We start from the raw sequence: 72089 nt of genomic DNA, 5'->3' as shown, positions 1-72089 counted from the left end.
AGGTCGGGGTGAAACTCCCCCAGCGCAGCTGAATAGGATCCAACAAGAGTCTGGATGTTTCTGACTTGTGACTTTCCAGTCTAATTGGTGAAAAATTGGGCCCAGATTTCTAAGGTTTCATTGCCAAGAGGCCTTGTCTTGACAGAAACTAAAGATGACAAAGAAAGTCTGGGAAGGGGCTCTGGCACATATTGTGAAATGCCATCCATTGATTGGCATTCTGCAATTCAAATGGAGGGGAGGAGAGGCTTGCGGGAAAGGAAGAGCATTTGCCCTTCTCCCTGAGATTCTGATACAAGGCCAGCTCTCCTCCTGGCAGCTATAGGGGCCACCAAGTATCCTGGAAAACCAGACATGAAAAATCGCAGATATATAGGGACTTTTAAAGTAAAGTGGTGACGGAATGGACTCTGCTGACCACTAACTACGGGTTATGAAATTTGCACATATTCTATGTTCCCTAAGTGTCCTAACACAGCACTTCACACACTTTGCTGTTTGTCACTTGCCAGTTCTCCACCAGCACAGTGAGCTTCCTAAATACAGGAAATTGGCCTTACTCATCTTAGTATCTCTAGCATCTTATTATGTTATCTGTTGCAGAGCATATGCTCAAAAATGTGTGATAAATGAATGGATGGATGGATGTTACAGTTGTTCCTCACTACAGTCCTGCAAAGCAGGTGTTACAATTTCCATTCTTCTAGTAAGGAAACAGGCTCAGAGAGTTTAAGCTGGGCTAGTGTTCCTACTCAACTCTGTCTACATGCAGCATCCAGGCACTCCTTGACTATAATGTTGTCTAATAATAAGAGCTGTTGCCTGGAAAGGTTGGGTGATGTTCTCCCAGAAAAGAAAAAGATTTATAACTTCTTGTTAATTTATTGAGTTACACTTAGTTAACTCTTTTTCTTAAAGCGTTTATTAAGCATTTATAGTGGGAAAGAGCACAGATCTTGAGGAAATCCAGACCTCTTGGATTTCATTCCTGGTTCAGCCATCATCATGGGCAAGTACTTGACTTCTTTAAGCCATAATTTCCTCCTCTGTAAAATGAGAAGACTAATAGTTTCCAGTTCATAGGATTGCCATGAAGATGACATAAACAATGTATGATAAACACAGTGTCTGGCATATAGTAACGGCTCAATTAATTGTGAAAAAGAGAAACCCATTGCTTCCTGTGTTGCTTTTTTAAAGTTATACTAAACCCACATTCTATACAACTGTCATTTGTCACCTGATTATAATTATGGTTCTTGTTAGTAACTAGATCACCCTTTCTAGTTACTAGAATTGTATCCAATACTTTATAACTATGTGAGTAGTTATCTCTAAGTGCTTAATACCTGCTTTCTTTTTTAGAGAATGTACTTCATGATGGCAGGGGCTATGTTGTACACTTTATTGCCCCCAATTCTTGGCTGAATTATGAAATGTCTTAGTAGGCTTGCAGTTAAGTGAATCAGAAGTAAGTAAGAAAATAAATATTCCATAAATTCTGAAACTGGATAATCAAATTAAGTCTCTTGGAATGCAGCCTTCAAAATGTATGCTTAGTACCAGAGCCAGCTTTTTTCCCTGGCTTTCAAGTTAGATTTTGTTTCTAAATGGATACTTTTTGAGCAAGGGCAGGATATAAAGTTTGGGATCTAGTTTTAGCCTTCTTGCATGTTTTAGGAGAGATTTTTGGACAGTGAAGAATGGTCAGTTTTGGAAATATGAAGAGTTGGAACCCTCCTCTTATCTTGGGGCCTGATGTTTTCTGTATCTCACTTTTGATGGATGCAGTCCACCTAAATTCCACTGATGTCCTTTTATGTCCCCCTTAGTGACTCTAGTCTGTTAATTAGGGTAAGAAAAATGAGAAGTGATGGCCAACATGATATACTTGTAAGTATCATGTTTAGACAAGGTTGAGGATGCATTGGAGCCAGTACTCCTATTTAAGAGAGCATAAGTAGAGATTTTGGAAAAGTAAGAGCAGCAGAGACACCTTTCCAACACAAAAATGAAAAAACAAAGGCACTTACAGACAGCAAACATAGGTGTACATTAATAGAGGGTTAATAGGACATCTAGTTCAATATTGGTCTTTTCAGCCCCACTCCATAGGACCAGTTCCTTTCAGGGGGATAGACAAGGACCACTGCCTAAGCTCTTCTCATGTGTACCACAGTCACGTGGCCCTGACTTGTGCAAGTGCCTATGATTCCTTCATCTAGTAGTTTGTTTATTTAATGGGTAATTATTTTGGAGACTACAAGGTAATATTTATTTTTTAATTTGGTGTTTCTTTTTAACACTATTTTTTAGTGTTTTTGAGCCCTCACCACCTCTGATAAATTAATTTATTTCAATTCAATAAATATTTCTCGAATGCTCATTATGAGCCAGGCATTATACTTAGGGCAGGGGATACACAGATTTATAACAGTCCCTGCCACTGAGAAGCTGACCACAAATAAAGATGAAATAAAATGAGATGAGTGACACAGGAAGAGTATGTCTGAGTGTTACTGGATCACTAAAGAGGGAACATGAAACTCTATCTTGAATGACACTGAGATGTTCCATGAAAGAGAGGACATTTGACTTGAGTCTTGAGGGATAAGTAACTGAGTAGCGTCGTGATCAGGAGTATGGACCCTAGAGCTATCTGGGCTCACATTTTGGCCCTCCCACTCCTGGCTATGAGATTACAAGAAATTTGCTTAATTCCCCTGTTTCTTGGCTTTCTTACCTATAAAATAGAGGTATTAATAGCGCTTGCTGCATAGTGTTTTAAAAGTTTGTATTAGCAAAATGCTTAGAACTCTTCCTAGCACACTGTGGGGTTAAAAATGTGTTAAGCAAATAAGGACAAAAATTATCTGAAATGATCCAAGGAGGAGAAAACCATGGTGTGTCCAGGAATCAGTGAACAGTTCTATATGAGTGGGGTGCAGTTCGTTTATTGACTTGTCCTCTCTGGACACTAGCTATGAAAACCTAGACAAATTATTGCATGTTGGGACTTTCTTTCCTGCATAATATTGTTTTACTCTTACATACTGCTGATTGCGTGTCCCTATAGATCTACCGCAGCTGGTTCCCCAGGTGAGGCCACTGTTGTTTCCTATTCAGTTGTACAACTGTCACTCAATCTCAGTGTGTATTGTCACAAGCAGCTCACTCATTTCTGCCAAAATTTCCATTTGCTCATGGTCTTACGGGTACATTTGTCACCAGTTTTTACTTGGATCTGACATTCCTGGTTGGGGAATGTTGGGGTCACCCACATGTGTGGGAAAGTAAGTGACAGCATGGGGTTGGGCCAGCTTGGACCTCTTTGTGCCTGACCTCCTGAGCTCCATATCTTATTGCAGCGTAGCCAGGGTGCTATACTCTTTCTTTAATACAGGGTCTTCTCCTACATTTGCAACATACCATGGCCAAAGCGCAAGTCTCTGTGCACTCTACCACTTAGACTCCAGTATCTACTTGGATTTCAGCCTCCAGGGTCAATCTTTGGAGAACTTTGAATGACAGGCTGAGGAATTTAAACTTAATTCAATAAACTATAAAAAGCTGTTAAAGGTCTTTGTGCAAAAAAGTGATATGATAACTCAGCAGCATTTAAGATTAGAAAAACAGAATAAAGAACCAAGAAAGTTTTAAAAGACAGGACATCACGTCTGCCCGCTCTGTCCTGTGATGGCCACGATATATCATGGAAGCCAGAGAAGGAGGAATTTCAGGAATAAAATGTGATAACCAAGACTCTTCTGAGAAGATTATGCCTTAGATTCTAAGTTATGTGATAAAGTATTCTTTGATGATAATGGTTTCAACAGAGTGGTAGAAATGAAGGGTGGACAATGAGGAGTCAAGATGGATGTTCAGGAAGTAGAGGCAATGCCTGCAGATCATTTTGGAAAGCATCAGGTGGTGGAAATGGGAGATACTGGGAGAAGGCTGGAAGACATCACTGGATTTAGGGAAAGGATAGTAGCATGCTTACAGTCTGAGAGGAAAGTTCCAGTAGAAAAGAATAATTGCACAAAGAGGTAAGAAAGGGCACAACTGAAAAAAGATGATGTAAGAGAAGAAAGGACAAGTTTTAGGTGTGCTGTGATAACAGTATCTAAAGCAAGAACATCTTCCGCAACCAAAATGTAAAGATGTTTAGAAAAATCATGCTTTGTCAATTTATTCACTGAGGTCAGAATTTGTCTCAGTTCAAAATACACCCAGAATACACAATCAAAGGGATGCTTACTTTTTATAATCTAGCCATTCTCTAGCGCTTATTTTATGCTAGTGTCTCTAATTAATATCCAAATGCCTTGATGGATGTATTGGAATTGTTTTAATTCAGTTCTTTGTAGTCATTCAGTCCATTTTATTCTTATAATTATGGGGGGCAGGATTAACTAGAAAATCCACTCCTTCTATCAGGATTAAGCCCCAGCGAAATGAAAACACAAACACCACAGGACTAAGAGGCAGCTATTTTCAGCAAATGTGGTGACTTTTGTAATGCAAGCCAAGCTCTGGAATGAGACAAACAGTAATGGCGAATGCATTATGTCAAATTGGGGGGAGGGAAAAGCCTTCCTGATAGGAGGAATAATCTCTCTTTAAGAAAAGATTAAAAAATGATTAGCTTATGCTTATTTCTTAGGAGAACTAGTCCTGGTAGGAAGACTAAAAAGGAATGAAGTGCCTCCTGTCCCCCTCATTTGGAGACAGAGGCAGGCATCCTCTCTTCCACATCCTGTCAGGACTGAGTATCATTCACCACCCAGCAAAGCTTGAGGAGCTCCACTTTGTAGCATAAGGGAAGAGCCTTATCCATTGCCAATGTGCAGAGAAGGAGGACAGGGATGCCTGATTGTGAGACTTGGAAGATGGAAAGATAAAGGGACTCAGGAGAAGGTGCTGGAAACATCCACTGGGAGCCCTCTACTTCAAGTGCTCATTACCAAAGAGCCTAGCTAAATTAAACAGGGATTCCTAATCTCTGTTTTGCTCAGACTGAGACCCGTCCTAACCACTTTCCATCAAAGCACTTCATAATCCTTTGTGTTAAATCTGTTTAAAATGCTTACAGAAAATAATAAAATTATTATTAAAGTACCCTTTTTTCCCCAAGGTTATCCAAAACATAGGTATGACTTACCTTGTAGAAATAGTTATGAAGCTGTCCAAGAAGGTAGCTGTTTTCAGATATTATTTTCAAATGAAAAGTATTCCAGATATGCCTCTTTTAAAAATCCAGGAAGAAAAAATATGAATGTATAGTGCAATGATACATGGTGAACTCTTTATATCCAACACTGATTTTTTTTTTTTTTTAGATGAAGTTTCACTCTCGTCTCCCAGGCTGGAGTGCAATGGAGCCATCTCGGCTCACTGCAACCTCCACTTCCCAGGTTGAAGCAATTCTCCTGCCTCAGCCTCCCAAGTAGCTGGGATTACAGGCACCCGCCACTACACCCAGCTAATTTTTGTATTTGTAGTAGAGATAGGGTTTCACCATGTTGGCCGGGCTGGTCTCAAACTCCTTATCTTAGATGATCCTCCCACCTCAGCCTCCCAAAGTGCTGGAATTACAGGTGTGAGCCACCACACCTGGCCCCAACACTGATTTTCTTATCTCCTCCACAAAATCTGCTCCACCTGCGATCTTTCCCATTAGAATTAGTGGCAATTTATATCTTCTAATTTCCCAGCCCAAGAACACTGGAGTCATCCTTGTCTCCTCTCTTTTTCTCATGTCCTCCATCCAATAAGGGAATTCTACTAGCTCTATTTTCAAAATATACCCAAACTCCTACCAGCCCTTCCACCATTACATCCTTGGTTCAAGCACCAAGCAATCTCTTGTTAGATCTTCGTAATAGCCTCTCAACTGACCTTCTAGTTTTTGGCTAACCACCCAAAAATTAATCATCAAACCAGCAACCAGAGTTATCCTTTTATTAGGTGAATTGAATGATGTCCTCCTTGAAACCCTCCAACAGCCCCCATTTTACTCAGCATAAAGCCAAAGTCTTCGGTGGCCTCCAAGACTTGGCCCCACCTGGCCCTCCACTAACTTCCTAAGCTCATCTTCTCACACTTGCTCATCTCACACTGGCCAAAGTGACCTCCTTGCTGTTCTTTGGTTCTATCAAGTTTTTATCCAAATACAGACTTAGTAAGGCCTCCTCTGACTGCAAAACCTCCAGCCCTGGCATCAGTAATTCCCCTTCTCCTGCTCTTTATTTTCCTTTCATATCACTTATCACCTTCAATCACTGTCTTCCCCACTAGAATGTAAACTCTACTGGGGAAGAAATTTTGTCTGTTTTGTTATAATGTATGTCTAGCATCTTGAAAAGCAACAGTAACTGATTAATGAATGTTTGTTGAATGAACAAATGAACTTGGACTAACCTCTGTTTCATCCTGAAATATTGAAGAGTATTACCTCCTTAGAGGGGTTATTGTGAGAATTAAATGGGTTAATACATGTGAGGCATTTTGACTAACTAGTACCTAGTGCATGGTAAATGTTCAAAAAATAGTTTAGTTACTATGTGTGTTTGGCTTTACAGTAGTCAGCCTTATCCATAGTTTTGCTCTCCAGTTTCAGTTATGTACCTTCACCTGTGGTCCAAAATATTAAACGGAAAATTTCCAGAAATAAACAATTTATAACTTTTAAATTGCATGATGTTCTGAGTATTGTTATTATTCTACTTTATTACTTATTGTTAATCTCTTTCTGTGACTAATTTATAAACTTCATCATAGGTATGTATGTATGGGAAAAAAACAGAGTATATATAGTGCAGTACTATTTGTGGTTTCAGGTGGGGTCTTGAAATGTATCCCCTATGGAAATGGGGAGACTACTGTACTATAGAATCAGTCTCTTTAAAAATTATTTTTGAGTGTTGTTTAACTTCCATGTGGAATACATGATTTACTCTTCACCTCAATCTCTATGAGGTAGCCTCATTTACATTGTGAGATTACAGCATTGGGGTTGTGATGAAGAGGTGTTCCCAACCCTATCCAACTCTAAGACGTAGTCTTTGATCAAAGTGTTTGACCTCTCACCTCTTCCTCCGGTGCCATGAACCTGGATACATTTTATCTTCAAAGAAGTCTTTCAGTAGTGTGGGACTCCTGCAGGCATGTTCCTACCATGCAGGTCATTTCAGCCTTTAAAACAACTGTTGAGTCCTCAAATATGTAGCAAGATCCTTCTTATTACTGTCTCCTGCCAGATTCTTTTCCTCCTATGAGATATTAGAAAAAAATGGAAATGTGTCCTCTTCTTCTCACTCCAGTATTCTCTCCAGACCCACTAATCCATTTTAATGACTTCAAGTACTCACGGTCAACAACTCCTGCATTTATATCTCTAGTCTAGATCTCTCTTTTGAGCTCTAGATCAATGCACTCCTCACCATCCAACAATCTCCTCAATAAATCCACAGAGTATATCCCATTGGCTCTTCATAGGCCTTACCCTAAAATGAAATTTTTAATTTTCCCCTCTAAATGCACTCTTCCTCTGGAATTGTGATCTTAGCAAATGGCACAACTTTCCTTCTAGGTCTACAGGTCTCCATAAGTGGTAAACAATCCCCTATTACACACCAGAAGCTCAGAAGGTCATTCCGATTCTTGTGTCTTCCTCTTACTCAGTCACACACCAGAGTCCAGTCCTACATGGTCCCCCAATTTCTCCTCTTATTCCCATCCTCACTCCCATATATTACTTTAAATCCTGATAATCTCTCTATTCTAGGTTACTGCAATAGCTTCCTACATGAATTTTTTCCTACTCTCCCAAATTATTTCACTTCCCAGTCAGCTTCCACACTTTAGCCACACTCTCCTTTTCTGCTTAAAATTTCAAAGGCTTTCCACTGACCTTGCGATAAAGTCAATGTGTTGGCTTTCGATATTTCAAATTGGCTAGGCTAAACTACAGTCCCCAGTTATTCAATCAAATGTAATCAAAGTGCTACTGTGAAGGGATTTTTCAGATGTGATTTAAGCCCCTAACTAATTGAATTTAAATTAATTAAAAGATTATCCTGAGTGGGCCTGACCTAATCAGGTGAGTCTTTTAAGAGTTTAGTCCTTGCTCAAGCTTAAAGATACCAAAGAGCTTATGCCAGTGGGATTCTAGCCTTCTTGTGATCTTTACCTCTTGATGGCTTCCCTTACAGACTTTAGACTTGCTAGCCCACCCTCACATTGTGTAAGCAGTAAACATTTGTATGTTTGTGTACACACACTCACACACACACACACACACAGTTCTACTTCTCTAATTGGACCCTGACTGATAGAATTTTTTAGATGGCCTATAAGGCCTGGCACTATTAAACCCTGGCCTACTTTTTGAACTTATCGCTCCTTTTCTATACCACGTAAGAATGCACTTAGCAGCAAATAACAGAAAAATCAATTAGCTTTCGCCTAGAGATAGGGTTTACTTCTTTCACAAGCAAGACATTTGACCCAGTTCTGACAGAAGTCCAGATTTGGAGATACTACACAACAGTGTTCCAGAGATGCCAGTGGTATTTTCTCCTCCGCAGTCTTTTGTCTCATAAAGGTTACTTCATTGTGGCAAGATGGCCACAACACTCTTGGACATCAAATTAATGTACAGATGGAAAAAAGGACGAGGTTTAAGAAAAACACAGCAAAAAATGAAAGAACCAAAGGCTCGCTCATTGCAAGGCTTTGTGTTTTTATTAGAGAATGGTTGCTCTTTTCAGGGATTTCTCTCTATATCTCATTGGCCAGAACTGTGTCACATGGCTACCCCTGCTGGAAGATGGTGTGGGAAATCAAATTTTTAACCTCGATAGTCTCTATAATAGAGGCAGGCAACTGATAGTATTTGCCAAATTTCTTCTCTTCTCTTTTCAACTGGTTGACTCATACCTCATTCTTCAATCTCAACATAAATATCATGAGAAGTCCTTTCTCATCCCTCAGACCAGGTTGAGTCCAACTCTTCTTTATAATGTTTACCATAACAAAGTCAATGTTCCTTGGTATATCATAAGCTGTCCAACAGGGCAGAAACCAAATCTCTGGTATTCTTAGTGTTAACAAAAACCTACAACATATATTTGCTTCATAGTCTTGTCAGACCTGGTAAACATGGTAGGTTATGAAATAATGCCATCTGCCTCATCCACTAAGTTGTATTTCCAGGATTTCTTTGAAGCACCAGAAAATGGGAATTTAGTAAGATTATCTATAAGGCTCCTTCACTTATGACTAAAGTTTTTATTCCCTCAATGTTAAGAAAGTAGCATAATTGATTTCCAGCATATAGGCGAAGGGGACTCACCATATAGAGAAACCACAAGCACAGTTTTTGGGGCAACTCTCCTATCATAGCCTGATAGGAATACCCAAGAGGCCTGCATGTAATTGGCTGTCATCATTTACTGAGCAGATTTCTTCACGACATATGAAATATACATAATTACAATTCACTAAAAGAGGATTTATTGAACTATAGTTATTCATCAGTTAGTTATTTTAGAGTTCACAGAAGGCAGAAAGCCTTGGTCTGTTGTCTTGGGTGGTGCTTAGATACTTCAATTGAATTGATGATGCCTTTGTTAGAACCCCAAAGAAATTTAAAGGACAATCTAGTTGACGAGCACGATAACCAATCTACTATGTGCACATGCACATTGAATCTTTCTAGTTCTCTCATTAACTGGATTAGTTTGTTTGCACAGAAAATTGTAATAAAGCAGAGTTCTTATAATTCTCAGGAAACTATATATAGATTGACAAGATTTTAATCATTTACATAGTAAGTTGTCTGCATCTCCTATTTCATGCATTGAAATACCTGAGAAATATGTATATCTGAATTTTTCCCACAGATAGCAGATTCAGATGATTAGAATGTAAGTTCCGTGAAAGCAGAGACTTTGTTGTTATTGGTGGTGATAGTGGTGTGTGTTTGTCCCACTGCTGTACTCAGAGTCCTGAGCAGTACCTGGCACATGGGAGGCAGTCAATAAATATTTATGGAATAAATTATTATAGAGTTATGAGATGGTATTATGTTTACGCCTGTCACTCTTATCCTATTTATATGATGAATCACATTGATTGATTTTTTAATGTAAACCAAACTTGCATATCTGGCATAAAGCCCACTTGGCAATTGAGCTAACACATTGAGCTAACCAACTCGCATGATCTAGCTTTATTAATACTTTCAAGAATACAAGCAATCAAGAAGCACAAAGAAAGAAAGAAGAGGTCTGTGAAAACCCACAGGACTCCCCAGGTACTCCCTTTCTGCATTGAAAATGTACTTTATGGACTAGAATGATAGCTGAAGTCCCTAAGTGAAATCAGTACATCATCTTACACAATGGTGAGTCTTTGGGTTATGGAATACTTTCATTTTATATCTCAGATTTTTGTGTAATCTAGGCAATTTTCTCCAGTGAGCCATGCTTTAATTATTACTAGAATCTATATGTTTGTTTATGATATGCAGTCTTAAACCAGAACATCTTGTAAAGGGGATTTCACAGTTAAGGACTTTGCTACTAACAAATATCATTAGTGTATTTACCCCCAAAACAACAGAATATACATTCTTCTCATCTGCACATGGCACATACTCTAAAATTGACCATATAATTGGTCGTACAATTCTTGGCAAATAAAAAAAAACACAAAATTATACCAACCCCATTCTTGGACCACAGCACAATAAAAATAAAAATCAATACTAATAAAATCACTGAAAACCATATAATTATATGGAAAGTAAACAACCTGCTCCTGAATGACTTTGGGGTAAACAATGAAATTAAGGCAGAAATCAAGAAATTCTTTGAAACTAATCAGAACAAAGATACAACATGTCAGAATCACTGGGACACAGCTAAAGCAGTATTAACATGGAATTTTATAGTGCTAAACACACACATTCAAAAGTTAGGAAGATCTCAAATTAACAGCTTAACATCACACCTAGAGAAACTGGAAAAATAAGAGCAAACCAACCTCAAAGTCAGCCGAAGACAAGAAATAACCAAAATCAGAGCTGAACTGAAGGAAACTGAGACACAAAAACCCATACAAAAGATCATTGAATCCAGAAATTGTTTTTTTTGAAAGAAAAAATAAGATTGATAGACTGCTAGCTAGACTAAGAAATACAAAAAGAGAAAAGATCCAAATAAACACAATTAGAAATGACAAAGGGGTCATTACCAGTGACCCCACAGAAACACAGAAAAAACGATCAGAGACTACTAAGAACAATTCTATGCACACAAACTAGAAAACTTAGAAGAAAACTTAGAAGAAATGCATAAATTCTTGGAAACACAACCTCCCAACATTGAGCCAGGAAGAAATTGATTCCCTGAACAGACGAATAGTGAGTTCCAAAATTGAATGAGTAATAAAAAGCTTACCAATCAGAAAAAGCCCACAATAGAATGGATTCCCAACCAAATTCTACCAGTTGTATAAAGAAGAGCTGGTACCATTTTTATCGAAATTATCCCAAAAACAAAACAAACAAACAAAAAACCTGAGGAGAAGAGACTGCTCCTAACTCATTTTATGATGCCAACATCAATCTGATAAAAAATCCTAGCAAAGACACAACAAAAAAAGGGAAAGCTTCAGGCCAATATCCTGGATGAACATAGATCATAAAAACCTCAACAAAAATACTAGCAACCTGAATCCAGCAGCACTTGAGAAAGCTAATCCACTATGATCAAGTAGGCTTTATCCCTGGAATGCAAAGTTTATTCAACATAGACAAAGCGATAGATGCGACTCGTCACACAAACACAACTAAAGACAAAAACCACATAATCATCTCAACAGATGCAGAAATAACTTTTGATTAAATTCAACATCCCTTCATGTTAAAAACACTCAATAAACTAGGCAATGAAGGAACATACCTGAAAACAATAAGATCTATCTATGACAAATCCACAGCTGACATCATACTGAATGGGCAAAAGCTGGAAACATTCCCCCTGAAAACAAGAACCAGAAAAGGATGCCCACTCTCACCATTCCTGTTCAATGTAGTACTGAAAGTTCTAGCCAGAGCAATGAAGCAAGGGAAAGAAATAAAAGGCATCCAAATAGGAAAAGAGAAAGTCAAACTATCCATGTTTGTGGGCAACATGATTCTATATCTAGAAAACTCCATAGTCTCTGCCTCAAAACACCTTGAGGTGATAAACAACTTCAGCAAAGTTTCAGGATACAAAATCAATGTACAAAAATCAGTAGCATTCCTATACACCAACAACATCTAAGCCAAGACCCAAATCAGAAATACAATTTCATTCACAATAGCCACATAAATAATAAAATACTTAGGAATACAGCTAACCAGGGAGGTGAAAGATCTCAACAACAAGAATTACAAAACACTGCTCAAAACAATGAGAGATGACAGAGATAAATGGGAAAACATTTCATGCTTATAGATAGAAAAATCAATATCATTAAAATGGCCATACTACCCAAAGCAATCTACAGATTCAAGGATATTCGTATAAAACTACCAATGACATTCTTTACAGAATTAGAAAAAACTACTCTAAAATTCATATGGAACTAAATAATGCCCAAATAGCCAAGACAATCCTCACAAAAAAGAACAAAGCTGGATGCATCATATTACCCAACTTCAAACTATACTACAGGGCTACAGTAACCAAAGCAGCATGATACTGATACAAAAGCAAACATGTAGACCAACGGAACAGAAGAGAGAGCCCCGAAATAATGCCACACACCTACAACCCTCTGATCTTCGACAAAGTTGACAAAAATAAGCAATGGGGAAAGGACTTCCTATTCAATAAATGGTGCTGGTGTCTCGGGATCATTCAGGTGTCACTTTTCCAGCCAGAAACCTCTGTGGCTGGTGGTGCTTTTGCCCGAGTTTTGCTTGGGCCTGCTGGGCTCATTCCACCTACTTGGCCAGGCAGGCTGCACTTGGCTCTTGCTGCCAGCCCAGATCCCACACCTGCCAAGGGTGAGCCAGGCATGGAGCTGTGAGGGGTGTGTGGGCAATTCAGTGCAGGGTCCAGCCAGTGTGCACAGCCAGGCATGCCAGCTCCTGCAGCAGGCCAGGCACCGGCACAGTTGCCAGCTCCGTGCAAGCCTGCAACTGGATCAGATGCACCACAAGTGGATTCTGCAGTGGGCACTGGTATCTGGATGAGGGGAATGTGGTGGTGGAGCCCAAAAGCTTGGAGATGCCAGAAACTGCAGAGTCTCGAACAGGGTGTCACAACCCTGGCTCAGGGAGCCCTTGGGTCTGGGCTCCCTGAAAGGCTGCAGCTCTTCTCTCTTTCTCATTGCCCACAGCACGGTGCGAGGTGGCGGTGGGGTGGTGGGGAGGGGCATGTTTCAGCTCTGTTTTTGTTAGTTCTTTCAGTCTCACTATTCACTGAGTCCTGAATTATTGTTCCGTGTCCAGGAAGAATGAGGTACACAGACAGCTGGAGGGTGAACAAGGCAGAGAGAAGCTTTATTGAGCAACAGAACAGCTCTCAGGAAACCCAAAGTGGGTAGCTCCTTTCCACGGGAAGGTAGTTCTGACAAGTGCAGCCCTCAGTGGAGAGGAGACCTGGAGTGGGTAGCTTCTATCTGCAGGCAGGTCATCCTGATGGGTGTCCAGCTCTCAGCCGAGAGGAGACCCAGAGTGGGTAGCTCCTTTCCACAGGCAGGTAGTCCCAATGAGTCAAGGAGACCTGACGTGGGTAACTCCTTCCTGCAGCTGGTAGTTCCAATGTCTGTGTGAGTCTGGTCAGGTCAAGGACTTTTATGGGCTCAGAAAGGAGGAAGTTCATGCTGATTGGTCCATGGGTGGCCATGGGCAGGCCCAAAAAAAGCACCATAAGTTCTCGCTCCCTGCCATGGACTCCACCTGGAACTGACAGCCCAGCCCCCAGACTTCAGGTAGTCCCTGGCTTGAAAGTGGTGCTTCAGTGGGGACCTGCCCCTTTCTACCCAGGAGTCTGTCTGCCTCCTGCCACCATGAATCATGTTGTCCACAGCACCCGGGCAGTTCGTGCCAAGGGGTTCCTGCAGACCCATGCCAAGCTGCCTTCAGACCTCCTGACATCCCTCACACACTTGTCGGCACCCAGAGTCTGGAGGGGGCCAAGGCAGCAAGGGGCTAGTGTGTCAGCTCTGCCCTGAGTGTGCACACACCTGGCCGGGTTGTGACAGCACCTGGGCTTGGCCACATTTTTGCTCCACCCCAGAGTGAGTCCTGGGAGAGGGGGGAGGCTACGGAGCAGAAGCAGGCACTTCCAAGCCTGTGGCAGCTGGGGGATCTTCCTGGGCCCCCAAGAGCACAGGGAGGCCTAGGTTGGGAGCCACAGATGGGTGGCTGCAGCTGTGCCTGGAAGCTCGGGGCTCCTGCCCTCTGACTCAGTAGGGGTTGATGTTCCCACCTGTTCTTGGCCCCTGCCAGTCCACAGAGCATGCAGCCCCAGCCACGCCTTCCCCACTGCAGTTGGCATCTTTGCAGCAGTTGCTCTAGATGAGCCGTGACTGCCATAACTGGAATAATTGGCTAGCCATTTGCAGAAGATTGAAACTGGACCCCTTCCTTGCACCATACAAAGATCAACTCAAAATGGATTACAAACTTAAATGTAAAACCCAAAACATAAAAACTCCAGAAGATAACCTAGGAAATACCATTCTGTACATAGGACCTGGCAAAGATTTCATGATGAAGATGCCAAAAGCAATCACAACAAAAACAAAAATTGACAAATGGACTTCGTTAGACTAAAGAGCTTCTGCATAGCAAAATAAGCTGTCAACAGAGTAAGCAGGCAACCTACAGAATGGGAGAAAATTTTTGCAAACTATGCATCTGACAAAGGTCTAATGTCTAGAATATTTAAGAAACTTAAATTTACAAGAATAAAACAACCCCATTAAAAAGTGGACAAATGACATGAACAGACACTTTTCAAAAGAAGACATGTGGGGTATATGTGCAGGTTTGTTATATAGGTACATTGCATGTCACAAGGGTTTGGTGTACAGATTATTTCATTGCCCATGTATAGCATAGTACCTAATAGGTAATTTTTCAATCCTCACCCATCTTCCCAAATCCACCCTCAAGTAGAATCTGTTGTTCCTTTTTTTGTGTTCATATCTACTCATTGTTTAGCTCCCACTTATAAGTGAGAACATGCAGTATTTGGTTTTCTGTTCCTGCATTAATTCACTCAGGATAATGGGCTCCAGCTCAATCCATGTTGCTGTAAATAACATTATCTCATTCTTTTCCATGGCTGCAAGTATGCCATGGTGTATATGCACACATTTTCTTTATCCAGTCTAATATTAGTGGGCATTTAGGTTGATTTCATGTCTTGCTGTTGTGAAGAGTGCTGCAATGAACATATGTGTGCATGTGTCTTTATGGTAGAAAAATTTATATTCTTTTAGGTATATACCCAATAATGGAATTGCTTGGTTGAATGTAATTCTGTTTTTAGTTCTTTGAAGAATTGCTACACCACTTTCCACAATGGCTGAACTATTTTACATTCCCAGCAGCAGTGTATAAGCATTCCCTTTACTCCACAACCTCACCACCATCTGTTATTTTTGACTTTTTAATAATCCTGACTGGTATGAGATGGATCTCATTGTGGTTTATTTGCATTTTTCTAATGATAGTGATGTTGAGCATTTTTTCATATGCTTATTGGCCACATGTATGTCTTCTTTAGAAAAGAGTCTGTTCATGTACTTTGTCCACTTTTTAAATAGGGTTGTTTCATTCTTATAAAGTTAAGTTGCTTAAAAATTCCAGATATTAGACCTTTGTCAGATGCACAGTTTGCAAAAATTTTCTCCCATTCTGTAGGTTGTCTGTTTACTCTGTTAATACTTTCTTTTGGTATGCAGAAGCTCTTTAGTTTAACAAAGTCCCATTTGTCAATTTTGGTTTTGTTGCGATGGCTTTTGGCACCTTCATCATGAAATTGATAGGGACAGAAGACAGGGAAATTCTGGGCAGAGGAGGGTGGGACACTGGTGAGGGCCCCACCCTCAAGCCAAAAAACCTGATACCATGGCCCAAAGTGAGAACATACACCCCTGTTTTCCAGCTCCAATGCTGCCTTTTCCAAAACCCCCACCCCACATCCTGTGCCCATAAAAATTACCGGCTCAGCTGACACAGAAGAGGAGAATAGCAACTGGATGTCGGAGACTACAAATGGACATAAGAGAGAAGCAGCTTGACTTCCGAGGCACAGCTTGATGGCCTAGCTTCAGAGAGAAGTCTGGCTGGGGATGGTGGAGTGCAGACTTCCTGCTCCACCCCATTTTAAGTTCCCTCTCCCACTGAGAGCCACTTTCATCAGCAATAAAATCTGCTGATTTACCATTTTCAATTTGTTCGTGCAACCTCATTCCTCCTGGATGCCAGACAAGAACTCAGGTGCCACAAATGTGGATGCAAAAGGCTGTCACACTGACCCTCACTGAGATGTTAACACTTAAGCCATCCACGGGCAGCAAAGCTAAAAGAGCACTGTAGCACTTCCTCTGGGGCTTCAGGGGTTGCAGACACACCCCAGATGCTGCCACAAGGCCAGTGAAGAGTTCGCTCTTGCCAGTACCCCAAAGTGCTTATCCAGGCTCCTGCACCTACTCACCTGTGTGCTCCCGCTCCCAAGAGGGGTGCAGCACAGCAGGTCAAGTGAATGGAGTTCACCCCTGCCAGCACCCATGCATTCCAGTTCCCACATGCAAAGGGGTCAGGGAAATATCCTGCTTCAAAATCTTTGACAGGTCCTATGTCAAGAATGATATTTCTTAGGTTATCTTTCAGGGATTTTATAGTTTTGGGTTTTACGTTTAAGTCTTTAATCCATCTTGAGTTGATTTTTGTATATGATGTAAGGAATGGGTCCAGTTTCAATCTTCTGCAAATGGCTAGCCAGTTATCCCAGTGACAATAGAACCAGCCCATCCAGAGCAGCTGTTGTGTAGATGCCAGCTGCATCAGCAAAGGCATGGCTGGGGCTGTGTGCTCTGCAGAGCCAGAGGGGAAGGAATAGACAGGACCCCTGCCTCCTACTGGGTCAGTGGGGTAGAAGCCCCATGCTCCCAGGCTGCAGCTGCCTGGCTGTGGCTCTAGACCCAGACATTCCTGTGCTCTTGGGGGCCCAGGACGCACCCACAATTCCACAGGCTCAGAAGTGCCTGCTCCTACTCCCTGGCCTCTCCTAGCTCCCTGTACCCGCTCTGGGATAGAGCAAAGTTGTGGCTGAGCCCAGGCACTGTCACAACCCAGCCAGGTGTATACATGCTCAGGGTGATGCTGACACACCAGCCCCTGCTGCCTCAGCCGCCTCCATACTTTTGGCACTGATGAGTGTGGGAGGGAGGCAGAAGTGGAAGGGGGTGCTGAAGGTGGCTCAGCAAGGGCTGGCAGGCACCCTTTGGCAGAAACAGACTGGATGCTGTGGACGATGTGATTGATGATGGAATGAGGCAGATAGGCTCCTGGGCAGAAAGGGACAGATTTCCAGTGAAGCCCCACCTTCAAGCCAGGGACAGCCTGAAGTCTGGGGGCCAGGCTGTCAGGTCTGGATGGAGTCCACTGCCTGGAGTGAGAACTTACGGTGCTTTTCCTGGGCCCAGCCATGGTCGCCCATGGACCAATCACCATGTACTTCCTCCCTTCTGAGACCACAAAAACTTCCAGGACCTGCCACACTCACACAGATATCAGGACTACCAGCTGCAGGAAGGAGCTGCCCACTTCTGGTCTCCTTGACTCGTTGGGACTACCTGCCTGTGGAAAGGAGTTACCCACTTCAGGTCTCCTGAGAGCAGTTCTGTTGCTCAATAAAGCTCATCTCCACCTTGCTCACCATCCAGCTGTCCACGTACGTCATTTTTCCTGGACACAGGACAAGAACTCCGGACCTGCCAAGTGGCAGGGCTGAAAGAGCTGTAACATAAACTAAAAAACGTTTTAGAATTTTACTGTTTTCCCTTTCTGTTTCTTTTAATACATTGTCTGTCATATTTATTCACTTTTGTATTTCTTCTAGTCTTCATTTCTGAAATGACTCTTTTATCTTTTATCTATGTATTTCCTTCCTTTCGAATCAAAAGTTTCTACAATTACTTTACTTTCATATTTTAATACTTTAATTTAGAATGGGCATTCATTGATTCCACCACTTAAAATTGTTTTTGGCTCAGTTTGAGATACTAGATGATTATAGTTTTCATAAGTTTTTGGGCATGTGTTTCTGGCATGCTATTAATTGCCTGTAAGGGTGTTTTCTGTTCCTTTTTTTAAAATTTATTTCAAAATTTTTTATAATATCAAACTATCCTTTTCTATGCCTCAGAAAATTAGTTTTTCACTACTTTTAAGAAAGAAAGATGGGCCAAAATATCTTTTCTATTAGCTTCTTGGATCGAAGCTTCATTTTCTGTTGTTTTCTCAGAAGGATATATCCTCATATCTGCTGGGATCTGTTTCCTGCATCCCCTTCATCACTTTTTCTGGATCTCCTCTTTGCTATACCCTGATTGTCCTTGTCCTGCTCAATCTGGATTCTACTCTTAGTAGTTTCTCTTTAGTGTGGTGCTTTGTGCTAGAAGTGAGCTTCATTTTATTCATGGGGTACAAACCGCTCTGGCCTATACAACTTATTATGGTCCCCTTGCACTTACCTTACCTATAAATTAGATGCTATGTGCCGTTCCACTTTTAGAAGCTGTTTCCAGATGTGTGGTGTGCTTTGCAGTGAGAATTTGTTGGCATTTGAGGATTCTTCTGTTTCAGGGCTATTGAAAACTCCATTGCCTTTTCGCCACATCTCCTATATGATATCATAATACCATGTGAGTTTCTTAGCTCTTAATTTTCTGTCCCTACACATTTTGATGTTTTGGAGTTCCTGGGGATACCTTGTCATCTAGTGCTGCTGTAGATGTTCTCTGTGGATTTTTGTTTTACGATCGTAGTTGATCTATTTGTTTTGTAGAGAAATTCAAGGGGATTCCAAATCAACTTGTTACCATATTCCCATTCTCTCCTAAACTTACCCTAATCAGATTTTCACCCCAAAATTGCACCAAAATTCTCTTGTAAATCTCATTGATAATCCCCATGTGCCTAATTTAATGGTCATTTTCTTATCATTTGACTTTCCCAGAAGCATTTGAATAAATTTTATCACATTTTCTTCCTTAATATTCTTTGTAAATTTAGCCTCTAGGACACCACTGTCTTGGTTTCCCACCTATTTTACTGGTTGATCCTGCATATTTCTCTTTGACAGTCTCTTTTTTCCCCCAGTCTCCTCTTTTCCCCAACCTCTTAATGTTACAGCCTGCTATGTATGAACTGAATTGTGTCCTCTAAAAACTTATGTATTGAAGCCCTAACTCCCAATGTGATGGTGTTTGAAGATCAGGTCTTGGGGAGGCAATTAGGGTTAGATGAGGTCATGAGGGTAGGGCCTTTATGATGGGATTGGTGGGAAAAAGAGAGAGCAAGAGAGATGACTTCCTGTGCTATGTGAGGACATAGCAAAAAGCAGGTCATCTGCAGGTATGAAGAGAGAACTTGTCAGAAACCAATTTGGCAGGCACCTTGATTTGGACTTCTCAGCCTCCAGAACTGTAAGAAATAAATGTCCATTGTTTAAGCTACCCAGTCTATGTTACTTATTAGAGCTGCCTCTTAGAGAAATAGAGAGAAACCAAGGTGTATTTTTCTCACTCTTACACATCACTTAACACAATGCTTTTGACACCAGATGTGTGTGGGGTTTTACCCACACACCAAGCAATCACATTTCCAGCATACACTAGCAGGGTGTCTTTTAATTCTGATACTGTCTACCTGGAGATAGTGTCAGATCCTACAAGGATCTGCCCCACAAGACTGCCTTCTATTCAGATGCCAATTGCAAGTAGTAGGTTGTCATCTATACTTCTGACTCACCAGCCTGGCTCTAAATTGAAGGTTCCCGTGACATCCTCCTCAGTTTTTATTAATATGCTAGGACAGCTCATAGAACCTGAGGAAACACTTCACTTACATTTAGCAGTTTATTAATAAAGAATATGATAAAGGATACCGATGAACAGCTGGATGGACAGGGCAAGGCATGTGGCAAGGGATGTAGAGCTTCCACGCCCTCTCAGTGTGTGCCAGCCTCCAGCTCCATGTGTTCAGCAATCCAGAAGCTTCCTGAACCCAGCCCTTTTGGTTTTTTATGGAAGCTTCATTATGTAGGCATAATTTATTATATCATTAGCCATTGATGATCAACTCAATTTTTAGTCTCTCTTCACTCCCCAGAGGTTGGGGGATTGAACTGAAAGTCCTAGCCTTCTACTCATGCCTTGGGCTTTCTGGAAAACATCCCCCTTCCTGAAGCTATCTACCGGCCACCAATCACCAATTATCTTATTAGCATATAAAACATACTTTTGGCCGGACGCGGTGGCTCATGCCTGTAATCCCAGCACTTTGGGAGGCCGAGGTGGGCAGATCACAAGGTCAAGAGATCAAGACCATCCTGGCCAACGTGGTGAAACCCTGTCTCTACTAAAAATACAAAAATTAGCTGGGAGTGGTGGTGCGCACTTGTAGTCCCAGCTACTCGGGAGGCTGAGACAGGAGAATCACTTGAACCTGGAAGGCGAAGGTTACAGTGAGCTGAGATCGCACCACTCCACTCCAGCCTGGCGACAGAGTGAGACTCCATCTGAAAAACAAACAAACAAACAAACAAAACCATACTCTTATAGCTCTGGAGATTCCAAGAGTTTTAGGAACTCTGTGCCAGGAAACTGGACAAAGACCAGATGCTATGTGACATTTGACAATATCACATAGCCCCAACAGGCAAATAAAGACCTCTTTTATTTTTAGCACTGAATAATATTCCTTTGTCTGATGTACCACACTCTATTTATCCATTTATCTGCTGAAAGCATCTTAGTTGCTTCCAAGTTTTGGCCATTTTGAATAAAGCTGCCTTAAACATCCATGTGCAGGTTTTTGTGTAGCTCTGAATTTTTTATTTCCTTGGGGGAAATACTAAGGAGCATGATTGCTGGATTGTATGGTAAGGGTGTGTTTAGTTTTGTAAGAATTTGCCAAACTGTCTTCCAAAGTGTCTGTACCATTTTGCATTCTCACCAGCAATGAATGAGAGTTCCTCTTGCTTCAACATCTCTCCATTTAGTTTTCTTATTTTTTCATCAGAGTTTGTTGTTCTCCTCCTGTACATCTTGTACATATTTTGTTAGATTTATACCTAAGTATTTCATTTCTTGGGATGCTAATGTAAATGGTATTGTGTTTTGAATTTTAAATTCCAATTGTTCACTATTTATACATGGGAAAGTGATTGACTTTTCTATAGTAATCTTGTATTCCCCAACCTTGCTATAATGATTTATTACTTCCAGTACTTTTTTTGTTGATATTTTTGACTTTCCAGGTAGATAATCATGTCTTCTGTGAACAAAGACCATTTTATTTCTTCCTTCAAAACCTGTATACATTTTATTCCCTTTTATTGTCCTATTGCATTAACTAGTACAATGTTGAAAAGACTAGGGGGAGAGGATATTATTGCTTTGTTCCTAGTCTTAGTGGAAAAGCTTCTAGTTTTTCACCATTAAATATGATGGTGGCCATAGGGTTTTGTTGTTGTTGTTGTTGTTTTGTTTGTTTGTTTGTTTGAAACAGAGTCTCGCTCTTGTCAGCCAGGCTGGAGTGCAGTGGCATGATCTCGGCTCACTGCAACTTCTGCCTCCCGGGTTCAAGTGATTCTCCTGCCTCAGCCTCCTGAGTAGCTACAGGCATGCACCATCATGCCTGGCTAATTTTTGTATTTTTAGTAGAGATAGGATTTCACTATGTTGGCAAGGCTGGTCTTGAACTCCTGACCTCAGGTGATCCACCTGCCTTGGCCTCCCAAAGTGCTGGGATTACAGGCATGAGCCACAGTGCCTGGCCACCATAAGTTTTTTTTTTTTTTATAGCTATTCTTTATTAAGTTCAGGAAGTGCCCCTCTGTTTCTAGTTTGTTGAGAGTTTTTTTTTTTTAATCATGAATAGGTGTTGAATTTTATCAAATGTTTTTCTGCATTCATTAATGTGATCATGTGATTTTTCTTCATTAGCCTGTTGATGTAATGGCTTATATTAATTGATTTTTGAATGTTGAGCCAGACTTGCACACCTACAGTAAATCCAAGTTGGTGGTGGTATATAATTCATTTTATACATTGATGTATTTGATTTGCTAAGATTTTGTTGAGGATATTTGCATCTACATTCATGAGAGATATTGGTCTGTATTTTTCTTTTCTTGTAATGTCTTTGTCTTATTTTGATAGTAAGACAATGCCAGCATTATAGAGAGTGTATTAGTCCATTTTTTTCATGGCTACAAAGAAATACCCAAGACTGGGTCATTTATAAAGGAAAGAGTTTTAGTTGACTCACAGTTCTGCGTGGCTGGGAGTTCTCAGAAAACTTACAATCATGGTGAAAGGCAAAGGGGAAGCAAGGCACATCTTACATGGCAGCAAGACAGAGAGAGAGAGAGAGCAGGGGAAACTGCGACTTTTATGCCATAAGGTCTCATGAAAACTCTATCATGAGAAAAGCATAGGGGAAACTGTCCCCATGATCCAATCATTTCCCACCAGGTCCCTCTCTCAGCATGTGGGGATAACAATTCGAGATGAAATTTGGGTGTGGAAACACAGCCAAACCATATCAGAGAGTTGGAGAATATTCTTCTATCTTCTGAAAGAGAATGTACAGAATTGGTAGAAATTCTTCCTTAAATGTTTGGTAGAATTCACCACTGAATGCATCTGGGCCTGGTGCTTTCTGTTTTGGAAGCTTATTAACTATTGATTCAATTTTAAAAATAGATATATGTGTATTTAGATTATCTATTTCTTTTTGTGTGAATTTTAGCAGATTGTGTGTTTCAAGGAATTGCTTCATATTAAATTTGTGGGCATCTAGTTGCTCATAATATTTACTACCCTTTCAATATACATGGGATCTATAGTGATGCTCTGTCTCTTTCACTTGTGACATTAGTAATTTGTGTCTTCTCTCTATCTCTCTCTTTTTTTTTTTAAATCAGCCTGCCTAGAAGCTTATCAACTTTATTGATCTTTTCAAAGAAACAGCTTTTGGTTTTGTTGATTTTCTCTATTGATTTCCTATTTTTAAATTTTATTGTTTTCTGTCCTAATTTTTATTACTTCTTTTGCTTACTTTGGCATTAATTTGCTCTTCTTTTTCTAGTTTTCCAAAGTGGAAACTTTTATTATTAATTTTAGATCTCTCTTATTTTGTACTATATGCATTTAGTGCTATGCCTTTTCCCCTAGGCACTGCTTTGGTGCATTCCATGACTTTTGCTAAGTTGTATTTTCATTTTCATGTAGTTTAAAATAGTTTTAAATTTCTCTTGAGATTTCTTCTTTGACCCATGTGTTATTTATAAATGTGTTGTTTAGTTTCCACGTATTTTAGGATTTTCCAGTTAACATTGTTATTGATTTCTAGTTCAATTCCATTATGGTCTGAGATGGACATTGTATGGTTTCTATTCTTTTAAATTTGTTAAGGTATCTTGGTGAATGCCTCATGTGAGCTTCAGAAGGATGTGTATTCTGCTGTTGTTGGATGAAATAGTCTATAGATATCAATTATATTCAGTTGATTGCTGGTGATGTTGAGTTCAACTATATCCTTACTAATTTTCTGCCTGCTGGAGGTATTTTTGATAGAGGGATATTAAAGTCTTGAACTACAATAGTGAATCCATCGATTTCTCCTTGCTGTACTATCAGTTTTTGCCTCATGTAGTTTGATGCTCAAAATGTGTTAGGCAGATACACTTTAAAGATTGTAACATCTTGGAGAATTGACTGTTTTGCCTTTATGTAATGCCCCTCCTTATCTCTGATAACTTTTCTTGCTTTGAAGCCTGTGCCGTCAAAAATTATTACAGTCATGTGTCACTTAATGATGGAAAAAATGTTTCAAAAAATGCATCATTAGGCAATTTGATCATTGTGCAAATATCATAGAGTGTACACAAACCTAGATGGTGTAGTCTATTGCTGTTAGGCTATAAACCTGTACAGCATGTTAATGTGCTAAATATTGTGGGCAGTTATAACAAAATGGTATTTGTGTATCTAAACATAGAAAAAGTACAGTAAATACACAGTATTATAATCTTATCAGACTACTGTTGTATATGTGGTTCATCATTGACCAAAATGTCACCAGGTGGCACATGACTGTATATCTACTACTGCTTTCTTTTGATTAGTGTTAGCGTGGTATATTTTTCTCCATCCATTTACTTTTAATCTAATATTTGTCTTGATATTAAAGTGGGTTTTTATAGACAACATATAGTTAGGTCTTGTTTGATCCATATGACAAACTCTAGTCTTTTAATTAGCATATTTAGGTCACTGATATCCAATGTGATTATTTATATAGTTGGATTAACATTTACCATATTTGTTACTGTTTTCTATTTGTTACCCTTGTCCTCTGTTTCTAATTTTGTCTTCCACTCTTTCTTTGATTTTTGTGGTTTTAATTTATCATTTTATGTGATTACATTTTATCTCCTTTCTTAGCATATACATTATACTTCTTTTTAACTTCTTTTAGTGGATGTCCTAGAGTTTGCAAAATAAAATAACTTTTATTATTTTGTCCCATTACTGCTATTCATTTCTTATATGTAAGCATTCTAAACACATATATGCACATAAGATAATTGTATAATTGAATACATTGTTGCTATAATTTTGAACTATTATAGGCTAGATCAACTAAGAATAAGAAACATAAAAGTTCTTAGCTTACCTTCACTTATTTATTTTTTGATGCTCTTCCTTTCTCTATGTAGATCTGAGTTTCTGATCTATATTATTTTTCTTCTTTCTGATAAACTTCTTTTTTTATTTTTATTATTATTATTATTATACTTTAAGTTTTAGGGTACATGTGCACAACGTGCAGGTTTGTTACATATGTATCCATGTGCCATGTTGGTGTGCTGCACCCATTAACTCATCATTTAGCATTAGGTATATCTCTTAATGCTCTCCCTCCCCCCTCCCCACCCCCACAACAGTCCCCGGAGTGTGATGTTCCCCTTCCTGTGTCCATGTGTTCTCATTGTTCAATTCCCACCTATGAATGAGAACATGCAGTGTTTGGTTTTTTGTCCTTGTGATAGTTCACTGAGAATGATGTTTTCCATTTTCATCCATGTCCCTACAAAGGACATGAACTCATCATTTTTTATGGCTGCGTAGTATTCCATGGTATATATGTGCCACATTTTCTTAATCCAGTCTATCATTGTTGGATGTTTGGGTTGGTTCCAAGTCTTTGCTATTGTGAATAGTGCTGCAATAAACATACGTGTGCATGTGTCTTTATAGCAGCATGATTTATAGTCCTTTGGGTATATACCCAGTAATGGGATGGCTGGGTCAAATGGTATTTCTAGTTCTAGATCCCTGAGGAATCACCACACTGACTTCCACAATGGTTGAACTAGTTTACAGTCCCACCAACAGTGTAAAAGTGTTCCTATTTCTCCACATCCTCTCCAGCACCGTCGTTTCCTGACTTTTTAATGATTGCCATTCTAACTGTATTTCTTGCAAGGTGGGTCTACTGGCAGCAAATTCCCTTGATTTAGTTTATCTGAGAAAGTATGTATTTTTCCTTTACTTTTGAAGGATAATTTCACAGGGTACAGAATTCTAAGTTGGTGGGTTTTTTTCCCCTCAACACTTTAAATATTTTACTTCACTTTCTTTTTGCTTGCCTGGATTCTGAGAAGTCAGGTGTAATTCTTATCTTTGTTCTTCTATGTAGAAGGTGTATTTTCCCTCTGGCTTTTTTCAGGATTTATGTGATTTTCTGTAGTTCGAAAATGATACGCCCAGGTGTAGTGTTTGTTTTGTTTGTGTTTTGCACTCATCCTGTTTGGTGTTCACTGAACTTCCTGGATCTGTGTTTTGGTGTCTGACATTAATTTCTGGAAATTCTATCATTATTATTTCAAATATTTATTCTCTCCTTTCTTTCTTGTCCTTTTGGAACTCTCATTAAACATATTGATGCCTTCTATAGTTTTCCCACAGCCCTTGGACTTTTTTTTTTTTTTTTTTGAGATGGAGTCTCGTTGCTCTGTCACCCAGGCTGGAGTGCAGTGGCACATCTCGGCTCACTGCAAGCTCTGCCTCCTAGGTTCACGCCATTCTCCTGCCTCAGTCTCCCGAGTAGCTGGGACTACAGGCGCCCACCACCACGCCTGGCTAATTTTTTGTGTTTTTTTAGTAGAGACGGGGTTTCACCATGTTAGCCAGGATGGTCTCGATCTCCTGACCATGATCTGCCAGCCTTGGCCTCCCAAAATGCTGGGATTACAGGCGTGAGCCACTGTGCCCGGCCGGACATTCTGTTCTTTTTTATCAGTCTTCGTTCTCTTTGCTTTTTAGTATTAGATGTTTCTATTGACATATTTTCAAGCTCAGAGACTCTTTCAGTCTCAGTTGTGTTCAGTCTACTAATAAAGCCATCAAAGGCATTCTTCATCTCTGTTACAGTGTTTTCTATATCTAGCATTTCTTTTGCTTCCTTTTTAGGATTTTCATCTCTCCACTTACATTGCCTATCTGCTCTTGCATGCTGTCTACTTCAGCCATTAGAGCTTTTAGCATATTGCTCATAGATGTTCCAAATTCTCTGTCTGATAATTCAACATCCCTGCCATGTCTGAGTTCTGATGCATGCTCTATCTGCAAATAGTGGGTTTCTCTTTCTTTTTTTTTTTTAACCTTTTAGTGATGTTTGTAATTTTTTCTTGATAGCTGGACATGATGTGCCAGGTAAAAGGAACTGTTGAGGCCAGGCAAAGTGGCTCATACCTGTAATCCCAGCACTTTGGGAGGCCGAGGTGGGTGGATTGTCTGAGCTCAGGAGTTCGAAACCAGCCTGGGCAACATGGTGAAACCCCATCTCTACTAAAATACAAAAAATTAGCCAGGCGTGGCAGCCTGCGCCTGTAATCCCAGCTACTCAGGAGGCTGAGACAGAATCACTTGAACCCTGGAGGCAGAGGTTTCCGTGAACAAAGATCACGCCACTGCACTACTGCCCTCCAGAGCAAGACTCTGTCCAAAAAGAAAGAATAGAGAAGAGAAGATAATAAAGAAAAGAAAAGAGGAAAGAAAAGAAAAAGAATGGTTGAAACAGGCCTTTAGAGGCACGGTGGTAAGGTGTGGGGGAAGGGAAGCATTCTGCAGTCCTGTGATTACGTCTGTCTTTAAGTGAGCCTGTGCCTCTGGACTGTGAACTTCACAAGTGCTTCTCAGTACCCCTTTACCCCGCATTTAGGTGGGACAAGGTTGGTTAAAGGGAACTGGAGTTGAGTATTTCCTTTCTCCCATGTAGAAGGCTGCAGCTGGCTGGAGTTGGGTATTTCCCTTCCCCTAGGACAGTTAGGCTCTGATAAAACCCCAGGAGGTTATACTCTGGTGAAATAATTTCTCTTGAAGCCAGGCCTTTTTAGGCAGCACACAATGCTCTGATGTATTTCAAAATGATTTCTTTTCCCCTCCCGCTGCTGGAAGCATGAGGAGATTTTTCTGTGATACTTACTCTGAAAACCTAGATGAACTCCTAGTGGTAAAACTCACAAAATGTAGAGGTCTCCCTATGACTGAGTCCCCTGGAAATTTTAACTCTTAGACTCTTCATACGGAGCCTCCAGCAGTTCATCAATCAGAGTTCAGGGTTTTGTTGTCGTTCTTCCCCAGCACTGATTCCCTGGGCAGTTTCTACTTTTGAGTCTCTGCCCCGGTACCCCATGTCTCCCTGTATTCACTGTCTTTCTCTCCAATCTTGGGGGTAGAAGTTTGCCCTGTGCCCTTACTTCTCTTTTGAATCCAAAAAGAGTTGATTTTTCAGTCTTTTTGGCTTTGTTCTCATTGTTAGGACAGACTGGAAGCTTCCAAACTCCTTACCAGCAGAAGCAGAAACCAGAGTTTATGTGTAAGTTTTTTTTTTTTTAATTCTGAACAGTAAAGTATGATAGAGTTAAATAATGTTCTCATTTTACCTGCATTGATTACTTTGACGCGTGTGTGTGTGTTTGCGTGTGTGTGTCCCTGCTTGGCTCGACCTTCATGCCAAGCTTGTTTGCTTGAGGGGTTACCAAGATCATTGTGACATGGGCATTGCTATTTCCATCTGAGACTTTCGGGGGGATGTAATTTTATTAGAAACCTAGGAGGTAACAGAGCTGGATTAGGGACCCAGGCCTTTCTAATACCAAAATCTATGAGTCTGTACTATCCCACTCCACCTGAGAATAAAAAGAGGCAGCAGAGACAAGTGTGAAACATGCCAACCCCTCCTATTTTAGTATTGATATTTATGAAAATCCTCAGCCTGAGTATCATTTCATTTTCTGGTCAGAGTTCATAGTTATAAATAAGTATGTATGATCAACAATAGCTACCTATAGTATCTTACTAATTCTAAGAGGTGTCTTTTCTTTATGGTTAATATCTCTGAAATCAAGATGTAATTTATGATGGCATCTTATATTTGATGAAGTCTAGTAATATTTTTGAGGTGTTTATTAAGCGTTAGACACCATTCTAATTGTTTTAATACTCCCATTAACCCTACATGGTGGTGAGATTATTAACCTCATTTTGGAGGTAAAGAAGCTGAGTCACAGGAAGATTAAATAGCATGCTCAAGGCCACACAGCTCGTATGCATCAGCAATGAGATTTGTACCATGAGGGCGGGCTTCAGAGCTCGTGTTCTTAACCAAAAAAGACATGGAAGCTACTCACTGCTCTCAAGAAAGAAGGGAGACTGGGCCTACTCAAGACTGAAAAAAGACCTAAATTCAAAGGTTTAATAAAAGTCGACTGCATTACCTAATCATAACTTCCTTTTCTTGCTGTCATATCTTCCTTCCAAATGTTCTAGCAGTGCTTTCTCACAAGATGTCAGGTCAGTTTCCGCGGTGTTAAACACTATGGGAAGTAGGAAAGGAGAAAGAGTCAGGTGTCAGAAGAATGTAGTCCTGGAAAAGTTCTGACTCAGTATTTTGCTACCTGAAGGCAACTTGGCAGCTTACCAATCAGCAACTTGGCAACTTACCTAGGATATGCTACAAGTCTGACTTCTAGAATTCTGAATTACTTTCTCTCCCATGCTTTTTGGTCCTGAATTCAGTGGAAAATTTATTTTTTGTTTTGTGCTGAAACCAGGGAAGGAGAACTGAATTAGGGAAGTTGAGATTTGTTCCAATTATCCTGCTGTACTTTCCAAACTCTGGTTAGAATGAGCATTAAAAAAAAAAAAAAAAAAAAAAAGCCTCTGCAGATGTAGTTCTCATGATAAATCACTTTTTAATCAGTCATAATTTTGCATTAAGTGCTGAATAAATGCCGTTTGTTTCATACTTAAACTGTCAGTTACGAACATGGGGAGGGCAGACTAGTGCCTATCATTAGAGCAGAGAAAAATCAATACCATTTTTAATTAAAGGCAGGCACAGCCGGGCTTTAAGACAAGCAAATCTCCTTGTCAGATCATCTCCTCTTCAAACTCTTTCAGAAGTTCAGTTCAGAAGCTAAGAACATCCAAATGCGGGAAGAGAGTGACACAAATGCTTTCGGGGAGGGGGTAGGCAAACAAATGAAGATGACAGAAGGAAACACTGGGAAATGTGTGCTTTTCACTCAGTGTGCCCTAAGGGGCAATCTTAAGGTATGATAAAATGTAGATGCTGGCTTATGCTGTTCAGGTGATCTTTTCACTTGCAGACTAAAAGAGGATGGAAGGACAGTCAAACAGACATTCTTGTCAGTCATATTTTATTATGGTTTAGAAGCCAGCACATTGCGTATTTTTAATGCTTCCCTTCGCATTATATTTTACAGCTTGGAATTTTCTCACTTTGTAGAGCAAGAGTCCAGCAAGACAGAACTCAAAGTGTTTTATAACCTAATGGCAGAAGTGCCATTCCATCACTTTTGCTATATTCTATTTGTTAAAAGCAAGTCACTAGACCAGCCCACACTCAAGGGGAGAGGATTACACAAGGGTATGAGTACCATGAGGTAGCTCAGTGAAGGCCCCTTTGAAAGCTCCCTGCCACAGACTTGATATCAAGAAGCATATAATCTATTTAGAGAGAAGATACAAATACATTTAGAGCAAGATGAGAAAAAGAAAAGGTAACGTTTAATCCCATTTCCAAATTTGATAGTCAATGAGTTCTAGAGATAGGAAGGATGGAAATGACATGGAAGGAAGTTAATTAATGAAGGCCGATGGCACTTTGATAAACGTACAAGGCTATTCAGAATAATATTACTTATTTCCTTCTGGTTATATAAGAATTACCATGTAAAGGACCCTCAGAGGCTCTTCCTAGTTTTCAGAGTTTTTATAGACCATGTGTCTACATTCTAGTTATTGTTATTTTCTTCTTAGGATGAGAATTCCAGCTAAGGCTGGTTTTGTAGGCAATGAATGCTTTTACCAATCCTAATTTTACCAATCCTAATCTTTATGATACTAAGTAATATTTTTTTTAAAAATCCACCTCAAGATAGCTTAAGAATAAAATATGGTCCGGCAGTTCACATAATTCAAAGGTCCAGAGGTAAGTTAAACCTCAGATTCCATGTGATCAGGAACCTAGCTCCTGATTCTGGGGTTTTCTGAGCTCTGCTCTCCTTAGTGTGTGGGCCTCATCTTCAGGTGGTTTCCATCCTACAGTCAAGGCGGCTATTGACAGCAACCAGGGCAACATACAATCTTATTCACATCCAGAAGTTCCTGTATGCCCTTCACCACAAACTCCACATATTTTTTTCACATTAGCCACTAATTTCTGCCTTAATTCCAATGTTTCTGTGAAACCCAACAAAAATGGGCCCTATTTTAAATAACATCTTCATACAGAACGGAAGCAGGATGCATAAAATCCACTATACAATCCGTAAGTCAATAGCACACTTTTGTTGTTGTTGTTTTTAAACCACTTTTTTAGGCTGGGCGCGGTGGCTCATGCCTGTAATCCCAGCACTTTGGGAGGCCGAGGCGGGCGGATCACGAGGTCAGGAGATTGAGACCATCCTGGTTAACACGGTGAAACTCTGTCTCTACTAAAAATACAAAAAATTAGCCGGGCATGGTGGCGGTTGCCTGTAGTCTCAGCTACTTGGGAGGCTGAGGCAGGAGAATGGCGTGAACCCGGGACGTGGAGTTTGCAGTGAGCCAAGATGCGCCACTGCCCTCCAGCCTGGACGATAGAGCAAGACTCCGTCTCAAAACAAAACAAAAGAAAAAAACTTTTTTAAAAGACTGTTGCACATTTCATGCATACTGTCCTTAGATCCAAGCAGGAGGCCCCTGCTCTGACTCAACATCTGTAACCCCCATTCCTTCACCCCTTTTGGCGACCTCTCCTCAAAATGTTGGAGGTCTATCCCATTGTCTGGAACCAAGCAGGGCACCCAGGGTTCCTGTTTCTGCCTTTTTTGGGGGCTCTCTGACCCCCCCACCCTGCCAGGTCAAGAGGATGCTGCAGAGACTGGCACCCAGAGTGTTGCCCACGTGCTAATTTTGGGTGACTCCCACTCATGTCAGGCACACAGAAGAATTAAGGGGTCTGGACTACAACCCAGTTCTCTCTGTTAGAGCCGTGCCTCTCTTCCAACCACAGTGCTACTTCCAAGGGCAGCAGGCTTCCTTGTCCCTTACCTCTGTGTGCCCCAGTGCTGGCACCTAAGGTGGTCACTCACCCCCTCCACAGATGCCAGGCAACCCTGGGATGGCCACCGCTCCACCAGATCAACAGGCTCCCCCGGCTGAGTCAACAGATGCTTCTGATGTGGCTCTCCATGAGTGCCTTCCCTGAGCTTTTCTCAAAGGACAGACATTTCTTATGGGAATGTGCCTGCTTTTCTTGGGCTGCCCAGCAGCTGTTGTATGGCAGGGTTGTGGTCAACAATAAAGGATCACATTTTAGGAATGTAGAAGTTACAGCCCAGGATTCAGGAGAAGTCATGTCTGAAAGATTTATTTGTGTGTATAATTCTGATTAGTAAATTTGACCAGAAAATGAAATATTGTTTACATTTCCCTGCATACTCTGGATAAACCTTGATTTTGCAGTCATCCTCAGTGAAACAGAGTTAACAACTTTTGAGAGAGTCGTGAAGCCAGCATTCATTGGTAGCACCATGGATGACGTAAAGAGCATTGAGTAAATGATATTAGAAAACTACAGAAACAGGCTGGGTGAGGCGGCTCACACCTGTAATCCCAGCACTTTGGGAGGCCAAAGCAGGCAGATCACCTAAGGTCAGGAGTTCAAGACCAGCCTGGCCAACATGGTGAAATCATGTCTCTACTAAAAATACAAAAATTAGCTGGGTGTGGTGGCACAGGCCTGTAATCCCAGCTACTCAGGAGGCTGAAGCAGGAGAATCTCTTGAACCCAGGAGACAGGTTGCAGAGAGCTGAGATAAAAAACATTTGTCACAGGTCTCCTATACCCTAGGGACCTCCTGCATATCAGATTGCTAACTCTGGAATGGCTAGATGCCATGAAAGAGACGTATGTATAGATATAGATAGATAATTTCTGAAGCTGGATTATCCAAATTGTGTAGTTTACAAAAGGTCAGAAATATGCATATATATACATGTATATATATACACACATACACATACAAAATCATGACACGATTTGTCCTATGGGAAAGAAATTTGTCACTGACAATCTATTTAATTTTAATACATGCATAACTCAACCAAAGAATTTTAAGACAGGGTCTCCGTCAACTGTGTCATCCAGGATGGAGTGCAGTGGTACAATCATGCTCACTGCAGCCTCAATCTCCCTGGGCCCAAGCAATCCTCTCACCTCAGTCTCCCGAGTAGCTGGGATGACAGGCATGCACCACCACTCCTGGCTAATTTTTTTGTATTTTGTAGAGTTGGGGTTTCGCCATGTTGCCCAGGCTGATCTTGAACTTCTAGACCCAAGTGATCCACCTGCCTTGGCCTCCCAAAGTGCTGGATTACAGGCGTGAGCCATCACACCCAGCCAACTAAAGAATTAGTAACTGTATGTAATCGATTGATCCACAAATTGTAATTGCCTATAAAATCGTGAAAAATTCTTGGTGGCCTCCATAGTCTTCCCTCAACACCAGCTGCAGCTGCCCATTCTTGGACAGAGACCCTCCACTCTCTTCAAGTCTCTACACTCCTCCAAGGCCTGACTCAAGTTCGATATTTTAAGTGAAACTTTTGTTTAAGAAGTTGTAGTACATATCCCTGAACAGTCATCAGAAATGATAGTGTTTACTGTTAATACAAGTTATTTGGAGGTTTGGAGGTTAACCACACAAATGTTGCAACTCCTGTTTTGTCTTACATATTTCTTTAGCTTTTGATGTTATGTTCTACTCTCTTTTGCATTGCCCTTAGCTACTGCACAAAGTTGATTGTCAGTATGTATCTATTGATTTGTAGATGAATGAACCACATGGAATTCCAGACAGGCCTTTGTCCCAGGAGGTGACTGGATCAACTACAATTACCTTGGTAAGGTTGAGGGAAGGAGCTGGGGATAAAGTGTTACATGTGTGTATGAAAGGAAAGGGGAGAGAGAAATGTACGTGACCACAGGATTGTATATTTATTTAATATTAATAAATATATATGTTTTACATATATAGGCCATTTATTGGTCTGTATGAAGAGTGTTCAATTAATAATTACACAGTGAAATAAGATCTATCTCTAGATTAAAAAAATTCCCTTAGTGGATTTTCTATACTTTTTCTTCTGCAATTATAGTAGAAACAATACATTAGTAGTTTTGGATAATGTCAATAGTGATTCCTTAATTTTTTAATCTTAAAATGAAATTAAGTAGGTTCAATGTGGCAGTCCTCTAGTGGTTTGATTTCCTGATGAGCACAGGGAAAGGAATTTATTATAGAGGTCTCTAGATTATTTCCCACTTGACTGGAAGTTTTTTGAGAGTGGAGCTATAGTATTTACTTATTTTAACAGACTTGAACTTTTAGAACTTTTTTTGATTTGCAGAAAAATTGAGAAGATAGTACAGTGTTCCCATATATCCAAGCATCCAGTTTCCCCTATTATGAATACCTTATATTGGTATGAATCATTTGTTACAGTTTAATGAACAAATATGCATACATTATTATTAGCTAAGGTCCATATTTTACTCAAACCTCCATAGTTTTTACCAAATAACATTTTTCTCCCCAGGACTCCATCTAGGACACCACATTGCATTTATTCATCATGTCACCTTAGGTTCGTCTCGGCTGTCACAGTTTCTCAGACTTTCCCTGTTTTTGTCGACCTTGGTAGTTTTGAGAAATAGTGGTCAGGTGTTTTGTAGAATGCTCATCTATTAGACATTGCCTGATTTTTTTTCTCATGATTAGACTGGGGCTATGGGTTTTTAGGAGGCCAATCACAGAGGTAAAGTGGCATTTTGATCACATTCTCTCATATACATCACATACATATACATATACATATATCATATACATGATATCAGCATGACTTGTCACCTTTGTTGCAACCGGCAGAGGTAGTTTTTGTCAGTTTCCTCCACTGTGTGATCAGTCTTTTTCCCCCACTTTCCACACTGTGCTTTTTGGAAGGAAGTCACTCTGTGCAGCCCACACTTACCGAGTGGGGAGTTTATGCTCCTCTTCTTTGAGGATGAAGGAAGTACTTACATAAATTATTTGGAATTCTGCTACACAGAGTGTTGGTCTCATTTCCCCCAATTAATTAATTAATATCAGCATGGATTCATGGAAATTTAGATATATCTTTTTTACTTTGAGTTATAATCTGATACTACTGTTTCTGTTGCTCAAATTGTTGCAGCTTTGGCCGTTGGGATCTCTTTCAGTTGGCTCCTGGGCCCCTATGATTGACCCACATTATTGGGGGGTTTTGGTGTTTTGGGTTTTTATTTTTTGATTACTTTCTTCCTTTCTGGTACATGTCATCCCAACTCCTAGTAACTCAATTAACTAATTGTTACATAAATGTAGTATATATTAAACCATAGTACGCCTTATTTTGCTATCATATTTACCCAGTTTAATTTTCAAAAACGATAACACCTCTGGTTGTATTTCTGTCTTGCAAAAATGCCCACACCACCTGTTTTGTGATCAAATATGCTTATGTTCTTCCTTCCTGAACATTTCTTCCTCTATGTTTCAGTTACAGGCCAGAAGTCTAGCAGCATTTCAGCAACATTTGTGGGTATTTACTTAATTCTAAGGGCTTTCTAAAATTTAAAGAGCCTGAGAGCAAAACTCTCAAAGCTCAAGTGACTCTGCATAGTCAAGTTGGAGATGAGAGGTTTGCTTTCTCTCTTCTCGACTCAGACCTCCCTGTTCCATCTCCCACGGCCAACATAAAACAAGACATTGACCTGGGAGTTGAAAAGCTAAGAAAAGGGCCTAGCGTGAGTGTGGGCAGATGTAGTAAATTTATGTCTCAGGTCAACCCAGTTTACTCCTGCCTCCTCCCCCCAGTTCTTCCCTGTCCCTCGAGTCTTGCTTCAGACAATGAATTTCCAGGGAGTTTTTTGCCTTTTGATCTCCTCTCTGATCTAATGCAATTGTCCACTGGCAGAAGCGCTGTGAGGTGCAGAACAAAGTAATGAAGTTAATTTGATTTCCACTCCACCCCCACCCTTAAGATCTACATGTCTTTATTGTATTAGATTCCTAATGAGATTCTCAGTCTGCACTCCAGCAAGAGACTTGGAGGGCAGTGAGTGTGGGAGGGGTTCATCTCAGGAGATTTTTCCCCATTTACATCCCATCTTTAATGGATATGGACCTGCCTGCCCTTGAGTCATAGGTGATCATATTTCCCTTCCTGGACTCTACTGGACAAGAAGTGGGAAAACAGCCACAGCTGCAGGGAAGCCTGGGACTTCCTTTCAATTCCAGTGGAAAGAATACAAAACTAAAGGTTTGTACTGAGCTGAACAGCTCATGGAAAGAGCTTCATACAAATTTCCAGTCCCAAAGCATCTGTTTCAGAAGGAGATTTGCTCCTGTGTGGAGGTGCCCTTGTTTCTATTTTTGACACCAGCACTATAAATAGTGAACAACAAAAAACATTTCACAGGGCCTTCCCTAGGATATCAAATTATTCTCTGGACCATTTCAGTTGCACAGAGGTGATTCCATGGATTTCACATTAAGTCTCATCCAAAGTAGTCTGGCTGGCTAGGGACCGTTTGAATGGGACATAAATAGGAAGTCTGTTCTGGAGAAGTCTGTCCTTTTCAACACAATGCTCATTCACTCCCTCAACCCTCCCCACCACCCACAATAATAGATTTAAACCATTTCATAAATGTCAACCCTCCATTTATCTAGTCTGTCCTTAATCTACCAGGACTTTTGCAGTGATACTGATACTACCCCTTACCTATTTTCCTTACCTATTCCTGAAATATAGATGATACATCTGAAGAGAAATTCATGTGTGATACCTCAAATTAATTTCCAGATCCAAAATTAATTTACCTGTCTCAAATTATAATAGACACAAGGAATATAATGTGATACAATTTTGCTGTTTTCAGTCCAAAAACTGCTTTTGAACTGATGACAATCTTGCTGGAAACTGATTTAATCAATATAATGCACTTATTTGTACAGCTTAGTGAATTATCTTAAGACCTAGTATGGGCGGGGCGACAAACATCAATCATTAACAATTTGCAAGTTGATTATTACAACCTAAAAGACTTTTTTTTACTACTTCAGTTAAATAAAAAGAGAGAAAGTAGAATACTGTCCTAGTAGTGGTTTTATAAAAGCAAACATTGCTCAGTTTGTTTCAGACCTCTCTCGAATCTTTGAAATCATGTGAGGAAAGGAAAGGAATGGTGATTGGCATCATGACGACTTTTCTAGGGGGAAAAAGGTAGTTTATATCTAATCTAAGGTCTTTAAGAGGAATCTATCAGCTTTGGTTTGGCTCTCAGTGGACAGGTGTCTGTATCATAGAAGCACCATACATAATTCACCACCAGAGAGCCCCAGAACTTAGCAAGAAGGCTAAATTACCTGTCACTTCCAGAAAAGGTGTTCCCTTCAGGTCAAGGTTGAAAGCTCTGGTAAACCCGTGTGAAGAAGAGCACATCAGACCCTATTTAAATGTCAGCACTGCTTCTCAGCTGTGGGAAATGCAGGCTGGCTATTTACCCCATGAATTTGTCTTCCTCTTTTGCAGGGCCAATTAAAACGTTATCATTCTGAAGTCAGATTGGAAAGAAGTGAGGTTGCTTGTTTTAGTGATAAGCAACAACTTTGTTTATGTCAAATCAGTGGATGCTGGGAGAACTCTCTTCATAGAGGGGGTGGGCTGTGGGGGGTCTTGTCTGAGGTGTGAGCCATTAAAGCTTACACTGAATACAAAAACATCTCACTATTACCTGCGGATAGAACACTGAGTCTAGTCCCAGGCCGACTCTGACTTAGGAACACAATTCATGAAAGGCAGGTGCCATCTGGCTGTCATTAAGCTGCTGATTGTGCCCCTTTCCTTGATTGACTGGTGATTGATTGGCAGGTGAGATTGTGGCGTCAAATATAGCCTGCATCGGGGAGATGGGAGGGCTTGTGTTTCAGCTCTGTAGTTTGGGGAACTAGTTTGAGGTATCACACATGAATTTCTCTTCAGATGTATCATCTATATTTCAGGAATTTTGTTTCTGAAGTAATATAAAACAACACAAAATAAAACGGAAAACATGGAGCCACCAGAGGCAGAGAGAGAGAGAGTGTGTGCTTATTTCACTTAAAAGCTATTTCCTAGGGTGGGCGTAGTGGCTCACGCCTATAATCCCAGCACTTTGGGAGGCCAAGGCAGGAGGATCACCTGAGGCTGGGAGTTGAGACCAGCCTGACCAACATGGAGAAACCCCATCTCTACTAAAAATACAAAATTAGCCCGGCATGGTGGCACGTGCCTATAATCCCAGCTACTTGGAAGGCTGAGGCAGGAGAATCGCTTGATCCCGGGAGGCAGAGGTTGCGGTGAGCCAAGATCGTGCTATTGCACACCAGCCTAGGCAACAAGAACAAAACTCTGTCTCAAAATAAAAAAAAAAAAAAAAAGAAACTGATATTTTCTAGGTTTAATTCTGAGGTCAGTGAGACAAAACCAGTTCTATAGTATTTTTAGCACTTTTGCTGCTTTATAATTTTTTATACTTATAAAACATTTTTAGTTTCAATTAAATAATTGGGTTTTATAAGTTCTTTATTTCTAATAAAAGAAAAAAGACTGCTTAAGATTTCTGAAGGTGTTTGAAAAGATATTTTGTTATATTAAAACACTTTAATCAAATTTAAGTGTTAATCAAATTAATAAAATCAAAATTAAGAATCACCTCTGCAATACCTGAGAAGTTTATTGTACTTGGTAATGCAGAGGAGCAGGAAGGAGAAAAAATTCACAGCCACAAAACTTTCTTTGCAACCTCTGCCTCCGGGCTTCAAGCAATTCTCCTGCCTCAACCTCTCAAGTAGCTGGGACTATAGGCATATGCCACTCTGCTCAGCTAATTTTTGTATTTTTTGGCAGAGATAGATTTAAACAATTTCATAAATGTCAACCCTCCATTTTGGAGGGTTTTACCATGTTGGCCAGGCTGCTCTCAAACTCCTGACCTCATGTGCTCCACCTGCCTAGCCCCACAGGCTGGGATCACAGGCATGAGCCACCGCATACCACCACAGCCACAAAAATTTATAAAGGCAAGAAGGAAAATGCAAGACAATTGGGTATCACTATTATCAGATGTTGCTAGATAAATACATGCTCAAATAATTGAGAGCTTAAATTTGTCCCAGCTTTAAAAATCTTCAGTGTTTAAATCTGTATGTTCTTTTTGCTGAGAAAACTTTCTCGGTTATATCTCAGTAAAGCATAGTGATTTCAAATTGTGTAAAAAAGTGTATAAAATTGTGTAAAAAAGTATCATTTTAATTTTGCAAGCTCAGAAGAAGTAAAAGTGATTGATTCAACAAAGAGCATTTTGTATTTTTTATGGTAGAAATTAATACTCTCTTTAGAGTATTATTTTAGGATGATATACATAAAACTAATGCACTTTAAAAAGTAGCTTTTACAAACATATCTAATTTTATAAAAATAAAATATGAAAAGTTTTTGCTAACTACTGATTCAGAACTAAAAAGTTATTTTTTCTCTTTTATAGGTATTATTTGTATAAATGTACATACAGTCACAGTGTTTATTTTTATATGCATATTCCAAGTTCTTTATATATGTTTTGCTTCTAAATAATTCTACATATAGCCAAATGTAATATTTTTAAAGAATGAAATCAAACATCCCTTCAAAGTGTACATATAACACTTAGATGCTGCAAATTCCTAGGTGACCTCACTATACAAGCCACAGCTGTGCCACTGATACCGTTAATATGGGATATAGGCCTAACAGAGATTATTACATCATAAAATTCTGAGGGAGCAGGATATGAAAGAAGAAGTTTCTGTGGCTATTATTTCAAGCTGATTTTTGACTTCCAAGTTAAATGTTTGCAAAAGCTCACTTCATGCCTGTTGTTGAAATTTTTTGGGGGAGAGAAGCACGCTTAGTACATAGAAGCTTAGAGCTAACTTCTGTTCCACAAAGGTGTGAGCATTTGGATACACTTATGGGGCCTACAGCTCCTTTGGGAAATGACTCAAATGGATCCCATGACTTTAAATACCATCTATACATTGATGACTCTCAAATTTGTATCTCCTCCTTGGATGTCTCTCCTGAATTCCAAACTCAGTATATCAAACTGTCTACCAGATATCTCCACTTGGAAATTCACATTTCAAACAATAACAAGTTCAAAAATGAACTTATTTTTTGAATGCATGATTTTTGCTTCTAGATTTGTTCTTCCCGCAGTCTTCCCACATTATAGTTACAGCAAATCCATCTTTCTAGTTGCTCAAATCCCAGACCTCAAATCCTCCTTGACTCTCCCTCCCCCTCACATTCTACATTCATTCTTTGATGAAATCCTGTTGTCTTTTACTTCCAGATTTGGAATCCAGTCACTCTCCACCAACTCCAGGGCTCCCCTCTTCTCATCCTGGATTGTGCGAGCCTTCTGATTGGTTCCCCTCCGTGATTCTCCCCCAACCCGAGCCATACACTATTCTCACACAGCAAGCAGATTGATGTCAAAAAACTAAATAAAGGTAAGTAAGCTCATGCTGCTCCTCCACTTGAAACCCTCCAGTAGCACTCTTCACACTAGTAAAGCCAAGTCCTTACGTCTGTCTAGGACTCTCTCAAGACCCACCTCCCTGCTCCTCTGATTGCATTTCCCACTGCTCTCCCTCTGGTCCCCTGCACCAGCCAGCCCTCCTCTCCTTTTCGGATTGTACCAAGCACATTTTTCCCTCTGGGCCTCAGGGCCTCTCTTTGGCTTCCTCTGTGTGGCCATCCTCTCATCTCCTTCAAGACTTTGCTCAGATATGACCTTCCCTGAGAGGCCCTTCTCTCTGTTCCTCTTCTCTGATTCACTTTTCTCTGTGGCACTTACTACAATCCAGTATAAGTTAGGTATTTTTGTTTACTATCTTCCTCCACTTGACTGTAAGCTCCCAAATGCAGGTGTTCCATCTCTTCACTGCTCTATCCCCAGAGCCTGCCAGTGCCTGGAATACAGTAGTACTCAATAAATAATTATTGAATGACTAAATGCATTTTCTTAAGCAAGTGTAAAACTGAGACCTGACAACTTCTTTGCTCTCTACTCCTTTGAAAAATATTTTTAATTCCCTTTTTTAATGTACAAAAAGTAGAAATTTATTCTTTTTGCTGTGCAGTTTTATGCATTTCCTAAATGTATATAAAGCCATGTAACCCCTACTTCAGTCAAGATTACAATTCCATCACCCTCAAAGGAATCCCTCATGCTATCTCTTTCAAGTCTAATTCTTTTCTCACCTGTAAGCCCTGGAAACTCGATCTGCTCTTCATTCTACAGTTTTGTCTTTTCCAGAATGCCATATATATGCAACCATACAGTATGTAGTTTTTAGGTCTGACTTCTTTTACTTAGTATAATGCATTTGAGATTCTTCCATATTATTACGTATATTAATCATTCATTCTGTTTTATTGTTGAGCAATATTCCAGTGTATGGATATACCAGTTGGAATTTTAGATATTTCCAGGAGACTATGAATAAAAGGAATATACTGTCAAGTTGTATATCACAAAAACAATTCTTCACAAGAACACATACACTTTTGCAGAGATTATAGAACTAAATTTGTTTGTTTGTTTTTTACCTAAGTATGGAAACAGATCTGAAGAAAATACACGGAAGTTATTAATAGTGGTTGTCATTAATTAGTAACAACTTTCCTTTTTCTGTTCTTATTTGTCTGATTTGACATGTGCTCTTTACAATAGAAAAACTTTAAAAAGATTATACATTTATGTAGAAGTTAAAATATCTAGTGGATATGATTTTAGGAAATAAAAATTCCTCTTATTTCTTTTTGATTTAAATCATAACAGATAGTTACACTTTTATTGGGGGATCAGAAAAACATGAGTTTCAGCAAAAAGTTTACTTAATCCAAAGGAGGAAAATAGATGCTAATTTTAAGGTTATAATTGACAGTTATATCCGTAACAATTTTATACCTGCAATCAAGAAGTCTGCTGCCTCTTTAAGAAATGAGGGTCTCCAAACAGTTTATGAAGTAATAGATCATATATAAATAGGTTGTTTGCTCTCGGTACAGATGCCATCATTACTAACTACTTTCAGGCTCTTTGAGAGCTAAATAATTCCGTAATGCATCATTGAACATTTAGTTGCTTCATAGCAGATGGTTTCAGGGGTCCATCTGCTCACAGCAATGTTTTCAACAAGCCCCCTTCACCTTCACCAAAAGGTTCTTAAGTATTAGAATATTCATTCTCCAGTACAGGTGCATTTCCTTGGCTCCCTTTATTAGGGAAAGGGGCCACTGTCTTTTTTTACCCCAGAAAGGAGATGCTGGCCTGTGTAAGTATAAGAAGGCTTACCATAGGTATCAGGGAACCTAGTAGAAGAGTTGCTTGACTTCAAGAATTTGTAAACTTATTCAAGTGAGTGTGTGTGTGTGTGTGTGTGTGTGATTGCTTTTCTTGGCTGACGAGATTAAAAATAAGATATTAGGCAGTCACTTTGTTCTGTTACTCCTGCCCCTGATAATGTGCAGAAGCAGTGTCAGCTTCTTTAGGGTTTGCTGGGAAAAATAATACATTCTCTCTACCTTTGAGGGTATGGGGAAGTCCCTCAGGCAAGGTCGGGATGAACACACGAAATACGTGAAGGAGCTCCAACTCAAACGATACGGATAAGAGCAGACTGAATATAATATCTGAATGCTGAGGGGATCTAGGCATAAGTGTTATGGGGACACAGCTAGTTTTATCCTAGAAATCCCAGATGCCCCATTACCTATGTGATCACCGAAATTTGCAGTCAGACTGCTGAAGAAACAGAATAGTGGCATGCAATGAATAAGACATGGGCGGCAGCTGCTCTTTAAATATGTAGAGTTTTCTTTTCCAAATTGGAAAATAATAAGGAAAGACAAAGTTGGAGAAGAAGAAGCACAGAAAATTCAGAGGAGGACTTTTCACAGATCACGAGAAACTAACAGCCAGTTTACTTGTATTGCGTTAATGGATACCTCGACCCAAATACATCGAATGTGTGGATTCAACACTGTGAACTGTGTAAACCCCTTTCAGGTACTGAATAATTAGAAATGTCACTTTATCACCAATTTATCAGCAAAGGCAATGGTGAAGAGACTGCTATTTGAGAGAACAGTGTAAACGCCGATGCTTGCTCCTCTCCGTGGCTGCAGAGCGTACAGAGAAGAGATTATACTGTTTTCTGTTCAAGTGGCTGTATTTTAATTTGCCTTTCTAAAAGGAACAAATGGATTCAGATTAGGATATTGAAGAAAATTACTGTAGCTTTTAGAGTCATATTTCAGAGAGCTGTTTGAAGGCAATTTAATTATCTATTATCTTCTCTTAATATAAAAAAAGGAAAAAATGAAAATCTCTGGCTTACTGGAATGAAAGGCACTAGCTCTGCAATTGTCATTGGTGGTGACTCTAACCTTATATTAGTCCATTCATTTTTCATAGGCATTTATTAAATACCTACCAGTTGCACAGAATTGAACAAGGGTTATAATAGAGACCCTACTTCCAACCTCAAGGATCTTCCTAGAGTCTAAGCTGAAACACCTTTGCTAAATGGCTTGTGTCAAAGGTGAATGATTTATTACTAACCACAACTCTGAAGGAGTGGCCTGTGTTAGAAGCTGGAGATGTCAATGTCATCTTGATTATCCTGTCAGGGATATCCACTGAAATTGACTTGACCATCACTCTTACTTTTGCCGTCAAAGCAGAAATACTACTACTGACATGTTTTCTGTGTTTGTGAATGCTCTAGAATTCATTTAATTTAATCCAGTTTTCTTTTTTAGACATCAGTTGAATACTTGTGAATGTTCCGCCCTATTAGCACTATAAGAAACCTAAATTAAGTAAAAAGCTTGCTCTATGTTCTCAAGTAGTTTATAATCTAGTTAGGGAAAGAAGATAGACATAACACTGTAAGAAACAATTTAAGAAACTGTAGGAAGCATTTAAGGAGTGTACCGCTAAACATTGAGGACATGATAACCAGAGAAAAAGGAACAGAGAGAGGGGTCACTGAGAAAGCCATTCATCTTCTCGTACATTATGGACTCAGCCAAACATTTGACTTTTTAGAGAAACAAGAGGAGACAAAGAGGCTTGAGTTAACATTAAGGAATTTTAAAGGTGAAAGTGGCTAAAGGGCTGTGTGTTTGGGCAAAGCACAGACTGAGTGAATACACAAATGGAGTGGAATTAAGGAATAGTTGGGCATGGAGTTGGTGGGCACCTAGCTGAGGCTAAAGGGCTGTTTTGAAGAGGGGATAAAGGAAGGTGGCTTGAAACTTACTTAAGATCTACTCTCTTAGATAAGTTGGAACCTGAGATTGGTCAGCATCTAGGGAGATGTGCATATGGAAGCTGAACTCTATTGGACCTATGTCATGTGCAACTCAACATAGCACAACTGAACATAGCACAGCTGTTGGTACATTCAAGACTGGCTGAGATCCAGACCTACTGAGTTGCAACCAGAGCTCTAGAAGCTCTAGAAGCTCTGATTATAGTGAATATTTATTACACTGTCTTATAGCTTAAATGAAGATCACCAACCGGTAAGGATCTGACATTATACATAAGAGAATCGACTTGGTGTTTGAATATACAAATATTACTTTAAACCTGAAAGGAGGACAACTTTTTAGAAAGCATTTTAACGAAAAGAATCATCAGAATGAGCAGAAGTATTTCAGAGCAGGGGAGGTCCTTATAGTTTTCAAATCAGAGAATAAAGATACCAGCAGATCCGGCTTGGTGACTCAGGCCTGTAATCCTAGCACTTCAGGAGGCTGAGGTGGATGGATCACCAGAGGTCAGGAGGTCAGGAATTTGATACCAGCCTGGCCAACATGGTGAAACTCCGTCTCTATTAAAAATTGGCCGAGTGTTGTGGCGCATGCCTGTAATCCCAGCTATTGGAGAGGCTGAGGCAGGAGAATCGCTTGGACCTGGGATGCGGAGGTTGCAGTGAACCAAGATTGCACCACTGCGCTCCAGCCTGGGCAACAGAGGGAGACTGTGCCTGAAAAAAGAAAAAAAAAAAAAAAAAGATGCCAGCAAAGTAATTTAATTCTCTTAAAAGGTTTGAATTCACTGAAAACAAGTTATAATTAGAAGAGTCATTGATTCCTAAGTGTAAATTTTGATATGCTCAGACATTCATCCAGTGATTTTAAGGGATATTGTGAGGTCGCGTGATCTCAAAAAACCCCAACTTTGAATTGCTTTATCTATCTGCTTATCTACCTATTGCCTGTAACATTGTAGGGTAGACAAGCTGGGAAGGTCATGTCAGAAAACAATGCCAAAGCAATGCTTTTTTATTTTATTTATTTATTTATTTATTTTGCAAGCAATGTGGCCCTGTTTTCATGTAAAATCTTGCAGGAACCCATTATAACCATTAAAATCAAAGAAGTTTTTGCTGAAGCAAAGGAGAGCTCAGCCTCCAGGCAGTCGATGCCTTGCCCTTGCATCTTCCCAGGAGCCCTAGTGCCAATCATAAACTGTTCTTCTTTTTCTTTTTTTTTTTCTGTGTATTTTTATGTCGCTCTTTTTAAAATTTTTAAATGACAAATTAGAATTGTAGATATTTATTGTGTACAACAAGATGTTTTGTGTATACACTGTGGAATATCTAAACCAAGCTAACATATGCATTACCCCACATACATATAATTTTTTGTGGTGAGAACCCTTAAAATCTACTCTCTTAGCAATTTTTAAATATGTGATATATTGTTAATTATAGTCACCATGTTGTACTCTAGATCTCTTGAATTTATTCCTCATGTCTAACTTGAAGCTTTGTATTCTTTGACCAACATCACCCCCACCACCACCCACAGCCTCTGATAACCAACATTCTACTCTCTACTTGTTAGTTGGATTTTTTTAGATTCCGTATATAAGTGAGATCATGTGGTATTTGTCTTTCTGTGCCCACTCAGTAAGCTCCTACATGGCAGCAATTTCTCATTTGCAATCAATTTCTTTAATGTGCAGAGGAAAATGGCATAGATGGTGTCACATTTGGATATTGACCAACTTCTATCTTTCTGTGTAAGCATGTCTGTATTTTCTCTTTACTTACTTGTGCAATAAATGAATGTCTTGCAAGCATCTCTAATAAAATATTCTGTTGTATACTATCCTTAGCATACAGTTTATTTGCATAGTAATCAGTAGATAATATGTCAAAATAACTTTGTTTTAAATACTCTATTTTCTTTTTCTTTTCTTTTTTTTTTTTTTTTAGGCAGCGTCTTACTATGTCGCCCATGCTGGATGGAGTGCAGTGGCACTGTCTCTACCCACTGCAGCCTGAATTTCCTGGGCTCAAATGATCCTCCCTCCTTAGCTTCCCAAGTAGCTGTGAATACAGGCAGGTACCACCATGCCTAGCTAAATTTTTTTATTTTTTTTTTATAGAGACAAAGTTACGCCATGTTGCCCAGGCTGGTCTCAAACTCCTGGGCTCAAGTGATTCTCCCGCCTCGGGAGAATCTCAAAATGCTGGGATTATAGGTGTGAGCGATCGCGCCTGGCCTGTTTTAAGCACTCTAAATAATATATTTCATTCACAAATTTGTGTATAATGACCCAGACATTTGAATTGCTGTGCTAAATTAAAAAAAAAAACATGAAAAACATTATTTTTCTTGTAATTAAGTAGAGACAGAAGCTATTTAATTAAAGCCCATTGTCATTAAATCTTACTATAAGGCAAGCATATTTGGCTTCCTAGGGCTGTTGTAACACAAACTGAGTTGCTTAAACAATAGAAATGTGTTCTCTTACTGTTTGGAAGGCTAGAAGTTCAAGGTCAAGGCCCTCAGCCTTGATTCCTTCTGAGAACTAGGAGGGAAAATTTGTTCCATGTCTCTCCCCTGGCGTCTAGTGGTTTGTTGGCAACTTTTGGCATTCATTGGCTTATAGAAGCATCACCCTGATCTTTACCTTCATCTTCACATGGTGTTTTCCTCCTTGCATATTCGTCGCTGTGTTCAAATTTCCCTTTTTTAAATAAGGACACCAGTCATATTAGGTTATATCCCATCCTAATAATCTCATTTTAACTTGACTACATCTGCAAAGACGCTGTTTCCAAATAAGGTCACATTCACAGGTACTTGAGTTTAGTACTTTAACATCTTGTGTAGGGGACACAATTCAACTCGTAAGAGCAAGTGTTATCTTATTTGCCGTTCTTTATAAGAATCACCGTATGTGTGTCTCTCTCTGTCAAAGAGGCAAAGGCAGGCACACAGGGTCATATCTGGTGCAACTTCCAGTGCCTGGAAGCTGTGGTAATTGCACGCACAGTTAGAATACATGTATGTTTCTAGACTGGGAAGCAGCCTTTAAAATACTTTAAGGAACAATATAATTGGCCAGGAAGCAAGCTAATATTAGTGGTTCAATAAAAACGAAATACTTTCAGGGACTTTGTGAATGGTCATGTAAATTCTACCAAATCTCATGGGCCATTTACATCTAGAATTATGGTACAGCATAAAGGTTATTATTTGTTGTAAAATCTCTATCACTTAAATGGAAAACTTAATCAGTCAATTGTGTTAGGGATTTTCTACCGCTGAAGTTTTGTCTGTTCAGAAACCATGGAGGATGGTGGTCTTCTCCTCTTTTGCCAACATTTGGAATCCTCTCTAATTGCCCTCCCCCAGCCTTGGCTCCATTTATTACTGAGAGTTGGCCATGAGTTTGAAATCGGGGATACGATGATAAGTAAGATGAAACTCAACCACTTTATCTTAATCATCTTTTTACCTGTGTGTCCCTGTCTTAAAAAGGTACAAATAGGTAAATAGATGACTAAGATAATGTAATTGAGTTTTGCATAGACTGTTGGCCTCACTGGAGAGTATCAAGACATTACTGGATGACAGAGTACTTAATAAATACTTTCCATGAGCACAGCACCATGTGACTGAGGTGGTATAAAGAAGCGTCATTTATTGTGCTGGACTCAAGACACGTATGGACTTGTGAGGTAAAAATTCCATGGGATAAGACATTATCCCTTATTGAATAATTAGGTCACTATAGGCAAGTTATTTAATGTCTCTGAGCCTTCATTCATTCCTCATTCGTATAATGGGTATGATCTTGCTTTCCTCATCCCATTGTGAAGATGATGTGGCATAGCATTCCTCAGTGCCTACCTGGGAGCCTGCTAGATTGCAAGTACTCAAAAGTGTTTTAGTATGATTAGGGGGATGAGACAAGTCCATATTGAAAGATAATGACTAGCCAGAGGTAGGGTGTATTTGAATAAAAAATGAGTGATCTTTAATTGCTATAGGATTCAGAGGAGGGAGATCACTAGGGTTTCAGTGATAAGTGGTGACCACCCAGAGGATCTGTATAGCTAGCTAGAAAGAAGACAGAACAGCAGTGCTTACTTATCTAGAACATTCAATTAACAAGGATGCCCCGTGGCACTCATTATGTTGGCTAACAGACAATGAGTTATGAAGCATTTATAGAAATGAACCCTAGAATGTGAGAATTTAAAATTCTTATTAAAAAGATAGGCTATGTATTGCCACATAGAATTTTAATTATTTGTCACAAAATGAAGCAAAGAGAAACCCTTGGAACCAAGGTAAACCTACTCTCCTGAAAAATCTGTCTTTTAACCAACCCCAAATCTGTGAATTAGTCTTAATTTCAGAACTATTTAGGTTTAGCTTTGTTAAACATAAGATTTCTTCAAATGGATATCTCCAAAACAATACAAATTTGTATTTCCAAAGCCATGAAACATGTGGAATGTAAACTGCTCCATAAATATTTTCTGTGATCAAAACCAAGATCAAGTCTGTTCACCAGCAAGTTTACTACCAGTAGAGTTTCCACTCCTTTTTTTCTCCAGGATATGCTGCTTGAAAGGCAGCACAGCCTCCAGCCCCCAAAGAAAGGAGTCATTCCTGGCCAGGTGCAGTTGCTCACACCTGTAATCCCAGGACTTTGTGGGACCGAGGTGGGTGCATCATGAAGTCAGGAGATCGAGACCATCCTGGCCAACATGCTGAAACCCCATCTCTACTAAAGACACAAAAATTAACCGGGGGTGGTGGTGCACATCTGTAGTCCCAGCTACTTGGGAGGCTGAGGCAGGAGAATCACTTGAACCCAGGAGGCAGAGGTTGCAGTGAGCCGAGATCATGTCACTGCACTCCAGCCTGGTGACAGAGCAAGACTCTGTCTAAAAAAAAAAAAAAAAAAGAAAAGAAAAAGAAAAAGAAAGTAGTCATTCGTCGTCTTTGCAGAGCTTAAGACTGTGGAGAGCTGGTGACTTCATACTAAATATTTCTGCTTTTAAGGTGTGGTCAAAGAAAATGTAAAAAAAAAAAAAGAGTAATACAGGTGCTCACATTATAATTTATATTGTGAGACAGTAATTTCTATGTCCATTCTCAGTCTCCATTCTGAGGTTTTGTAACTTTGTATAGCTGCCCTTATAGACACAAAACCAAATTAATAGTTTTTTTAAAAAATAGCCAGATAATTATCCCAACATATACTTACTTAAACTATTCAGGTAATTATCACATTTCTACTCATTTTATTGTTGTTGCAGTGGTGGTAGTAGAGGTAAATTTTATGATATAGTTTGCTGATAATATAGGAAAAAGAAAATTACAGAGTGAAGGTAACAGGTTTTCACAGTCGGTGCAAATACCTAAGTAATTTCTGTTAAAAACCATCACTTTGGTCTCAATTACTAATGCAGTCACAAACTGTGAGGACCTGATCTTAAAATCAGGCTCAGGCAACTCTTTGTAGATAGTTTTATTTGTGCTCTATATAAGGAGATTTAATTATCTTTATGCTTCATTGATAATTTTATACATCTTTCAAATAAATTGACTGAAAATTGGAAGGTTATTAGTGAAAAACTATGCCCTTTAAATAAAAAGCATTACTACCAACAAACGACTGACCTACATGCACAAAATGACTAAATTACTGTGATTAAATCTGAGGCAATTTAATCATTTTGTTACAATAGGAAATTGAGCTTCTTCCCACATTTATTTATGGGTACTAGCTGCTCATTTTAGCTTTTGGCTCAGTTTTACTCTCTAAAATTAGCAGTATTTGTTGTTTTAAAATAAGCAACAAGAAAGATATGCACAGCTGAATTAAAACAGTTTCCTCGTTCAGAACAGCTTGAGTCAGTCAGATGGGTTCATTCCAAAGTACGAAAGCAGAAATCAGGAACTGACATTGACGTAGGGTGGTGATGTTTCCATATCTGGAATATTTTATTTAGGGATGTGGAGTCACTTGGTTTCTACAATTAAGCTTTGGGTCACTCTATAACTTTTTTCAGAGGCACGATAAAATGAACCCACCGCTGGATGCCAAAGTAGGATTTCGCTCACAAAACCTTCTCCCTCGTCGCTGTTCCATTTCGTTTATATATAGTGAATGTCCAATAAGCTCTGACTGATGCTGCTTTCCTTCTTAACATTTCCAGTCTCCCAACATTATTTCAGATGGAATCAGAGTCATTTACTTTTCAGTCTGCAGTGCCCCTGGTGCCAGACCAGCTGGAAAGGTTGACACGGCTGAGAAGGCTGCTAATCTCAGTGGCCTTTGGGTCTTTCCTCTAAAAGACACAGCAAGCAAACATGCCAAGTGCTATATATAAAAGGGTGGGATGTCATTGTCATTGCTGCGCAAAAGCACTCATGGTGTTGTGTGTCCACCACTAGGATTTTTTGAGATCATGTACAAGTTGAAAAAGCACCAGTGGCAAGAACAGTTGCCACTCTGAATCACAAGTCCTTTTTTACAATACTATGGGAGAAGGGCTAACAAAGCTTTCAATTCTTCTCTGCCAATGCGTGCAGACAGAGGTCTAAGATGGGACAATACAAAATGTTTCATCTTAATTATTGCCTAACTATGGAGACAGGCGAGTTCAGGAACAGGGAAAAGTCACTTTGGAAAAGACGGAGGCTCAGCTTTCTTTCCAAAAGCTGCGACAAAAATGAATTATCTTCTTGATGAGAAATACAACCCTTAATTAGGCAAAGTAAATAGAAAGCTTGTACTTGATCTAATAAAACCAAGTTGCTCTGAAATTCTCTGGATACCACTGATCTTCAGAAGTGTCATTTTGTTTTTATGACTGTTTCTATGAAATTAGGCAGCTTTCATTTTTAAAAGGATGAAAACGAATAGCTATATTCTTAAAAATTAATGAAATAGCTGTTGTAGTAACTTAGTTGTTCTAGGAGCTTCACCAGATCTTATTTCAAATGAAACGAAAATAGATAAATTCTGACTTCTTCACCAAATAAAGTATGTAAGTATTTTTGTCTTGGCACTGTCACTTTTTTTCCCTAAAAATCACTTGTAAAGTGATCTTTACTTGATGTAAAGATTTTCATCTAAGTGACACCTATTGTACTAAAAAAAAAATAAGATTCTCTATTTTTGCCTTCCTAGTATATTCACAAATTATCAAAAATGAAACATTTTAAATGAATTTAAGATAAAAAATTATAGTTTATAAGGATAATAAATTAAATCTGGTTTGAGATTATAACTTTAAAGGGCTAATATTGACTTTACAAGATATTTATTGTTTAAAATTATGAAAAATATTTACAAAAATTTTAATCTTTCAACATGTTTTTTAAATTAAAAAATATTTCTTTCTTGGAGAATTATATGATCATACCCAGAATTTCTGACTACTTTGACAAGAGAAGCATGTTAAATTTTATTCTTACCATAGCTAGTTGAAATTTTTTATTATTATTTTGTGATCATTAAATTATTATTTTGTAATAATATAATGAGATATTATAGGACAGAATTACCAATCTCATAAAACCATTTCCATTTCAACTGGAAATAACATAATTTTGATTTTAAGATTTAAAAAATATTTTGTAATTAATTTTTTTACTGTGCTTTATGCTTATTTTCAGAGTAGAATTTCTAATGAGAAGAGGACTATAATCTTAACTGAACTACTATTTCAGTTGCTTAAAATATTCAATACATTCGCTTTAAGAAAGAAAAATTATTTAAGGTTTTAAACACTAAAATGGTTGAAGTGCTCTTTTTCTCTTGAATGAATATATTTAAAGTTTCGGATCTTTGTAGTAGTAAAGATACGATTTATCGCCAAGAAACAAACCATGGAAGCCAATGTTGGGGGTGGCAGAGGGAGAGGTGGAGGACTGAGGGAGCTCTGTTTTCATTTCTTTTTCTTACTTGTGAAATGCTGTTCACCTTTAGTAGCCATCACTCTAGGTCTTAAATAGTTTGGCCCAACAGCATTCGAAACCCTATAACCTCAATTTTTAAGTGGTGTGCTTTCCTGGCCTAGTTGGGCTGTGACATTATTTCCTCTGCCTTCTGAGTTAAGAAAATTACTTTTAGCAGGTCATAGTAAAGGCAGGATTATTACATAATTGGAAGAAGCATGTTCCATTTTTCAGGAACCAGACAGTATTACTGGGGTATTGCGTGTATGTGTTTTCTTTCTTTTCCCACCATTTACACAAGTGCCCTGTGTTCCTTTCGGATAAAGACAAGACTTCTCAGCACCCATTTCGCCTCCAATTTAATGAAGTTGTTAAAGTAGCAAGACTGACAGGTTAATTATCCTTTATAAAAGGGGGACAAATTGAACTGTGTCTTTCCATCATTTTTTGATATATCAAGAAGCTCTGGAGGTGCCCAGATGCGGCTCTGGTGAATAGAACAGCTAATCCACTCTGCAATTCTTCGCTGACCCCGCTCTCCCCACCGGGGCCTCACTATATTGCAGTTGGTTTTTGTTTCACATTCAACAGATTCCACTTTATTATAAATTCAGAAGGATTTTTTTCTCCCTCTCTCCATATGTTGGCTGACAGCTCCCCTGAAATAACTGATGGCTAAATTTAAACTCTGATGAAAATTAACCCAAGTGTTAAATGCAAACAGGAGCTGCTTGGAAGAGAAAAGAGTTATCATGGTAGATGCCAAACAGTGGAAAATGTGTGTAAATTAATGGAGCCTCGCTGATGACAAGCCGTCAGGCAGTTTGATGGCTCTTGCTAGCGCTTTAGTCCCACTGAAGTTGGCCAGAGGGCAGAATGGACAAGTCCTGCTTTTCAAAAAGACCGCGGGAAGCTTGACAGTAACGCTAACTAGATCATTGAAAGTTCATGGTCAAATAAGAGATTTTTTTTTTTTTTTTTGCAGAGTTTTGCACTAACCAGAGTTTGCAGACAGCAGAGCCATGAATGAGATATCAAATTGCAAATGCAGCAAAATGATCAAAAAAAGAGAAGGAAGCCAGTGAGACATGATTTAAAAATCAAACAGACAAATTCGCCACTGATTTTAAAGTTATATTGAGAAGCTGGTTCTTAATAATTAAAAATAATAAGCATTTGACTTGAAAGATTTTCCACTTAGAAAGTAATACTTCGCTCGCCCTAGGAATTTTTCACAGAAATTACACTTGCACTTCTCATTTTTTTTAGATTAAAATATGTAATTTTAGTGAAATTCATTGAAAGGAAATGGAAAACAAATCAAATATAGCTGTTTCTTATAGTGATATATATGTGACAGTCATAAGAATCTAAGAAAAAAGTTCAGGCTGGGCGTGGTGGCTCACGCTTGTAATCCCAGCACTTTGGGAGGCCGAGGCGGGCGGATCACGAGTTCAGGAGACCGAGACCACGGTGAAACTCCGTCTCTACTAAAAATACAAAAAAATTAGCCGGGCGTGGTGGCGGGCGCCTGTAGTCCCAGCTACTCGGAGAGGCTGAGGCAGGAGAATGGCGTGAACCCGGGAGGCGGAGCTTGCAGTGAGCCGAGATTGCGCCACTGCACTCCAGCCTGGGCGACAGAGCGAGACTCCGTCTCAAAAAAAAAAAAAGAAAAGAAAAAAGTTCAACCGTTCATTCAGTCATTCTTCATTTTTTTCTCCATGAAGGAGGAAATCATCTGCTTCTCTAAAAATATAACATTAATAATGTGCTATTATAACTTAATATTAGTAGGATAAAATGAACAGGGCATTGAATCCTGAAAAAGCAAAATTGCTTTCAGTCCAGGCTCAATCTCTTAACAGTCCCATGATCTTGAACAAGTGAGTATCAGTTTATTCATCTGTACAAAGGGAGTAATAGTAATAAGACCAGGTGGGATTCTGAAGGTGAAAGCTAACCTATACCAAATGAGCTAAAGGAAGCTTGCAAAACCAAAGACAAAAACTTCCAGACACTAAAGAAGGCTCCTGAGCATGGGACAGTGGAAAGAATTTGTGATATCAAGTCACAAAAGTTGTGTCACTCTAATCTCTGCTGCTGATAAGCTGCATTTTCTTGCTCAATAACAAAAACGGGGTATTTATATTTTTTCAAGATTATTGTGAGCATCGAGTGTGATGATGTCCGTGAATATGCCTTCTGTGAAGCTGTCATGCTCTACGTAACTATTAGTTCTTATTGTGTTGCCTCCTCTTCCTTCATCTGTGTAAATCCTGTACATCAAATGAAGGTAGACCTCAAAGCACACCTTTCTAACCTCCTGGCACTCCAGCCTCCTTCATTTGGTGTGCTTTTCTTCAGCAGGGCTTAGCAGCTTGGGAATAAAAGTAGAGAATTTAGAAGATTGAAGTTTTGAAGAGTCAGCACATCAGAGAGACAATGAAGTGTGGCAAGTACAAATTTAAGTTCCCAAAGCTGCTATGTGACAAGGTATGTGTTTTTTTCCTATGACTAAATTCAACTGGTATCTAGAGCCCTCTATTTGTTTTTCATGGTAGGAAACTTAATCTGATAATTCCAAGTAAACTTGATCAAATTCACTCATAGATCAGTCATATTAGCAAACTAAGCCAAACTTAGGCAAATTCAGGATTCTTTGGTCCTCCTCTCTCTGGCTCCCAGGGATTTCATAGTGTCATGGCAGTTCTTCCGTGGTAGTATCTAGTCAACAGTTGGGGTCTTCTGCCCATTGTTGTACCCCACTGAGATGTAATTCTTAGCATCCATTTTTCAGGTATGTCCTCTTCATGAGACTTCTGTTGAGAGATAATAACTGATCTCCACAGGCTGGCCTATACTGTTTCTTCTTTTGTGGCTTCTCTGCAGACTGGTTGCAAATGCCTCTGCAGGTCTACCAGTTAGCTCAGCTACCTTTCACAGTTCCTTCTGGGACTAATAAGAGCATACAGAGTATTAAATGCTCTTTTTGCTATTCTGGAGTTGCTGGAGACTCCACCCTCTCACTACTGCCTAGAAATCCTTCACCCATCACTATTCTCCTGGTCCCTATGCCATTCTGGCTGCCAGGCACCTCTGCAAGGCTTGCTCCATCCCGGAACTCTAGACGGAAATTGGGTGCTTATCCTGTGCCTTCAGATTCTGAAATATTTGTGAAGTTATCCCTACCATTCCCAGGACACACTGACATCTCCTTTTTTCTCTTTTCCCACTCTCCTTCTCTTTGCTCTCCAACTGGATTTTTTTTTTTTTTTTTTGGAATGGGGAGAAAGGGGATTAGTGAGAAAACAACAAATTCTGAAACATCACATATATTTTCCAGTCTTTTTTTTTTTTTGAGACGGAGTTTTGCTGTTGACGCCCAGGCTGGAGTGCAATGGTGTGATCTTGGCTCACTGCAACCTCCGCCTCTTGGGTTCAAGCAATTCTCCTGCCTCAGCCTCCCGAGTAGCTGGGATTACAGGCACCTGCCACCATGTCTGGCTATTTTTTGTATTTTTTTTAATAAAGACAGGCTTTCTCCAAGTTGGCCAGGCTGCTCTTGAACTCCTGACCTCGGGTGATCCGCCTGCCTCAACTTCCCAAAGTACTGGGAATACAGGCGTGAGCCACCGTGCCTGGCTTTTCCAGTCTTTTTTATCTGATATGTGGATTGAGGCTTTTGATGAAAAAAGATATGAATTGGTGTCTTCATCCATCAGCGCTTTCTAATGCAATGGTTGAACACTTGCCTGGCTGCTCAAATTGGAGAAGGTCACAGGCAAGCACATCAATTAAATACTTGAAGTTTTGGTGTTTCTGTGTATGCAATAGACAAGAGGGCAGGGCCATAGGTGAGAGAGTGGTTGAATGAAGGAGGAGAAGAACTTGGTCAGAGAGAGGAAGAAGTAAAGACAAATTGGGGGGAGGTGGACTTATTGAGATATGGAGCTCTCTGTAAGAGTCATGTAGACTAAATGGAGTAAAGGAGGAAGAACACCAAATGGATTAGAGGTTGTATTGAGAGAGTGGTGAATTTTCATTAGTATTTCTAAGATTGAATCATTCTGAGTATTTCATGCAAAGTAGATTCCCAAAATGGAGGCCAAGGAATTCAGAAGACCAAAAATATGAAATTTGAATGTTAGAAAATTGGTAATCTTCTGGATTCTGAGCTTGCCTTATTCATTACCAAACTCTTATGGCACCAGTTCTATCAACACATACTTTTGAAACTGATTTCTTGTGTAGTTAGTGGCATTTCATGTGAGTTAGGGAGTTAGAGTCCTGTTCCTTGGGGCTAGAAACTATGCCTCTTCTTCTCCTTGAGAGAACAGAATAAGGGATATATCTTGCCAGGGAGAAAAGAAAAAGGCTATAAATATTGCACTCCAAGATGCAACAGGAAACATTGTATTTGGATGATGCACTACTTTAAGGTATTTATTTTCCTACTGTATTAACAAATTTGGAAGATTCACTCTACTACCATCCTTATTTTACGACCTGCATTTCCAAAATGCCTCACCTCCCAATACAGCTGAAATGTATTCATAAGTTTGCCATTGATTTAATCAAAGTTTACTGCTTGCCAAATCATGTAATATATTGTAGAACTTGAGAAAAGTATTTTGAATTAATGGCTTTGTCTGATTATATGTCCGTTTCTCAATTCAAATGGAGTAACAAAATTAAGAGTTGATTAAAGAAAAAAACACATTATTAGCCATTTTACTTATGTGGTTACTCACCTGTCGGGAAATATTATGGAGAGAATCTATTGTACAAAGCGAGCTCTACTTAAGACAATTTTTATATATGTGAAATATTTGCCATCTCTTATTGTACTCTGTAATTTGCAAGCAGTTTTGTGAGATCTGATCATCTCTCATATTGGGAGAGTTACAAAGCCATTTGTTTTTTATGTAATGAATTGGTGGATGGGCAAGCCTAAAACCTATGTCCATATATGTCCATTCTTTCATTCAGATACTTTCAAAACAAGAGGTTCCTGATTATGTCAAGGGCATTTCCTTATTCTGCAAAATGGCCAGAAATCCAAATGTTTATTTTCTTAAAGTGCTTATCTTCACTTCGGAGTCCCACCTGGGATTAGAAGAGCCAAACATACTAATATCCGATGTATTCTACATCCAAGGAGGGATCCAAAGGCCTGGGAGGCAGGAGGGCTATGGGAACTCCGGTCAGCAATTCCCGCAGCTGAGCCAGGTGCCCGGAAGGCCCCGCGACCCGGGCGGGAGTGATGGAAAGCCTTTGACATCTGACGGCCCTGCCCGTGGCCTCTGCCAAGAGAACAGGGAGGGGTGCTCGTCCTGGCGGACCCATCTCCACATCACAGCTAGCACTAATTGGTCCTCTCGCTGACTGTCACGGCAGGGAGTCCTGAGATTGGCACGCGTCTGTGCCGCCCGCCAGGGCCAAGCGCGCCCAGGGCCTGGGGTCCCGCCAGCCGCGGGCACACGGAGGGGTCGCGGGGCGCAGCGGAGCCGCGGCTGACTCAGCGCGATCCGGAGCAGCAAGCGAAGGCGAGAACGGGGCCGTTCTGTGAGGCTGGCACCCAGCGCTGGCTATTTTTAAAACCACAGCAATGATTCATTGGAAAATGTAGAAATCTGCATCACCTACATTTTTTGGTAAAAAGCGTCTTTTTGTTGTTGTCTTTTAAAGAGGCATGTTCTCTTTGTCTCAAACTCAAAAGTTGGCGAGTTTAGCCTTTCAGGAACCTTGCAAACCCTCTTATCTGGTTAGAGCATGCATTATAAATTTCAAGTCGTATGTTCATTTCAGTTATTCATGTGACCTCCATATATTGAGTGACATCAAAATGTAAGCTCTTAATGTGAACTCCTATGTCTGTCTTACACAAGATTCAGGATCTGATATAGATTCCCATCGCCTTCTGATGAGGACTAAGTCTAAGTCATGTGCTTTAAATGCTTGCTAGAGCCCATGGGTTGGCTGATAACGTGATTCTAAGGTTGCCAAGGGGCCGTGAATTCTGATGTTGTTTTTGTCTCAAGTGCATGGGCATTTTCTGATGACCCTAGATCATGTAAATATCCTTGTGCCCTTCCCATCTTGTGCACTTCAGTGCACACTTGCACACACATCACCCAGGGCCACAAATAAGAGGAGACAGAAACATATCTCTAATCAGTCACACTATAGTCCTTTCCTAAAGCCTCCATCCCATTCATTTAATTAATAAGATGATAGTTAAATAAAGTAGGAGGTGGTCACATAGTGAAATACTATGCAACCATTTTAAAAAGATTTATTAGTGTTATATTTATTCACATCAATACAAACTCTATGGTATATTAGTAAGTTATTTTTTTAAAGTATATAGTGTAATCTATTTTGTAACAAAAACCTTTTTAGAAGGTCATATTATATATATTTTTGCATACAAAAAAAAATCTGGGACGACTTGCCCCATGAGTATGGGTTATTTTGTCACAGTTTGCATTAATTGTCCCACTTGTTGGTTGCAGAGTTCTCCTTTCCTAGACTCAGGTAGGGATGACTGCCCTCCTCAACCCCAGTCAGGAAAACATACACTTTGACCTTGCTAGTCAGAGTACTCAGACAAGTTGGAGGTTTAACACAAGACCCAAGATGGGCTGTTCAGAGATTTCTCCATATTTTTGGGGGAGTTATTAGAGGAGAAGCTCAATTTCCACTGGGATTGTTCCTCTAGAGGTATGCCCATTTGTGGTCCTTGGCAGCTACTGTGTCCCCTGCAGCAAGACAGCTGGTTAGGAATGCTCAGAGTAGACCCTGGATGGCAAGGGATTTGCCTCTGGATCCAGCCATGCCTGAAGCAAGATCCAACCCTTGACCATTTCAGTTACATTATCCTTTTCCTCAAGTTAGATTATGTAAACTACTTAATAGGTAACTTGTGTTCTATTCTCTATACCTCTTTATTTTCTAAATCTTTTGCATTTAGCAAAATTTAGCATTGAGTATGTATACATTTATAACCAATATGTACATATGTACATACCTTCATAAACTATTTTAAAAGATACAAAAAATATTATTTACTGAAGATTTTACTATGTTCCAACAATAGACATATCTAATTCTCACAACAATCCTTTGAATTAAGTGTTATTAACCCCACTTTACAGATAAGGAAACTGACACTTGGACAGGTTAAATATTCTAGCCAAGATCACACTGTTAGCAAGTGGTCAAATCCCTATGCAAACTCAGATTCTAAAGCCTATAACTAATATTCTTTACTGTGTTAGATTAACTGAAAGAAGAAATCAAGCCTGATTCTCATATGAAAAAGTAAGCATTCTGTTTTGTGTGGCAATCATATCTGTGTGCATTTATCTATATATCTAGATACATAGATGATATATATCATGCACATTTGTAAATGAATATATTAATATATATGTTTTTTGGACAGGTGATGATTTTCCCAAACCTTGCTGTGTCTCCTCAGTAAACTCCTGCCAATCCTACATCAATAAGTGCTCTTCAACCATTCCTATTCCATTTTTTTTCTTGTAAATATTCCCTCTGATCTATTTGGTTATTTGTAGATTGACCCTATGTTCTACTTTCCAAGGCTGTCCTGGCTTATGCTTATTGTCCTAGTATACTTATATTGACACTGACTTTTATACTCAGCAGTTGGGACAATAAGTGACATAGTTACTCTAGTTACCTGTTCACATTTATTCCTCCAGGGAGGCTTCCTGGAAGAATGATACTGGAGTTGAATTTGAGATGTTCCTTCTCTGTACCCCACAACACCCTGCACAGCTTCCCTCATGGTCTGATTCTGTAATTACCCAGTTCTTCTCTGTCTCACCTCTAGACTGTGTGTCCAACAAGGACAAGGACTATAGTTTCAGGTGTTTATTTTTTTCTGTGTTTATCTCTTGGGCCTAGCATAGTGCCTCACACATTCATGCCACAGTGATTTTCTTGTTCACTTCTTTGCCTGTTTCCCGGGCTGTGTATCCACAGTCAGCCCTGTGGGGAAGACGCCATTTTGTTCATCATTGTACCTCAGTGCCTGGAATGGCCCCTGCAATGTCACGTTCTCAATATCCATTGAGAATTTGTTGAATATGTTATTAAAGAATGAGATTTTAAAATCAAAATCTCTGTTCTATCCATGAGCATACCTTTATTTTCTCCATTACTAGGTTTTTTGAGGAAGAACTTGACTTCTGAATCTGAATCAGTGCTGCAGACCTCACAGTGCCTAACACTGTATCTTGCCCACAGTCAGTAGGTAACATACAAAAGTTGGAAAAAATGACCCAAGTCAAGTCCTGGCTCTATTAATTACTACTTGCATGACTACTGGAAAAGGCAGTCATGTGCACCCCATCTTCTGACCCCTGCAATGGTTGCATAAGGATGTACCTTGGGCCGGCACATTTCCTTGCAAAGAGATAAGGAGCCCTCACAACCTGAGCCGGGCGTATCTCTTTGTTTGGGAATACCTTTCCCTGTTCAGACCTTGATGTGCACATTATTGTTCTACTTAAGTGTGTGTCCTATGGCACTCAGTCAACTCCACTGCTCTATCTGTTCCCGGCAGGGAGGGAACAGAGTTCTTTGCCTGCAGCATGAGAGAGGTATGTGCAGACCATCTCCCTGCATCAGCCAGAGCAAGACTCACTGGCACTGTAGACTGAGGCTCCCTATTGAAGCTAATCTCACTCTGTTTCTTTTCCATGTGTTAAAGCATTGCTCTATCGGTGTCTGCGTGAGTCATGTCTTCCTTGGTGACCCTGCTGCCTGCAAACCCTGCAGCAGGTTGACATTCTGGGACTGCTGCTCCTGGTGGTAAGCGTTGTTAAGCTTTTTGCTATCTACCGTGCACTGGGACTCCTCACCCGGAGGTGGTAACAGGAGTCGCTTGTTTGACAGTGACCTTCGGTAAGTTGCTTCCCTTCCATCCTCAGTTTACTCATCTTTAAAATGGGAAGATATATTCATGTCATCTATGATAATAATAATAGCTAACAGTTTAAAATTCTTTATGTATTATTATTTCTATCCTACAGATTAGAAAACGGAGGCACAGAGTGATTGAGTTACCCAGTATCACACAGCAGGGAAGTGAGAGAGTGTGTGCCCCTGGCATGCAGTTATTGCTTAACAAACAGCTGAGTCGCTGTGGTGGTGACTATTGATGTCATTATTCTTGTTATTATTATTGTTGTTAAAATGGGCCTAGTAAAATCATATGCAGATAATATCACTACTGCATGCTCCTAATTCGAAGTCTGCATCACCTTGGGCTGGAGACAGAAACAGAGACTTATTGTCTAAGCATTCAGGGGCTACTAGGATGCAGGAGGTGCCCATGGCATCCTTTCAAATTCCTTGCTATTGACCAGTGTAGGCTTGTGTACATATAATTCGGCCAGAGCTGTGCTCCTGTAAGTCCCACCTCCCTAGAGCTCCACAATGGAATGCTGGGATTGTCTCTCCTTCAAGAGACTCTAGAAGAAAATCCATCCAATGAAGTGATCATTAGATCCCAGAGCTCTAGGGGTTTTGTAGATTCTTGGGGCTCCTTTCTTTGGCCTTCTTCAGAGGCTCTTTTGGGTGGGAAAAATGGGGAAAATGTGGATGTTTGCAGTATCTTAGGATGGACATAACAAAGTACAACAAATGGAGTCATTTAAGTAACGGAAATTTATCATCTCACACCTCTGGAGGCTGAAGTCTGAGGTCAGTGTCAGTGGGGCCACACACCCTCCGAAGGCTCTAGGGAAGGATCTGTTCCAAGCCTCTCTCCTGGCTTCTGGAAGTTCCTTAGTTGTGGCTGAATAACTCCAGTCTTCACACGATATTCTCCCTGTGTGTGTCTCTGCGTCCACATTGTCCCTTTTTATAAAGACACCAGTCATGTTGGATTAGCAGCTCAGCCTACTCCAATATGACCTCCACTTAACTAACTACCTCTTCAATGGACCTGTTTCCATATACGATCACATTCCGAGGTACTAGAGATTAGGATTTCAACATACAAATTGAGGGCAGTGGGGGGCAGGAGGGGCATAATTCGTCTCGTAACAATATCAGAGGCTGCAAGCTGACAGCCAGCAGCAGCTCAGCCTATGCTTCCAGCTCTGGGCAGAGCAGCAGACAAAGGGAACTAGGGGGCGCTTCTGCAGCCAGGCTGGAGTGGTGCGGATCTGACTGCTCCTGAAACCAACAGCTCCATTCTCCCCGGGATAGCAGCATGAGAGGAAGCATAGCAATAACTAAACTTCAAAAACCACCCAGGGAGGCAGCAAGGGAGAAGTGAAGAAATAAATGGCCCAGCTGCCAAGTAATTCACTGAACGTGGCTGTCCTTGCAGGCATCACAGTAACTTCAGTATTGGAAAAGTGAATTAAATGAGAGTGAGAACCCGCTAACGTGTTGTTAGCTCACTGTTACAATGCAGTGTGACATTTACTTTAAAAATCATGTGGAAGTGGTTAACAAATTCTATTACAGCATTTACAGAACTTCAGTGCAGCTGCTTTTCCCTGAAAGGGAGGTGTGAAGCCATTGAGCCGAGCTCAGCAACAGCGCCCAGAATGTGTAGCACAGGCAGCGGGCAGAAGGAGACAACACTGCATGCTGGGTCTGAGTGACTTAACCTTTCAGAGTTTCACTGTCCTTACCTGGAAAAATAGGATAGCGACAATGCAATAACACATGTCAATGTGCACCACAGCCCACAGGGCAGACAGTGTGTAAAAAGGAGAAAACATAGGAAAAAATTTTAAAAGGTATATAAACTGAGATAATTCACGTCGAAAATTCTGCCTTTTTCCATGTGAACTCATGATTTTTCCATGTGAACTCATGATGTTGTGCCTCAGTTTCTCCTTCACCCTGAATATTATTAGAATTAGTAGAAATCAAAGCCTTTGATGTGTTGAAGGGAGATAATTTCTGAAAAACTGCAATATGCAAACAAAGGCATTCTGCAAGCATTTATACTTTACTCTGCATATGTTCCCAAATGTTCAAAGAAATGGAATAATTTCTGCTTAATTCCTATAAAAGGCAGAATAGTGCTAATGACCAGCAGCCAGGTCAGTTTCTCGAAGGTCTGAGTCATTCAAAGCACATTCAATAGATGGGAAGAACTAAGATCAACTCAACTCAACATGTGTTTGGGTCTCATGGATCGTGAGAACCTGATCATTTGGCTAGTCAGGGTGAGATAAGATCGTGCCTAGTTATGTACACACAGAGTAGTGTACCAGGGAGAGGACAAAGTTTACTGGGCCCCACAAAGTGGGGTGGGACAGGGGAGGCAAGAAGAAAAAATGCAGGACAATGAGGAGACCTAGCTGAGCCCCTAAGGACTTCACTACTTACTTTTCATGTCTGCCTAGTTCCTCGCCTTTAAAATACTCCTATTTCACAGACATATTGTGAATACAGAGCAAGATAATCAAAGCAAAAGTGTTATAAAATGTAAAAGGCCCAGTGCAATCGAAGGAATGATTACAAGTCTCCAGCGAGCCCTCTCCAGGCTTTCTGCAATCAGTGGAATGGTTCGAAGGCCGTGATTAAATCTGTGCGTCCAACTCCTCCTCCTTTCCCCTCTCCCTACTTTCTCAACAATGTGGTCCCTGCAGTATAGGCAGCATTCAATATTGGCAGGATTTTAGGTGTTCATGCTGCTATAAATCAGCCCTACTCTGCTCCTCAGATCAGAATGTCACTTAAATCCCCCATGGGAGACCTGAGGGACCCCTTAGATGGCTCATGGTTCCAGAGATTGTGGGGTGGACAAGGTGGCCTTACCCAACCCGACATCCCAACACGTTGTCTCAAAGAGAACCAAATCCCAGATTCATCCCAAATGGATTTGGCTGGAAGCCCCATTTTACATGCCCATCTTTTTTAAAGATAAGCACCTATCTTTGAAGTACTAACTCCAGTTTGTTTGTTTGCTTGTTTGTTTGTTTGTTTTTCTTGCCTTTTCCTTAAGCTGCGGTCTAGGTTGAGACCTTGGGAGAATGCAGAATGAGCAGAGACCAGGTTACTGCCCCAGACTAGATGAAGATTCTTAAAGATGACTTAGCAGGGAAGGGAAGAGTGTGCAGGTGTTGGTGTAACCTGCCTGCTGAGAAGGAGAAGCAGGAATAGAATCATCCCCATGAGCCTGAGTGTCAAAGGCTAGATGGAGCCTGAGATAGCCCACGAAGTTTCTCCAGGCTGGCACAGTCTTGGCACACTAGACTGATAGCAGTGCATACCAGAAGGACCTGGAATAATAATAAGAAGAAATGGAGCAGCCAATGAAGCTCCCTTCAGCAGCAATCCATATGGACCAACCACCAAAGGGCTGAAGGGAATGATGGATACCCCAGCAGTGAGCAGTGTGGACAGATGACACAAGGGCTTCATGCCCCCCCCTTAGGACTTTCTAAGTCTCCTACTATTTCAGTGAATTCCAGAGGAAGAGAGGATGCTGAACGAAATAAAGTTTCCATCACTCCAGCAGGGCATGATGAGAAAATGAAATTACAATAGAAAAATAAAGTTAGATGTCTCTCACACACTTGGGTTTGCAGACTGAGGCTCATTCAGAACAAAAGCAATGGGCTCTCATTCCCTTTTCCTTTATTTTTATTATTTTTCTCGCTCTGTCATCGACGTCTCCTTTTTGGAAAAAAGGATGTTGAGCATGCAGAAACAGAAAATGAAATGTAGGTGTGGCCACGGAGGTAAGAGCAGAGACATTGCCAATTGCCACTGGCAGACAGTGCCACCAAATGGAATTCCAGGGCTCCGTTGTCTTTCCGGAAGTGACGGTGTTCAGGGATTGCAAGTGCCCATCCCTGTCCTGTGTGCTGCATCTGACTGCCCGGCGCCTGACACTCCACCTTTCCCCAGTCTCTCCAGCACGTTGGGCTTCTCCATCTTTTCCCCTCCTAGCCATCTGTTCCTGCTGCTCCAGCAGTCTCCCTGCTCTCTCCCCGCCAGGGCCTGTCTGAGCAGGAGGGTGTGAGGGCCTCTGATGAGGTGGGCCTCGGCCCCTCCATCACTCGCAGCCTCGAGGAGAGCACCAGCTGTCTGGCTTCATTTGCATTTTTCTCTCCCAAATAATGAAATTAGCCATGAGTTTCCTGAGGTGATGCAAGACGCAAATTTAGGCTAGACATGTCAGTGTGTGATGGAGAGGGAAGGGGAAGGTCAGAGAAGTATTTTGATAACCAATTTGCAGCACTAAAACAGAAGGGGAAAACAATACAAATGTTACTGGAGATGGACCTTTTAGCTCAGAGGAAAGTTAGATGAGGCTTTTAAAAGGTAATTTCCCACTCTCTGGGATGAAGGCACAAACATTTTACGAACAAACAGAAAGGGATGCCAGCTAAGGCTGACGCAACTCTCAATTACTGAACATTTTTGGCCACATACAGAATTGTCCTAAAATGCCAACATTTGCTGAGCTGTGTAGGCCAGGAAGCCACATACTGCTGCAAAACCCCAGTGAGGTATAGAAGCTGACTGCCTTTTCCTCTGAACTAACATTTCAGCCTTCCTGACTGCAAATAAAGCAGGACTCTGCTCATTCATCATGAAGATTCAGTTACCAGTTCAGTAAATGGTTCTCACGTTTGTCATCTCTTTCTGATATTTTTAAACGAATTAATTGGTTATCATCTTTGAGGCAAATAAACAAACTCTTGGTTCTATTTTGAAGCAAGTTCATATATAAGGATTTTTAAAGATCCTGATATTATCCACAGGCTCACAAAGTTGTTCAAATGACCCTCTACAGTGGCAGAGAAAATTGGACCCTCAGATGGATAGACAATGAACTAAATACTTCACAAAGGTTAGATGCCATCCCTCTTCTACTTAGAATGAAATTTAAATTCCTTCCCAGAGTTTGAAAGCCCGTACATAATCTGGCCCCTGACACCTCTTTAACCTCCTCTACTTCTCTTTCCCTCATTCATTCATCCATCCATTCACCAATTTATCAAATATTTTGGAGTGCTTTCTGTGTTCTGGGTACTCTCCTAGGTACGTGGAGTATAAAAAAAAAATGATTTTTGTGTTATGAAACTTAAACTTTACTGTGGGGGCAAGACAGACAATAGTCATTATACACATAAGTAATTGAATTTTATAGTATGTTAGATGCTGACTGCTATGGGAAAAAACATTAAGCAGAGTAAGAGACTGAGCATGACGGGGGTTGTTATTTAAGATAAGGTGGTGGATGTAAGTTGCATGGAGAAGGGGACTTTTGTGCAAAGGCTTCAAGGAAGTAAGGAGTGAGCCATGGGGAGCTCAGGGGAAGGCAGCAGCAAGCCTGAGATACTAAGGAGGAGGACAGAGGCCACTGTAGCCAGAGCAGAGTGAGAAAGGGGCAAGGTGGTAGGAGAAGAAATCCAAGAGGCCATAGGGCCAGATGGCATGGGGCTGTATGTGCTCCCATAGGGATTTCGGCTCTTATCCTGTGGAAGGTAGGGAGTCTATACAGTGTTTTGGTAAGAGGAATGGCCTGATATTATTCAGTGTTTTTTTTGTCGTTTTTATCCTTCTGTTTGTCTTCAAAAACACACAAAAGTGAAAGTGGCTTACAAAAATTCACTTTTAAAATACTTTTCAAAATATTTTTTGTAAGTGAGGATACTAGAATAAAAGGAAAACCAAGGCAGGCAAAAAAAATTAAATCAAAGGTAAGCATAAATCACAAAATGAATGCAAATGTGAATTAATTTGGGAGCTAGAGGTGGGCTGCAATTTGCATCTGAGTTTCATAGCTGGTAAATCAAAGTCAAGAACACAGTCAGGTAAAAGATAAATAATAAACCATTGTTCTGGGGAAGCATAATCTGATTTTGGCCCTGAGACATGAAAAATTTTTCTTGAGCTTTTAAAAAGAGATAATCATGAGGTGTATCAGATAGCATCCTTCATAACATCTTAATAGTAATAGTAGATGCAATCATAATTCCACGACCTCAGTAGAGAAAAATGACACAAACTGAAGCAATATATTTTAATAGGATCATTCTGTTTGAGGAGTCGAGAACAGACTCTTGAGGAGGTAAGAATAGAGTATTAGGAGGTGATTGCATTCATCCAGGGACATGATATCTTAGAGGGTTATGGCAATCGAGGTGGCAAGTGGTGGTTATATTCTTGGTATATTTTAAAAGGATGGTATGTTAGTTTCCTTAGGGATGCCATAACAAATTGCCTAAAACTTGATGGATTAAAATAAGAGAGATAGGCCAGGTGCACTGGATCATGCTTGTAATCCCAGCACTTTGGGAGGCTGAGGTGGGCAGATCACTTGAGGCCAGGGGTTTGAGATCAGCCTGGCCAACATGGCAAAACCCCATCTCTACTAAAAATACAAATAACAATAACAATAATAATAATAATAATAATAATAATAATAAGAGAAATGTATTCTCTCATAGTTCAGGAAGTTAGGGGTACTAATTAAGTTGTCAACAGGATTGATTCCTTCTAGAGGCTCTGAGAGAGAAACCATTCCTTGCCTTTCTCTTAGATTCTAGCGACTGCTGTCAATCTTTGGCACTCCTTGCCTGGGGGCAGCGTTACTCCAGTCCCTACCTCTGTCTTCATTGGCATTGCCTTTTTCTCTGTGTCTCTATTTCTGCTCCTCTTCTTATAAGGACACCAGTCATTGGATTTAGGGCCCACTATAATCCATTAGGATCTCATCTCTATCCTTAACTAATTACATCTGCAAAGACGCTATTTCCAAATAAGGTCATATTCTGAGGTTCTGAGTGGGTATGGGTTTTGGAGGGGACACTATTCAAGCCACTTGCTTGAATTGCTGCCATTGCTGCAGTCTCTAGAAGTAAGGGGTAAGCAGCAGATAGCAAGGTGAGATGGAGAAGGGGCAGAGAGCCGACAGGGTTTATATACAGGATGAATGAGAGGCATGAAGGAAAGAGAGGAATCAAAGATGACCTAGGGTTTTCAGCCTAAGCAACTGGAAAAGTGGAGTTGTCACTTACTGAGAGGGCGTGGTTATAGGAGGAGCAGATTTGGGTTTGCAGTGGGAGTAGTATAAAAAGTTTTATTTGGGGCATGTTCAATTCAAGGTATCTTTAGACATCCAAGTAGAGATGTCAAATACACAATTAGATATGCAGTTGTCTGAAGTGGCTTGTCTTGGTGTCATCATGGACATATTTCATGTGGAATAGAACATTTTAAGTCCTTTTATGTTTTGGGAAGCCAAAAGTACAAGATGCTTGCAGAATGCCCCATAGATCATGCCAGCCTCTGTCATTTTCACAGACTGCCAAGCTTACCTGGGAAATTTAGGACCTTGCTGCTGGCCACTTTCAAGTTCTGCCATGTACTATGTGGCGTCAGTCAAGTTACCAACCTTAGGCTCAGTTTTCTCATTCATAAAATGGGGATGAAAATAATACCAACCTTAGAAGGGTGCTATAAGAATTATGTTAGCTAACATATGTAAAGTGCTAGTGGACACTAATAGAAGGTCGTCTGGGGTGATAACTTTCTGACAGTGAGGGCATCTGGATTTTGCTGACTTCTGCACTACTAGAGGGAAGGGCCTGGCCATTTTTACCTTCAGGACTCATTCCATGTTGTGGACCAGATTTCCAAGTGGAGCTAGAGTAAATTTCTTGGACATACAGGGAGGAGATACATATAGCTGACCTTTGTCTAGGCAGGGTCCCAACAGGCATTATGCCCAAATAAGGATATTCAGAAGGAATTGATTTGCAAAGAGACTAATTACAAATGTGTGGATGGGTCAAGAGGACTGCTTAGCAATACTTTGAGAATCAAGGGTTAGCTATAGCAGAGCGGCCATCACTTCTAGGCTCAAAAGGAGGAACGACGAAGTTATTGGAATTTTGAAGAGAAAAGAGTTGTATAGAATTGCCCTATTTAGAGGAGCAAGGACTTTCTGTAAAGGTTACTCATGGGGAACCAGGAAAATTCATACTGTGGTTCATTTTCCTCCTTCACTCGATTTGTGATAAGATTCTAGCACTGTTGTTGAGGGAAACCAACCAGACACTGGAGGACACTGGAACTCATTCCTGCAGTCTCTAGAGGTAAGGGTTGAAGAGCAGAGAGCAAGGTGAGATGGAGAAGGAGCAATGGAAGCTATTCAGCAAAAGCTTCTTCTACTTACCATAAACCCAATGCAGGGGCTTGCTAAAACTCTCTACATTTTTCAAGCCTGAAAACTGTCCAGCTGTGTTAGCCTATTCTCACACTGCTGCAAAGATACTATCTGAGACTGAGTAATTTATCCACAAAAAAGGTTTAATTGACTCACAGTTCCACGTGGCTGGGAAAGCCTCAGGAAACTTACAATCATGGCAGAAGGCAAAGAGGAAGCAGGGACCTTCCTCACAAGTTGACAGGAGAGAGAGAGAGAGGAGGGGAAATACCAGACACTTATCAAACGACCAGATTTCATGAGAACTCACTCACTATCATGAAAACAGCAAGGGGAAACCACCCCCATAATCCAATCACCTCCCACCAGGTCCCTCCCTCGACACATGGGGGTTAGAATTCCAGATGAGATTTGGGTGGGGACACAAAACCAAACCACTTTGCCAGCCTAGTCTTTTTTTTTGAGACAGAGTCTTGCTCTTATCACCCAGGCTGGAGTGCAGTGGCACAATCTCTGCTCACTGCTACCTCCATCTCCCGGGTTCAAGCAATTCTCCTGCCTCAGCTGGGAGGAGTATAGCCGCTGGGAGTAGCTGGGAGTACAAGCGCCCGCCACCATGGTCGGTTAACTGTTGTAGTTTTAGTAGAGATGGGGTTTCACCATGTTGGCCAGGCGGGTCTCAAACTCCTGACCTCGGGTGATCCATCCGCCTTGGCCTCCCAAAGTGCTGGGATTGCAGGCGTGAGCCACCGCGCCTTGCCTTCTTTCCTCAAACTTTAGAAAAGCATACAAAGGCCTGAGGATTGGTGCAGTAGAAGCAGGATTCCACCCCTTCATCCCCGACTTGGCCCTCCACAGTCCCCCAACGGCATATCTGTCTCCAGATTGGTCTGTGCAGCTGCTTGCAGTACAGTGGCCTCCTGGGGGCAGCACCAGCCTTGTTCTTTTACATATAGTTCCAATTTTGCCAAAAAGCGAGTTTACCGGCTTTCTTGGGCAGGTTTCTTAACCTCTCTGGGCTATAGCTTCTCATCTGCAAAGTAGTGGTCATAATACCGACCTCGCAAGGTTGTGGTGAGGATTGGAAGTCAATGTGAGAGTCAGTTAACACAGTTTCTAGTTGGGAAGAGGCATCTCTGTGGAGCAATAGCAGCAGCCATTAAGCACAAGACAAGCCTGGATTTGGGTAGCATCACTATTTAATAATGGAATCCTGTTGTTTGTCAGGACACATCGTCACAATGCAAAAGGAAAAATCAGGAATATAAAATGACAGCGTCTTGATATGCAAAGATATCTAAACTAACTTTGTGGATATTGGCTGTATTAAAATATAGGGTAAGTGATATTGCAAAAATAGGATACACTCTATAACATTCCCCTTGAAAAGGTCATTGCTAGATGCTAAAACAGGAATAGCACAGATTTGCGTGCTTCTGGTCCTCTCTAACATTTTGGTGCATATTTCTATTCAAGGACGTAAACTTTCCTACGTGGTAGCATGGAAAAAATTTTGCTTTAAATTTCATGTTTCTCCTATAATGATTTTGGAATGTGGGTTAAAGGTAATATTAATGATAAGATTTTATTTGATCAAGACAAACTTTAGTATTTTTCCAAGTCCCATTCATGGAATTCTTGGATTTAACTGTACTCCTCCAGTCCTTTATCAAGCACAGGTGCTGAATGGACATCATAACTGAGCATGCAGTTTCCTGGGGTGCATCTAAGAGGACACGACTGTGTCTACCAGGGAGTGAGACCGTTCCTTGATTTTCTCTTTCCTCCCTCTGCTCTCCTCCTGCCTTATTGTCATCACTGGGAAAGAAGATTTCTTCTTGACAGCTCTTCATGTCAGTCAAAAGTCTAGGTCAGACACTTATCAATTGACCCAGTGTTAAGGGTAGACACTCATTTCAGCATCTGTCAATAGCTTCTTTTGATCCATTTAGACCAGAGCCTGCATTCCTGCCGTGATTTATATGGAAGCGTGCATAGACTTTTAAAGACAGGGAAACATTTCTAGAACTCTAGAAATCAGCTGATGTGTATGCTGCTGCTTCTGTTGCACTCAAACAAAGAAATCTAAGAGACAAGATTATGCCTGGGGAATAGTCCCGAGACCTTCAAAGATCCTGACTACAGTGTCTGACCATGAAGTTGGGCACTCTCCGAGGCCAGAGTATGGAAGACTGGAGTTCATTCTGCATACCTTGCTTGTGGTCTCACACACTCAGCAGGCTGGAAAGACCTCTACCAAGTTAGTTGAGCTAATTCCTGGGTTACCAGGCTGTGGAGCTGTGTTTCCAGGGGACAGAAACCACAACTAACCTGTAAACTCCCTTGGAAGAGTGTGCAAAGTTACAGGAAGTGGGGCCAGTATGTGATGTCCCTGTGGACTAGTATGGCCTGCCCCCCCCTTTTGATTTGGCAAAGGATCAGCAGAGACTTCCCCCTCAAGCTCAGGTGTCTTTTCACCTCCACACCTCCCTGGTGCCTAACAGGGATAATGTACATTTTTCTTTCCCAGGTGTTTGTCACAAAGCTGCCAATCCCTCCCTACTTGTGAGACAGGAAAAGAAATGTGAACATGTAAGAAATTCAG

Source organism: Hylobates moloch, unplaced genomic scaffold (genome assembly GCF_009828535.3).
Source record: "Hylobates moloch isolate HMO894 unplaced genomic scaffold, HMol_V3 SCAFFOLD_18, whole genome shotgun sequence".
In the NCBI taxonomy this organism is placed as follows: domain Eukaryota; kingdom Metazoa; phylum Chordata; class Mammalia; order Primates; family Hylobatidae; genus Hylobates; species Hylobates moloch.
Note: the sequence above shows the minus strand (reverse complement) of the source record.